Here is a 72,089-nt window from a genome sequence, read left to right as displayed (position 1 = left end):
ACTCTATATATATACAGTATTACAGTATTTTCACCACCATCGAGCTATAATCGATGGACAGACCCCTATTGGGCAACCTCTATCAGATAGTAAGTTATATACCGAGCCTACTGTGGCCGAGCACCTATGAGCGAGCCCATACTGGCCGAGATATAGAGCCTATTATGGCATAGCGCCTGCCTACAATTGCCGAGCAGTTACACATACCGAGCCTTATAAGGTCTGACAACAATTTTACTTACTATGTTGAGAGAGTTGAGTCAGTATCAGCATGTAAGAATATTATATTATCTTTGACTCCAGTTACTTTCAGTTATTATATTATCAGTTTAGTTTCAGCTTTTAGTTATTCTATTGCCTTACATACTCGGTACATTATTTTGTACTAACATCCCTTTTGTCGGGGATTCTGCATTTCATGCCTGCAGGTCCTGATTGATAGTTGGACAGACCTTTCCAGCAGACAAAGTCAAACATCAGCTTGGTTGGTAATTTACACTTCCTCGGAGTTACCAGGTCTAGATCTTAGAGTCCATTTTATGTATACAGGTTTGATGGATAGGTCGAGGCCTTGTCCAGACCATGGTATAATTCAGTTATATCTAGAGGCTTGTAGACGATCCTGTATATTTTGTATATCAGTAGATGTCCATGGCGGCTTCATCGGCCTGCACAGTTATATATATCAGCTTTTGGGTATGTTTACCCCATAGATGAGATAGACGTATTTTCAAACGATTCAGAATATGGCCTCATCGGCCTAAGCTAAGGGTTACCCCCTAGAGTTCACAATTAGAGAGTGGTATGTTGGGGCCAAGTATGGCACCGGGTGCCAGCCACGCCTCTTCAGGTTTGGGGCATGACAGAAGCATTTTCTTGGGAAGCTCAAGTCGAGATGGTCGGGTCCATTTGAAATAGTACAGGATACGAAGCATGGAGCTGTTGATCTAAGGGATCCCAAAAGGGATGGAACATTTTTAGTCAATGGGAAAAGAGTTAAACACTATTGGGGTGGTGGTGTTCGTCGTCACAAGACTTTGATAGACTTGGTGGATGCTTGAGGGAACATTCTACGTCATGTCGCGACGTTAAATCGGGAGCTTGATGGGAGGCAAACCATTTTGATGTTGTATGGTTCGTGTCGCGACGTTAACTAAGGCGCTTGTTGGGAGGCAACCCAATTCATTGTGTCGTTTAGCTTAATTATATTTTTAAATTTGATTTTAGGTACTAACAAAATCTTTAATGCAATTGTGGTTGTTGAATAGGTACGGGGGCATCCATGAAGTCAAATAAATTCCTGAAGAAATTCAAAACTCAAGGGACACTGCTCCAGAACTGACGGCGCTAGGCCAGTCGCGCACTACATCTTGCGCTAGAGCAGGTAACACGCGCCTTCCCACGCGGTTCATCTCGCGCTGCACCTAGCGTCGCTAGGCCTCCATCTCTCCTCATACCAGGCGTCACCTAGCCCATCGCCCGGTCCATCTCGCGTCACAGTGGGCATTGTTAGGTAAGTTTTCTGTTCGTTTCCTCTTTTAAAACCCTTCAACGCTCGTTTTTAACCCCCTCACAGAAAATAAAACACAACACATGCACAAACACTCTCTCAAAGAAACAAAACACACTTCCAACCTCCTCCTTCTCTCTTTCTCTCAACCAAATTCCTCCCACTCTCATCTCACCTAAACACTCTCTCAAAAATCACCACTCGTTAAAGACTCTCTCCTCCTCTACAACATTCAAGGTATGGATTTTTGTCTACTTCTCCTCTAGTTTGGGAACAATTGAGGTAAAAATTCCAAATTGCAAAAGCTATGAATGCTATGAATGAAAAATTGTGCATGCTTGTCCCAACCCCATGAAACCCATAGGATTGTTATTCTTTTCCCAAATTGCAAAATCTATGAATGATATGAACTAGTTTTCTTGTAGCGCAAATTATTGCTTAAATTCAAGGGGTGAAGTCTGAGTAACCTCGAATTACTTGACATCAATATGCTAAACTACTAAGTATGGGGTCGTACGAAAATGTTTCAAATTGATTAAATGCCATCTAAAGTTGACTGATGTTTGCTTGTGCAGGTACAAAATAAATATGGTACGACCAACTGACAAGGGAAAAGGCAACGTTGCTGCCCCCACAAAAGGGAAGACGTCCTATGTACCACCACCAAAGAAGCGAAAAAGGGGAGAAGCCACATCCAGTCAAACTGAGGAACTGAGGGCAGTTGCAACAATGGCAGCCTTACGTCCTAGGTCTCAGGGGCAGTGCGGGTATGGAATGAAAAGTATACTCCCCCCCCCCTCTTAAGGCATGGTACGAGCTTTGTCGCCCCAAGCATATGCATCCTGACATGGCCATTGAGGTGCACCGCTTATGAGCTAAGTATCCAATGATATGGAAATCTGTTCATGAATTTTGATTGGGCTTTGTTTTTGGGAACCCCGGTGAAATTAATGGAATCTTGTACGTGAGCTTTATACTGAATTTGACAAAGATGATCTAGAGTAGTACATTCCTATTCTGGGTAGATTGATTAACTTTTCAGCCACAGCTATATGCAACTACTTGGTAACCCTAGATGTCCCACATGAGCCTCTAGGAAATTTCATTATCCGCCCAACGTATCGAGAGTTGAGACACACTTTATGTGGTGTCAATTCTGTGGTCGCTTCTGTTTGTACGAGAAGACCGACCGCCATAAGAAGTTTCTAAAAAAATAAAATTAGAGGCACAGGTTTGATTGAAGTTAATTAACACTCGATTGCTTCCATGCAATCATGACACTATAATTAGGCAAGATAGGGTGTGCTTGTTGTACTTTCTAATGACCAGCCAAAAACTTAATGTGATCTGTTTGATAGGTCACCAAATAACGCTTGTGAGAAAGAGCAAGAGGGTTGATAGACTATTATTTGGCTTGTTGACTCAATATCCGAGGAAGGAAGAGGTAGAAGAGGAGAAAGAATTTGATATAATCATCCCAGCACCCCTCCATGGGACGGACATCACAAGCATCCGGCTGAAGAAGGAGACTGATGTGGCTACACTCATTGGTGCTGAGCGTAATGCTCGAGATTTTATGGCCCTTTTTTTATGAGATGATTGACCTGGAGCTGCAGATTGGAGGGCAGCCGGCTACTCAGGAGGAGAGAGACCATTTGCATGTGCAGTACCCGCTAAATGCCCATGCACAGAATCTGGTGGGGCTTGGTGAGGGTCAGAGATTGCCCGAGGATGAAGATGTTAACATGCCTGAGTGTTCCGAGGCTAAGCCCGAGCAGTCTGATGATGAAGATGATGAGGATGTTGAGCCATGGGATAATGATGTAGATTGGGAAGCTACGGACATGGCCTTCTATGATGAGGGAGATGACGATGAGTGACTAGGGAGTTTTTCTTTACACCTCACTTGTTTTTCATTATTTTATATGCATTGAGGACACTGCATACATTAAGTGTGGGTGGGGATTCTCTGAATTATGTATATAGTAGGTTAGTACTAGTTAGTATTTTTTTCTGTTTAATAATTATTAGCTTAGCTTCTTGTTTTTTTTTTTTGTTGTTGTTGTTGTAGTTAGCCAAATAAAAAAATTATAAAATACAGAAAATCAAAAAAAATTAGTAGAAAATTTAGACTTTTCCCGATGATGGATCTCTTAGGCTGTTTTCTTAAGGGATTAAAGTCTAACCAAAAATACGAAAAAAAATTGAAAATGGAAAAATCCAAAGACATGTCTTTTATTTTCCTTTAGGTAGTAATAATACCCCGTGATTTTTTTTTGTGCCTCGGTTCTTTTCCATGGGAAGTAGTTTGAACCGGGTCATAGTTTTTTTATTTTTAGAGTAGATTAGAAATTTAGGAAATAAAAGAAGGAAGATTGATGAACCTAGGCGCCCTTGACTTATTTGATAGTAGCATATTTAGGCTTTAAAATGTGTAGTATCTTCCCTATGTGTTTGAAATTCTTCATGATGCCTTGATGAAATTGGATAGCATGTGTTGTGACGCCTATGTCTCGTTTTCTTGACTTATATTCACTTTGTGCTTAATGCCTAATATCTCGTGGCTCCATGAATACTTGCATTGTCTGAGAGTCGGAATTAGACCGTCCTTAGTGAGTCATGTGCCATGTGTGGTGAGGCTTTTGTATAGTCCATGTTATTGTGATTGAGTTTAGAATTTGCCTGGTATGTGAGTTGAAGTGAAATTTTAGGTGATGCTAGGTTTGAAAACTGATGTTAGGCTTTATTTGATCTTTCATAGCGTAATTACTTGTCACAAAACAAAATTTATCCCTAGTAAACCCTTTTGAGCCTATAGACTTTTATTTGGCACCCACATTACAAACATATACCCTATTTGTTCTTAATTGACATTTTTTTATCCTTTTACCTCTTAAATCACTTTAATTGTAAAATAAGCACTAAAAGAAGTAAGGAGGGAATTTGGATGGCTTTCGAGTGGAACCAATGGAAGAAATAAAGGTACACTTATTTTGTAAAATAATACACCACTAGGAGAATTGAAAAAAGGGAAAATAATAGTTGAAAAGAAAAACAAAAAGGAGAAGAAACATATAGATGAATAAATTGGTGTCTTGTTATTGCTAGTGGGGTATAAATTAAAGTAGTGCTTAACGAAAGAGGGAAGAAATTGAAGTGGATTGAAGAATTTGCGCTTAAAGTTGAGTATGTGATGTGTTAAAGTGTTTAGGAGGGTGAACCACTATTCCTAAATATATTCTACCCATCCCTTAGCCCATGTTACAACCATAAAAAGTCCTAATTAATTTTAGATCGAGTGAGCCTACATCAGTGGAGGTTTACATTATGGGCAAGCTTATGATACCAATTGCATGCATGAGACTTCTTTTTGAGAGTGCGAGATTTTCGTTGATAGATATGATTCCTTAAATTATATTGATCATGAGATTCGAATGTGTGGATTAAACTTACTCTCTTATTCTTGTTGTGAGGGCACATGGCTTCACGGGGGATAGGTAACGTTATTAGACTTCTCTGTGATGTTGGTGTTCAAGCCACGAGTGCATTGTGATATTAAGTCAGTTTTTGAGGCTAGGAGTGTTATGATCATGTTGTCTTAGTTGTTAATAATTCCTCTAAAGAATGACATAAGTAAAGTTGAAGTGTATGTGATTTCATATGCTCTAGCTTAATGTTGCTATTAGTCGTGGTCATTGGTGTAGTGTGCTTCGACTGTGTCAATGTAAAGTGCTCAAGAATAGTGTAATCTGTTGGTTGACTCGAGGACAAGCAACGTTTAAGTGTGGGGTAATGATGTTTGTCTAAAAATGTATATTTTTAGTGCATTGCTTACCTTAAATATTAATATTTTAGTGATTAAATGTGTGACGTTTGGGCCTAATCGCGTCGTTTTATGTGTAGGACTGTTGAAGGATGATAATGCATGAAGGTTGCACACATAGAAGTCAAAGATACACAAAAAGAGCATAAAAGGCAGAAAAATTGGACCAAGCTCCAGAGTGGGCGACGCCTGGTCCTGGGCGAGGTCCACCATGCATTATAGTGGGCGACGCCTGCTCTGCAGCGTGCCTCACACCAGGCCTCGCGAGCTTTGAGGCCTGGTCTCTTCCCAGTCCGTGCTTTAAATGATTTCTACTTGGATTTGGGCTTGGGGACTCCGAACCTAACCTAGAAATTCCCCCTAAACGTGATTAGTGAGGGGTTGGTCAATTTTGGAGGCAAGAAAAGGCAAAGAAACACAAATGGAGCACGGAATTCATCGTTCTTCCATCTGTCATCTAGTATTCATAGCTTTTATGTTTAAAAATAATATTTTGAGTATTGTCATGAACATGAGTGGCAAAAAACCTCATTATTTTGGGGTAATGGGTTGTTATTTACTATTGTTGTTTGACGGTTGATGATATTTCTTGATTTTATCATATTAATTTGTGATTTAATATTGCACTTAATTATTCTATTACGTAGCTAACAATAGGATACTATCTATGAATTTATTGTTGAACTCGACAGTGGGAACTATAGATTGTATATAAGATTAAATAGAGAAAGTTCTTAAATCCAGGGCATAAGAGAATAGATTCGTAATTAGGACAGATATATTCTAGTTGCCTTACTTGGTTATTTTTGCAAGAAATACACATACGTTCTTGTTAATTCTGATTCTATAGACATATAGTCTTAAGTTGGCTTGAATAGGCGAGCTAAGTCGTGACGACCCGGTCGGTCATCTTGTGTATTGTAGCCCCGTTACCCCTATTTATTTCTCAATCTATGTTCACTTGTGGTTGCGCGACTTGCCGGGGAGGTTGGTTTGGTTCCGGGGATATTTTAGAGTAAATTGGGATACTTAGTCCATGGTTGGAAGCTTAAGTTAAAAGAGTTGACCGGATATTGACTTATGTGTAAACGACTGTGGAATGGAGTTTTGATGGTTCTGAGAGCTTCATATGGTGATTTTGGACTTAGGAGCATGCCCGGATATTGAATTTGAGATTCGTAGGTCGTTTTGGCTTGAATTGGCAAAAGTTGGAAAGTTGAAGGTTTGGACGGTTGAGAAGTTCTATCGAGAGTTGACTTTGTTGATACCGGGTAGGGATTTTTGTTCCGGGAGTTGGAATAGGTCTGTTGTATCATTTATGACTTGTGTGCAAAATTTAAGGTCAATCAGAGTTTGTTTGATAGGTTTCGGTATTGGTATTAGAAGTTGGAAATTCATTACTTTCAATATGCTTTAATTGGGGTGTGATTCATGATTTTGATGTTCTTTAATGAGATTTGAGGCTTTGATTAAGTTCGTATCGTGTTTTAGGACTTGTTGGTATGTTTGGTTGAGGTTCCGGAGGCCTCAGGTGGGTTTTAGATGGTTAACGGATTGATAATTGGACTTAGAGCAGCACTGAAGGGCTTTGGATTGCTGGTGTAATCGCACATGCGGTGGTCTTAGCCGCATGTGCGGCTGGAACGGCGCAGGAGTGGAATTTGGGTCTGGCTAGGGTCTTCACAGATGCGAGCAGTTTTTCCGCAGAATCAGAGGCGCTTTTGCAAGGAGAGTTCCGCTGAAGCGGATTATGTCCTAAGGTGCTGGGGACCACAGATGTAGATGGTTCCTGCAATTGTGGGTGCATAGAAGCACTGGGTAGACCGCAGAAGCGGACCCGTACAAGCGGGATTTCGGGTCGCAGAATCGACAAGTCGGTGTTTAAGTTGTCTTCACAATGCGAGATATTTTTCGAAAAAGCGAAATCGCATGTGCGGTAATTGGGCTCGCATAAGCGAAATTGCTGGGTGGTGATTTAAAAATCGAGGGTTTGAGTATCTCTTTAATTTTCGGAAATTTGGAGGGCGGACTAGGGCGATTTTTGGAGAGGTTTTCACCTAGATTGAAGAGGTAAGTGACTTTTATTCACTCTTGTCCATAAATATTTAATACCCAATGATTATTTCTCATGAATCTAAGTTAGAACTTGGGAATTTTTAGACTATGTTACAAGAGAGTGAAATTTGAGGATTTAAGGGGCGATTTGTGGTTAGAATTGGATGACTTATGTATGGGGGTTCGGAATTTGTGAATTTTGTCGAGTTCCGAGGGACAGGCTTGGGATCGACTTTTTGGGTTAACTTTTTGATTTTGGTTAAAGATCTTAGCTTTATTTTTGTAGAACCAATTCCTATAGTCTTTATTGATCGTATCACATTTGTTTGGCTAGATTCGAGCCTTCCGTAGGTTGATACGTGTAGGAAGGGCTTTTTAGCCGAGTGATTTGGTTTGCTTGAGGTAAGTATCTTATCCAAACTTGGTTGAGGCACTAGTTGCCGAATTATTTATGATAGCTACGTGCAATTGGTGCGCACATGTGTGGCGTTTTGAGCCCATGTGCTAACACTGGGAGTAATTATCCATGCTCGAGTTGTGCTTAGGATATGATATGCCTAGAATTGACTGTTAAGCTTTAAGCTATGATGTTTCTCACATTTGTAACATTTTTGTGAACTATTTGAGCAATATTTGAGGCTACATAGAGTTCTTGATAAATGCTATTCTGTGATGAAATTGCCAATTAGAGCTACTATAGTACACATTGCGCATGCCTACACTTTAGCATGTCATTTATACAAGTCCAGAAGCATGAGAATTGTTATTCATTCCTCACATACTTGTGTTCTTGTTTATTTTCTCCGGTATGATATCATTGGACTAGGTGCATGTGACCATGCGGGGCGGATTGTGTTGTTGTGCCTGTGACCACGCACGGGCGGATTGTGTTGTTGTGCCTGTGACCATGCCTGGCAGATTGTGTTGTTGTTCCTGTGACCATGTCGTGCGGATTGTGTTGTTATGCCTGTGACCACGCCGGGCGGATTATGATATTGAGCATGTGATCACACCGGGCTGATAGCATGTTGAATTGGTCGTGCTTGTGTGTGGGTATGGATCCATCCCCCTAGGGTCACCCTCTCATGTTTCTCTATTGATGGTGTACGTGCGATTATTGAGGAAAGCTGATCAGTTGTTTGGTATGGAATTGGAAAGGTTGTGGAAATATAGCTAGTGTTTGTTGGGATTTTGCATTTCATCTTTACTTGAAATTTCTCTAATTATGTACCTGCTTTAACTGCATTTCATCTCTATATGCCGAACATTGACTGAGCAGAGTAGGTGATAGACAGATGCCAGCAGATGCCAGAATTTTATAGACAGATGCCAGCAGATTCTTCGCATAGCGGGTATTTTGGAGACTAGTGGAGTTTCATTTACTACTTTTCAGCTGACAGTGCAGCCTACAGATAGTGGGAGGCCTATGTGCCGAGCTGGTCAGCCGGCTGATGGTAGGCTATAATTACGTATTTTAGTCACTTATTGCACTCTCATTCACCGTACTTTACTTGTGTTGAGATTTAATTGGTAGTATTTTGCACTTATTGTGTGTTTTATGCCTTATAGGAATTATTCCGATCTATGTAGATGTTGTGGAACTAATTTGAGCTATTTGGAGCTTTGAAGTCTAAGTAAAAGCCGAAGGGAGTAAGCCGGGATCATGTTCGGGGGTCGAGGACCAAGTCTGGACGTCAAAAAGTGAGATATAATCTGTACTCTGAGAATACCACACAATCGCAGTGCGTGGGGTGGTGCGTGGTGAGCCGCAGTTGTTCAAATCCTGCTTCCTGAGAATTGTTGAGCTCTCTGAAGATTTCCACTAATGCCTCGCATGGTGCGTCGCCACATGCGATGTGCCTGTGTATTTTTTATAGAGTTACTATCCTATTTCGGCTAGTAAAAGGTGATTTCGTCTGGGCCGACCCTACTTGGTATAAATACATGGGAAAAATGTTATTTTCTTGACTTTTGACATACTTTAGACCTAAGGACGCTAAGGAGGAGTTGGAAGAACACAAGCACAATGATTTCATCATTCCTTCCTCACTCAAGACCCGAGTTAGAATTGAATTTATGTTTTCTTATACTTTAATTATATTTGTGTTGAATTTCTCCATGTCTATGGACTAGTTCCCTTTAGGGTTTGATGGATTTGGGGTATTGATGATTGTTTGTGGATTATGTATTGAAGCGCTTTGGATGATTTAATTGTTGCATCTATATTCACTAGTTCATGTAATCGAGAGAGGCATAACTTGTGATATCCTTGCATTATATTGTTTGTTAAGTTCATAGATTCTTCGAAGTATCCTAAAGAGGCTAGTTGAATCATTGATTAAACCTAGTTAGGAGAATAATTGAAAGGGGTTTTCCTAAAGACCAATCTACTACGCATTCTTCCATATCTTCACGTGCTTAAAATTGGTTCATCTCGTGAGGCTAAGACTTAATCGAAAGAGGAATTTTTGCTGAACGTTTGAACTAATAATTGAGTGAATCCAAGAGACTCACTTGAACATTAGAAATGAATTATCTAGAGTTAGATCCCAAACAATTATCTTGCACCTATCCTATCAAAACCCTATCTTCTCCCACTGATAACCTTATTTGCTTACTCCTTGTCTCGATAGTCACTAGTCATTAGCTTTAGATTCTTAGTTAATTTTAGTTATTAATCATATAAATCTCAATTGTTGATCCTCCTAGATAGAAATCAAGCTAGAAACCACGAGAATACTGTTTAACTCCAATCCTTGTGGATACGATATTGTACTATACTATCTTTGATTAGCGAGCATAATTTAAGTGTGTGTTTTGCCCTCGTCACCAGTGATACACCACTTATGTGCCATGAGTTCTCAGTTCTTCTTAGAGAAGTTTGTTCCGAGACTCTTAGAGAGGAGTTGCGTAGGCAGTTTGGGCAGCTACGCCAGGATGGTATATCAAAGACTCAGTATAAGATGAGTTTTTAGAGTTGGCTCGTCACGCGGTATGGTTCGTTCTCATTGAGAGAGAGAGGATTAGGAGGTTCATTAATGGACTCAACTATGGATTACGTTTTATTATGACTCGGAAGATTGCACGGGTGCGAGGTTTGACAAGGTGGTTGATATTGCTAGACGCCTAGAGCCGGTTCACAGTCAGGACCGTAAGGAGAGGGATGCCAAGAGGCCTCGTAGTTAAGGTGGTTTCAGCAGTGCCTCATTTGGAGGGCAGTCTCACCACAATAGAGGTCGTCCTTATAGGCTCGCTCAGATGGCTCATCCGGTTCATCGTGGTGCATCAGCTAGCCATGGTTTATACAGTGCTCATTCGGGTCGGTCATCATTTCGTGCATTACAAGCATAGAGTTCTTACCATGCTTCATCTTCCCAAGTTTCCACAGACAATTCCTGGGTTATCAAGGTCAGCAGCCTGTCAGGAGGGGTTTCTATGACTATAGAGACTTGAGTTATCTCAAGAGAGATTTCCCCAAAATATTGAATAGGGTTCCACAAGAGAGATTGCAACCTATGATTCAAGCACCAGCAGCTACACTACTCGCGCAGCCAACTCGGGGTGGGGCCCTGTCAGCTCGAGGCCTCCCTGGAGGGGGAGGTCGATCAGGTGGTGGTCAGGCCCGTTGCTATGCATTTCTAGCCAAACCAGAGGCAGTTGCCTCCGACGCCATTGCCTTCAACGCCGCGATCACAGGTATTGTTTTAGTGTTCCATAGAGATGCTTCCATAGTATTTTACCTTGGTTCCACTTATTGATATGTATCATTGTACTTTGCTCGTTATTTGGATATGCCTCATGATTCCTTAGTTACGTATGTCAGTGTATTTACGCTGGTGGGTGATTTTATTATTGTGGACCATGTGTATCGGTCGTGTGTGGTGACTATTGGTGAATTGGAGATGAGAGTTGATCTTTTACTTCTTAGTATGGTTGATTTTGACGTGATTTTAGGCATGGATTGTTTGTCACCATGTCACACTATTCTGGATTGTCATGCTGAGCCTGTAACATTTGCGATGCCGGGATTGCCTAGGTTTGAGTGGAGAGGTTCTCTAGACTATGTTCCCAGTAGAGTGATTTCATATTTGAAGGCCCAACGGATGGTTAGGAAGGTATGTTTGGCATATTTGGCCTTTGTGAGGGATATTGGTGATGATAATCCTACTATTGAGTCCGTTTCGGTAGTGAGAGACTTTCCGGATGTGTTTGCTGCAAAACTTTCGGGCATGCCACCTGTTAGAGACATTGATTTTGGTATCGGCTTGGTGTCGGGCACTCAACCCATATCTATTCCCCCGTATCATATGGCACCAATAGAGTTGAAGGAACTAAAAGAACATCTTCAGGAGCTACTTGATAAAGGATTCATTAGGCCTAGTATGTCTCCTTGAGATGCACCAGTTCTGTTTGTGAAGAAAAAGTTTGGTGTTATGCGGATGTGTATTGATTACAAGCAGTTGAACAAAGTTACAATTAGGAACAAGTATCCTTTACCATGCATTGATGACTTATTTGACCAGCTTTAGTGTGCTTGAGTGTTCTCTAGGATTGATTTGAGGTTTGGGTATCATCGGCTGAAGATTCGGGATTCTGATATTCTGAAAATGGCATTCAGGACCCACTATGGTCACTACGAGTTCCTTGTGATGTCTTCTGGGCTAACCAATGCCCCAACAGCATTTATGCATCTGATGAACGGTGTATTCCAGACATATCTTGATTTTTTTGTCATAGTATTCATTTATGATATACTAGTGTACTCACGCAACCAGGAGGAGCATGCGCAGCATCTGAGGGTTGTACTACAGACTTTGAGGGAGAAGAAACTTTATGCTAAATTATCCAAGGTAAGTTTTGGCTCGATTCTATGGCGTTCTTGGTACACGTGGTGTCCAGTGAGGGGATCAAGGTAGAACCGAAGAAGATTGAGGTAGTTCAGAGTTGTCCTAAACCGTCTTCAGCTATTGAGATTCGGAGTTTTCTTGGCTTGCTTTGATATTATCTCCATTTTGTGGAGGGTTTCTTGTCCATTGCTATGCCTTTGACTAGATTGACCTAGAAGAGTGCCCCATCCAAGTGATTTGATGAGTGTGAAGAGAGCTTTCAAAAGCTCAAGACTGCCTTGACCACAGCTCTAGTTCTAGCGTTGCCTTAAGCTTCGGGTTCATATACGATTTATTGTGATGCTTCTCGGATTGGTATTGGGTGTGTCTTGATGTAGGAGAGTAGGGTGATTGCTTATTCTTCACGCCAGTTGAATCCCCATGAGAAGAACTACCTCGTTCATGATCTAGAGTTGGCAGCTATTGTTCATGTATTGAAGATTTGGAGGAATTATCTCTACGGCGTGTCTTGTGAGGTATTTACAGATCATCGAATTCTTCAGCACTTGTTTAAGCAAAAAGGATCTAAATTTGAGGTAGCGGAGATGGTTAGAGTTGTTAAACGACTATGATATCACCATTTTGTATCATCTCGGGGAAGCCAACGTGGTGGCCGATGCCTTAAGTAGAAAGTCGGTGAATATGGGTTGCCGTGCATATATTCTAGTTAGTGAGAGACTGATAGCATCAGTTGCTAGGGCCTTGGCCAAATATTTTGTAAGGTTAGATGTTTCGGAGCCTAGTTGGATTCTAGCTTGCATGGTTTCTCGGTCTTCCTTGTATGAGCGCCTCAGAGAGCGTCAGTATGGCGACCCCCATTTGCTTGTCCTTAAGGACACGGTACAACACGATGATTCCAAGGAGGTTTCTATTGGAGATGATGGAGTATTGCGTATGCAGGGTCGGATTTGTGTGCCCAATATGGATGGGTTATGTGAGTTTATTCTTGAGGAGGCCCACAGTTTGCGGTACTCCATTCACCGGGGTGCTGCGAAGATGTATGAGGACTTAAGGCAGCATTTTTAGTGGGGGAGGATGAAAAATGATATGGTAGAGTATGTGGCTTGGTGCTTGAACTATCAACCGGTGAAGTACGAGCATTAGAGGCCGGGCGGTTTGCTTCAGAGACTAGAGATTCCTGAGTGGAAATGGTAGCGTGTTACCATGGACTTCGTTGTTGGGCTCCAACAAAATTTTGGGGTGATTGTGGACAGGTTGACTAAGTCCACACATTTCATTTCGGTTGTAACTACCTATTTTTCATAGCGGCTGGCTGAGATCTATATTCGCGAGATTGTTTGCCTTCACGGTGTGCCAGTGTCCATTATTTCTGATTGGGGCATGCAATTCACATTGCAGTTTTAGAGAGCAGTACAGCGATAGTTGGAAACACGGGTTGAGTTGAGTACAACATTCCACCCCCAGACGGACGGACAGTTCGAGCTCACCATTCAAATTTTGGACGATATGCTACGCGCTTGTGTTAGAGATTTCGGGGGTTCTTGAGACCAGTTTCTACTACTTGCATAGTTTGCCTACAATAACAAACGCCAATCTAGTATTCAGATGGCTCCTTATGAGGCCCTGTAGGGGAGGCGATGTCGTTCTCCAGTTGATTGGTTTGAACTGGGAGAGGCTAGGTTGTTGGGTACCGATTCGGTTCAGGATTCCTTAGAGAAAGTCAAGTTGATTCTGGATCAGCTTCGTAAAATGCAATCTAGACAGAAGAGTTACATTGATCAAAAGGTTCGTGATGTTGCCTATATGGTGGAAGAGAAGGTATTGCTCAGAGTTTCACCCATGAAGGGTGTTATGAGGTTCGAGAAGAAGGGCAAGTTGATCCCTCGATATATTGGCCCTTTTGAGATGCTTGAGAAGATTGGAGAGGTGGCCTATAAGCTTGCATTGCCACCTAGTCTATCGAGTGTTCAGTCAATGTTTCATGTTTCCATGCTCCGGAAGTATTATGGTGATCTGTCTAATGTTTTGGATTTCAGTTAGATAGGGATTTAACTTATGATGTGGATCCGGTGGACATTTTGGATTGGCAGGTTCGAAAGTTGAGATCAAAGAATATAGCTTCAGTGAAAGTTTAGTGGAGAGGCCAGCCAGTTGAGAAGGCTATGTGGGAGACTGAGCGGGAGATGCGGAGCAAATATCCAAACCTATTTGAGACTCCATGTATGATTCTAAACTAGTTCGAGGGCAAACGTTTGTTTAAGAGGGGGAGAATGTGATGATCCAGCCGGTCGTCTTGTGTATTGTAGCCCCGTTCTCCCTATTTATTGCTCATTATATGTTCACTTGTGGTTGTGTGACTTGTCGGGGAGGTTGGTTTGGTTCCGGGGATATTTTGGAGTGAATTGGGACACATAGTCCCAAGGTTGGAAGCTTAAGTTGAAAGAGTTGACCGGATATTGACTTATGTCTAAACGACTCTAGAATGTAGTTGTGATCGCTTCAATATCTTTTTATGGTGATTTTGGACTTAGGAGTATGTCCAGATATTGATTTGAGGTCCATAGGTCATTTTGGCTTGAATTGGCAAAAGTTAGAAAGTTGAAGGTTTGGAAGGTTGAGAAATTTGACCGAGTTGACTTTGTTGTACCGGGATCGGATTTTTGTTCTGAGAGTTGGAATAGTTTTGTTGTGTCATTTATGACTTGTGTGCAAAATTTGAGGTCAATCGGAGTTGGTTTGATAGGTTTCGACATTGGTTTTAGAAGTTGGAAATTCATTAGTTTCAACAGGCTTGAATTGGGGTGTGATTCGTAATTTTGATGTTGTTTGATGTGATTTTAGGCTTTGATTAAGTTTCTATCGTGTATTAGAACTTGCTGGTATGTTTGGTTGAGGTCTTAGGGGCCTCTGGTGGGTTTCGAATGGTTAACGGATCGATATTTGGACTTAGAGCATGGCTGAAGGGCTTGGGATTCTTGGTGTAATCGCAGGAGCGGAATTTAGGTCTAGCTAGGGTACTTTGCAGATGCGAGTTGTTTTTCTGCATAAGCGAAGGCGCTTCTGCAAGGAGAGTTCCATATAAGTGGATTTGTGTCCTGGGGATCTAGGGACCGCATATGCGGATGGTTCTCGCAGGTGCGGGCGCGCAGAAGCGCTGGGTAGACCGCAGAAGCGGGATAATGAGCCGCAGAATTGGTAGGTCGGTGTTTAAGTTATCTTCAAGAAAGCGAGTCATTTTCTGCAAAAGCGGAACCATAGGTGCGGTAATTGGTCCCGCAGAAGCGAAATTGCTTCGAGGGTTTGAGCCTTTTTTTCATTTTGGGAATTTTTGAGTGTGGACTAGGGTGATTTTTGGAGAGGTTTTCACCTAGATTGAAGAGGTAAGTGACTTTTAATCACTTTTGTCCATAATATTGAATACTCATTGATTATTTTGCCTATTGCTCATGAATCTAAGTTAGAATTTGGGGATTTTGGACTATGTTATCGGAAAGTGAAATTTGAGGATTTGGGGGGAGGGGGGGGGAGGGGCGATTTGTGGTTGGAATTGGATGATTTTGGTATGGTTGAACTCGTAATTGAATGGATGTTTAGAATTTATGAATTTTGTGGGGTTCCGAGGTGGGGGTCTTGGGGTTGACTTTTTTATTTTAGTTAAAGATCTTAGCTTTATCATGTAAAATCAATTCTTGTAGCTTTTATTGATAGTATTACGTTATTTTGGCTAGATTCGAGCCTTCCGGAGGCTGATACACGTGGGAAGGACTTGTTAGCGGAGTGATTTGGTTTGCTTGAGGTAAGTATCTTATCTAAACTTGGTTGAGGCGCTAGTTGCTGAATTATTGGTGATAGCTACGTGCTATGGGTGCGCACATGCGTGGGGTTTTGAGTCCATGTGCTAACACCGGAGGTATTTATCCATGTTCAGGTTGTACTTAGGCTATGATATGCCTAGAATTGACTGTCAAGCTTTAATCTATGATGTTTCTCACATTTGTAACATTGTTGTGAACTATTTGAGCCATGTTTGAGACTACATAGAGGTTAATCCATGAATGAACTTGATAATTACTATTCTGTGATGAAATTGCAATTAGAGCTACGATAGCACACATTGCACATGATAATTATATGTGTTCTTGTTTATTTGCTCCTGTGTGATATGATTGGACTAGGTGCCTGTGACCATGCCGGGTGGATTGTGTTGGTGTGCATGTGACCATGCCGGACGAATAGTGTTGTTTTGCCTGTGACCATGCCGGGCAGATTGTATTGTTATGCTTGTGACCACGTTGGGAGGATTGTGCTATAATGCATGTGACCACACCGGAAGGATTATGATATTGAGTCTGTGCTATGACTGGCTGGTAACACGTTAAATCGATCGTGTTTGCGTGTGGATATGGATTTATCCCCCTAGGGTCACCCTCTGATGTTTCTCTCTTGATGGTGTACACGCGGTTATTGAGGAAAACTAATAAGTTGTTTGGTATGGAATTGGAAAGGTTGTGGAAATTTGGCCAGGGTTTGTTAGGATTTTGCATTTTATCTTTACTTACAATTTTTGTGATTATTTACATGATTTAATTGCATATCATCTCTATATGTCGAACATTGACTTAGCCGAGTATTTGAGAAACTATACACATACACATACATATGTTTCTTCATATGCTTTATGACTTGATTTCGTTATTATTCTGTACTTGTTAAAATGATGATACTGTACAGGTTATAGCTAGCATCATTTATACTTCGTGCTTCTTTTACCTCGTCAAGATTAGCTACGATTCTTATTGAGTACATTGAGCCAGTTGTACTCATACTACACTCTGCACTTCGTGGGCAGATCCAAGTACATCTGGGCATTTTTTGACCAAAAATAGATTTCTCGGTCAAAGTCAATATTTTCAAGAAAATGGGTTATTGATAATTAGGATTTACATCACCTTCCTAACAATTTTAAGAAGAATATATCTAAATATGGAAATGATTAACAAAGAAAAATTAGAGAGTGAATTGCCAATCACTACTCGAAACCAAGATTTTAAACTTGTAGAGTAAGCAAAGAATAATAGTACGTATTTCAGTAATAATTGTAACTTGTCCTTACAAATGAGATTTCTGTCCTTATATAGGATCTTATAATCACAACGGTTACTACACTTAATTTAGGTTCACTAATGGTATTAATTGTATTGATTGTCCCATTGCCATACGTATACATATAACTGACACATTTATGACTAAAGATTCCCTGTAACTGCTCCGATTTACCTTAGTATTTACTTTTGATTCGTGTATCTTTCCTTCTTTACAACCTTCATTCATTTCGTTCCTATTTCTCTTTTGACAACTGTCAGGCCCGGTTTTTTTCTCTGCGCTGTTCCGTGGGTGTTTCTCCCATACCTTCCTTGCTCTCTTAATTTAGTTAATTGAGAGTGCCACTTATCGCTATATCTGCACTCCACGCATCATGCCTCGTCAGCTTACTGATGTTCCACGTGTCATGTCTTTTTTTACCAATACAGACGCGGTGATTGCTAGATTGATGCTAGTACCTGCTCGGAGACTTTGAGGTAGCTGCTATGACGCTCACAGAACTTGATTCTCCTTTCTTTTATTTTCTTCAGTACTATTCTACTATTTAGACAATTGTATTAGAGTTGTTTTATGTTAAGATGTTGTAGTACTCATGTACTCGTTGACACCAGGTTTTGGGATGGTTGTAATAGAGTTTCAGTTACTTTTATCCGATATTTATGAGATCTTTCCACTGTTGAGTTTACTAGCATATTCCATTCAATTGTATAGTTGTTATGTGATTGTCAGCTTGCCTAGTAAGTGTATTAGGTGCCATCACGACAGGTTGGAGTTTTGGGTCGGGACAGAAGCGTCGGAAGAATTTCATGAGCAAAATAAACCCTGCTAATCGACAAATTAGATAAATCAAGTGATTAAATCAATCGGAAGAACGCAATAGGAGATATATATATCCCGTAACCCTGGAATATTCTCATCTCACTGAATTCTTGCTAATTGTTTGTTTGCTCTACTTGCCATCTCATTTTCTTGTTTGCTTATTAATTTCGTAGTACTTTAGTTAATAAAAATAACAATCATCTTCCTCACAACTACTTGAGCTATAAATTAATAAATAGTTTAAATTGGACAATAGTTGATCATAAATTCTTGTGGGAACGATACTTCTTCATCATTTTATTACTTGTCGATCATGTATATTTGCGTGTGCGTTTGGACCGAACACGGGTGACTAGGACACATTTTAATGTTCTGTGAGCCTCTAAAGAGGTATGTAAAATCAAAGGTAAATCTGATATCGAGAAAAGCACGCGTGTGACTAAACTTATCACTATTGTGTTGGACTGTTTCACCAATCATACTCTCCAAATTTCCCCTAGTTACCAACTTCATCTATTTCAATACAAGACTTCGATTTGGTAGGCAACGATATGATGTAAGATATAATGATGAGGATCTAGTACACCAAACGTAAAACAGGGTTAATATACTCAGCACATAATCTCCATATAAACCAATATCACAGCGGATAACATATTCCACCAAATAACACTGTAGTACAAAATACTTCTTTCTACAAAAGAAAAATATAAGATAAAAGTTAATAACTTTTTCAATTCTCAAACCTAGATGGTACAATTTAGATATTGGAAGTTACTATTCTAAGTTGTGAAGATCCACGAATTTCTAAGGAGGTTTGAAAACTTTAGAGGGAGATTTACAGGAGCTGCCCAAAAAATAAAAAGTTTATTGTTACTTAGCCAGTTTAAGAAGCAGAGAAGGAATTTAGGGCTAACTTTACTGGCATTTTATGAGTAGAGCTAATATTAATAGCCTTTTTGTTTTAAAATGCCCAACTGAATACTTTACTCGACTTTACAACTCCTATAAACATCACTGGGGGTGCTTGAAGAGGGAAATGTTGTTCGTGTTTGACTGGATTCCTATTGGTTTACATGAATCACGAGGGCTAGAATTTGGTACTACGTTCATGGCGGAATTGGCGGTGGTGGTGGTACGTGGAAAGTAACTACCAATAGAGTTAGAAATGAGTTTAGCATTCGTTATGAGTATTCTAATTTTATTTTCCGTCGTAAATTAGAGGAAAACAAACAATTACAAAAGAGCTTCACTACTTTACATTAATTTTATGAAAATGCTCCTACAAATATAAATTGAAAATGGTCTGATTTCACATTTAACCATAACTTTTATTTAAATTTACCAAAAAAGCAACTTTTATTCAAATTATTATCTACGTGTCTAAATAAGTAACAAGGTAGTCAGGTGGTAGATTTTTGAAGTCAAGGATTTAATAAGTTAATGAAATTCTTAAAATACGATCTTCTTTAATTTGAGAAACGAAGAACAATTTATTCTTCATTCATATTGCCAACTGTTTAACCTAAAAATTGTACTTAATAGGTTAAACAATCAAAATTTATATTTGTAGGCCACAAGCAATCGATTCAATTCAAAAGGCATAAATTTTTGTCAATATAATATAATAAAGAAATTGAAAATTAATTCAAGGCGAAATACATAAACGGCCCCTTCAAGTTGTCCTCAACGATCAGACAAACACCTCAACTGAGCCGATTTTCAATTAGACACCTCAAGCCTTCATAAAGTAAGTCAACTAAACACATCATGCTGACATGGCATATTGTGTGTTTCTCAATCCAATTTCAGCATGTGAATGACTTAAATTACTAACTAATATTTTACCCCAACCCCCATACTACCGGTCCATCAAACAGCCAACCCAAAATGTCACTCCGGCCACTGTACCACCCAGCAAACAACTTACCGTCCACCGGCGAAAAGGCAATCAGCCATCTTTCGAGAGACCAATGTGACATTGTAAAAGAGTAGCTAAATTTCTCATGTAGAGAAGAAGTTGGGCACGAGGGATGTTGTGGTCATTAGCGACGTCGGCGAGGAATATGGTGAAAGTAGCGGTGGTTAGGAGAAGAATAAAGAAGATGTAGTCAATAATGGAGAGAGGAGTGGCGGGGAAGGAAGATGGATGAAAGGTCTTGGGTTGTTGTAGAATTTGGTTTTTGAGCAAAACCCCAGGTTGGGGCTGATGGAGGAAGATGACAGGACTGTTGGGCGGCGGTTTCGACCATTTGAGAAAAACCCGATTTTGGTTAATGCTCAATGAAGGAAAGGGATCTGAAGGAGATGGAAAAAAAAAACAAAGAAAAAGGGTGTGAAAATGAAAATGGTGAAGGAGAAAAAGAGGAAATCGGAGAGGAGGAGGAGGACAGGCGGTGGTTCTAGGAATTCTTGTTTCTTTCTTCTTTTAGTTATCATTTTTCTTTTTGGGTTAAATATTAGGTGGCAAATTTTTTAATTAAAATTATACGTGGCATTTTCCCATTCGTTCATTTGATATAAATCCGAGAGTGTATTTCACGCGAGGTGCGCTGACAAGGTCGGGTGTTTAGTTGACTTACTTTATGAAGGCTTGAGGTGTCTAATTGAAAATAGGCTTAGTTGAGGTGTTTGACTGACCGTTGAGGACAACTTGAAGGGGCCGTTTATGTATTTCGCCTAGATTCAACGACAAATAATATAATCAAAATAAAACAGAGAAGAGATAATTCTTATTGAATGATCCTTGATAGGATGGGGAAGCTAATCAGAGCTTGATGAGTTTAATTACAATCAGCTATGGAGCAAGTTTGCTGTGAATTACAATGTGTAGAATTGTAGAGAGTGAAATTAGATGATTGCAATGATGGTAAAGTGTGTCTATTTATAGTAATATTCAGATGACTACTTCCCTTGAATTGTGGGTCCATTAAAAGCATTTAACCACTTCCTTGGATCATGGGTCCATTGCGAGCGTTTACTCAGTCTACATGTTGTTTTTGGAAGACTTATAACTGCTAAGTCAATACTGAATTTTCGTGACTACTGAGTTAATTCTGTGACCGCTAACCTGTTGGTTATTCGTTCGAGAATAGTAGCCTCCAGATATTCTTATATGAAGATACTTTATCTGGTCTGTCTTTCCGAATTTGATCACTAACCCGACACATGATGATTACTTATAGAATAACACCACTGGAACTCGATTCAGATGACTCGGGTTGTACTTCCTTCGCTGACCTTTTGACTTGATGGGGGGCTGATTTAGGTATACTTGCCACGTGTTGACCATTGAGTGGACCACATACTAAATCTGTTTTTCACTAATACAGATAGTCCTTACCCCCGCCCCTTTTCCACTTCTCGGATAGTTCTCGAGAAATTTTTGGGAAGTGGAACAATCTTGGACGAAAAAGAAATTGACCTTATTCCGAAACTGATGGAATGCATTCTAAGATTACAGTGACACGCGTTGTATCCGTATCAAAATAGAGAAGAAACTGGAACTGAAATACTCATGTGAATGTTTTTCTCTTCTATCATCTGGTTGGATTACTCCCTCTTGCCGGAAAAGAATGTCATTGGAGAGATTATGTTGATATTTAACTTTGTTAGGAAAATGAATGAATTACCAGTCACCGGTTTAATTTTTGTTCATGTATAAGTACCCGTTCGAATCGACAAATGATCTTGACATCATAGAGCTCTGTAAGCATTTCAACATCCACCTATCCTAGGTAAGTTCGAGCATTTAGAAGCTTGTAGCGTACCTCCATTTTTTGTCAACATTCATTGGGATTTAACTCATTATGGAGACCGCATGTTCCTTGACAAGGGGAATGATGAACTTAAGCGTGCTTCTTTGCTCTGGAATCATGTTCTTGTTATCCCATAATCTTTACTCTTTCGGCGTCATCACTTATGAAAATGATCAGAGGAATTCCTAGCATCAAAGAATTGATATAGCATATATTGTCTTCTCTTCTCGTGGATATGAATTTGTGAAAATATGTCTTCAATACTTCTGAATGGAAGGTTAAGCACCATGGTTAGTTCGAACTAATTATCTTCCTCCGTATAAAATTTCACGTCTTATCAGCACTTCGAGGAATAAGATAAGATCTCGTAGCAAGAAGAGAGGGGGATAACTAGAGAAGTATCCTAGACAATTCCCGGCGTGCTTAACTTCACCTTCTTCTTTAAAATAACAAAATACAACCTCGAATTTCTTCTATTGTTGTAGATCCTTTAATCGAGAAGAATAATCTTGAATCTTGATTGACACTTTTGTAGGCTTATTGAAGCTCAAACCGGATCTTTGATATGGCTCGCTTGGAAGCGTAAATGAAGAGTGTCTAGGGTAATGGTTCGGATAGTATCCTTACCCACACTCCGAAGAAAAAAAAGATCTGGCATTAAGAGAAAAGAGCTTCCTGAAGATGGTTGGTGAAATCCCTGAACCAATCCCCGGCACACTCAATTCCGGCTTTGTGACGTCCTATTATCATAGTAGACGGTAAAAATAAATCCTGAAAGAGGAAGATGCGAGTATTTCAATCTTCGCCCGTAGATTAGCGTAAATCACTAAGTTGATAGCAGAGGCGTATTCTGATGGCCCGGTAGATTAGAACCGGATTATGGGATATGATTATCTCAAGTTTCATCTCGAGTTTATTAAGAATTTGATATTTCTTGTTTGAAGATTTTGGAGGTTGCTTGTTCCTTGAATGATAGCTTATTTTCGTACTTAAATATTTTATATTCGGAAACACGTTTTACTAGATAGTCTTTGGCACTTTACGGAATTTGCATTCTTTTGGAAGCTCTTTGAACATGGGCGGATCTACGTACTAAATTTGGGTGCTTCAGCACCCATTAATCTTACCACATGATCTATATAGCCATATAGAAAATTTGAGGCATTTGATATATTAAACCAGGAAGCACCCAAAGAACAAAAAGGTTGATGGATGCTTTGGTCAAGCAAGGATAGTTGCTACTTAAGTAGTGTGAGAGGGAGGGAGTTCGAATCTCACTCATAGCAGGCTCAATTTTACTATCTTTCTTTACCACTTAGGTCACTTTTTAAAATTTTTATCCAATACCTATATTTTTTATCCAATATTACTACTTTATTTATTTCCTTTCCAGACGTAGTCCCTGAATTCTATTTTACCTTTTCTTTTTTTCTTTTTTTGAAATTTTTTTTTCCTTTTGTATTTTACTTATTAATTCTCTATAACAAAGAAAAAAGAAACTCCAAAGTTCAACCCCTTCTAAAAATAAATAGTTCCTCTAGAGTTGCAAAATCTATCAAAAAAATAAAATTCTCGCCAGTTGCATTTTTCGTTACACGCGTCTATAATATAAATACGAGTTTTTTATTAACTTTTTTGACTATCATGTTCAAATAGTTATGCACTTAGACTATGTGATTGGTAGTAGCTGCACGTCAAGAAAAGTTAAGCACCCACTAACCTAAAATCTTGGATCCCCCACTGTCTTTGAACCTCTTGCTCTACTAGTTTTCTTTGGCACTTCAAGAATTAACCCAAATGCTCATGTTTAGTCTCATAGACTTGAAATATATACATATACTTGGATGCATTGCTTCTGATGCGATGTTTTAAAGTTGCACCCTTGGGTGTCTGACTTTTAAATAAAAGAGGGTCCTTTTATTATTTTCTTTTTTAAACACTATGAAGAGGACGTCTCCTTTTCACTTGGCATAAAGTAGGATTGATTGATCTGAGCGGACTTTTAGTCTAAGATATATATATATACCCAAGAAGACTTTTAGTCTAAGGGAGTATTAGTTTCGGTGAGATCCAAGGAAATATTAATCTCGTGGGACATTAAGTCTTAGGGAATATTGATCCCAATAGGACATCGCATCTAATGGAATACTGATCTCAAATAAATGAATGTCATAATGGGTTTGGCCCGAAGAGACATTTAGTCTAATTTGATGTTGAATCTGAATCGGAGTATATGAACATACTTCCAAGTAGTGAGATACATATGTCTAGATAATAAAAGTGGTACTTGAGATTTTCATTGATATATATCGGACCGATCCGAATATAATACCAAATAGTAAGTCATTTTAATAGACTTGACTAAAAAAACAGGACGATATATCCGAGGCATAATACAGTTTGCCGTTAAAAAAGTCTTATATGTTTAACTTGAATGATCATCGCCAGACTGAATAGAAGTTACATGTTTAGTTTCCCCCATTGTTTGAGTTTAAAGTATTAAGACTTGAACATTGGAATCTTAATACGGCAGTGCTTTTGACTTGGGCTGGTTACGGTCGACTCTAGATAATTTCTAATTTAGAGTCCTATTATCAAAGTAATATATATACAACTCTCTTCACGAATTTTTGCATCACATATTTTATTTGTTTGGGTCCTATGCATTTAGCTAAGGAAGCTGATGTTGGGCATATTTCTATATGTTTTAATGTTACTTTACCCATATTTTAACTGTTTTTGGTGCTATTTGATGTTAAAAATGCCTAACATGTATTAATTATTGGTTTTACGATTAATTAAGTTGTGTTTGATGATTTTGGATGTTTGGAGTGCAAAAATATGAAGAAAATATGCTCCAGCTATAGAAGAAGAGGATGGATGCGTCACATCCAACCTTGGAAAAAGGCTATTTGGAGCACCCTTAGCAGTGAAGTCGGGAGAAGGCATCCACCTTAGCATCCACACCTGGGCACAGCAAGGCTGGAACAAAGGGTGGACTAGTATCCGATGCTGAGAGGTTCAAGTTGAGGCGGACGCGAAGCATCCATGCTGATTCGGAATAGAAAAAGGAAAACTTTGGCCCACGACTTTTCTACACAGTATATAAGCCAAATATGCCTCTTTTAGGGCATCGACACACTTTTTGAAGGGGATTTGACCTAGGGAGAGCAAGGAGCCGCCGTAGAGACTGGATTTCATCTTCTCTCGCCAAACTTAGTAATTTTTATGCTTCTTTGTATGATTTGTTGTTTGGCTACCATGTCTATGTGGAGCTAAATTTTACGTTATAGGGCTGTGGTTCTTTCATGACTATTGTTATTCGGATATTTATTTTGCTTTCTTGATTTATCATATTAGTTTATTTATTCAATCTTGCGCTTAATTATTTAATTACTTGATCACCAATTGAATACTATCTACAAATCTAGAATTAAACTCGAAAGTGGCAATTCTAGATTGCACATAGGATTGAGTAGAGCAAGTTCTCGAACTTGGACATCAGGAAACAGATTCGCAGTTAGGATAGACACATGTCTAATTGCCTTGCTTGGTTGATATACAGGAATTATAAATGCGTTCTTATTAGTTCTAATTCCATAGACATATAGGCGTTAAGTTAGCTTGAATAGATGAGTAAGAACTCGACATATTCTTATGAGCAATATTAGCCCTGTCAACCAATAAACTAGATGAATTAGTTAGTCAAATCAATTTAACAATACAATAGGAATGTTAGATAGCTCAACCATGGATCGTTTTTATTACATCGATAACATAAAAATCTACTCTTCCTTTGTTAAGAGTTCATTATTCATTTTCTTTTTAGTTTAATTATTTTTGCATCACTACTTTTGGGTTCAATCCATGTTTAGATAATTAGGATAGACTGATCTACTTAATAGTTGATAACAAGTCATCGTGGGTTCGACACTCTATCTTATCACTTTATTACTTGACGACCGCGTATACTTGCGTGTGCGCTTGGCTGCAACAAATTTTTGGCGCCGTTGCCCGGGACTTAGAATTAGCTATTTTTCTATATTAGACTTTTATTTTTATCTTTACAATTTTTTTCCTTTTGTAAATATTTTTATTTTTATAACTATTTGATTTTTCTCTTAGTGTGTTTCTAGTTCTCTCAGCATGACATATGGGGATGAAATATACGGAGGTAAGGTTATTGATGAAGATGCTTGGTTGACGAAAGACTTTTATAGTCTGTATTATTGGGCTTGTCATGACCTAACCTCTTGGAAGTCTGAATTTAAATATGGAAGTAAGGATTTTTATTGTGATGGATATTCTCGATTAAGCGAATATGATAAGCGACATTGTTTACTAACAATGTTGGTGAATGATTGGTCTAAGGAGAGAATTGATCTTGTACATGAAATTGACAGTTTTGGCTTAGTTGTGCATAACTTGGATGCAAATTTGAGTGCAAAGATTGATGCGTGTAATGCCAATGATGAGTTGTGTGAAGTTGAAAAAAATCTTCTAGACCAAATTGATGAGCTAAAATGAGAATACGAATCATTAGACCTTATTTTTCTTGATGATGCCAATGTGGAGAAGAGTGCTTTAGAGTCATATGGGAGAGTAGATAACATTACTTTTGGACTTGAGTGTGTGGACAGGTGATAATGTAATTAATGGTACAATTCATGAGTTATGGAGCATTAGACCTCATTCAAATTATTTTCACATTATGTTTAGATAGTAAGATAGTAATCGAGCCATCTGAGCCTACGGGGGAGTCAAAGAGTGAGTATGAGAGTGCCTATATTTTTGAATTTGTTGTGCTGAAAAGCAAATATTACATTCCTTATCTAAAGGTTGAGAAGTGTAGAGTGAAAATTTTATTGCTTGGCTTGTTTATCTTTGTAGCCTCACCAAATGAGCATAGCCGCAGACTGGATGCCCTGTTAAGGGTACAATTTATAAGTTTAATTTATGTGAACCTGTTTGACTAGGCACGGAGGTTAAGAAAAAATAAAGACTTTTAGAATTAGTGGTCTTAAACAAGTCAAAAAGGTATCCAAAGTAATTGTATGTTATAAAAGCTTCTCATTAACGGTAGAATTGGAAGTTTAAGCTAAATTATTTCCAAATTTAGAAAGGGGTCATTCTTTTTGAAACAGTCCAAAAAGGAAATAAGTTCACATAAACTGGAACAGAGAGAGTATTATTTTTGGGTAGTAATAATCCCCCATAGTTTTTCTTTGTGCCTTAGTTCTTTTCCATGGGATGTAGTTTGAATCGGGTAGTATTTTTTAAATTTTTAGAGTAGGATGTAGGGAATAAATGGAGGAAGAATGATGAACCTAAGCGCCTTTGACTTGTTTAATAGTAGCATATTTAGGCTTTGGCATGTGTAATATCTTCCCTATGTGTTTGAAATTGAGCATGATGCTTTTATACATTGGATGGCATGTCTTGTGACGCCTATGTCTCTTTTACTTAGCTTATATTCACATTGTGCTTAATGCTTAATATCTTGTGGCTCTGTGAATACTTGCATTGTTTGAGAGTCCGAATGTGACCGTCCTTAGTAAATCATATGTCATGAGTGGTGGATTTTTGTACAGTCAATGCTATTTTAATTGTGTCTAGAACTTGCCTAGCATGTGAGTTGAAGCGAAATTTTAGGTGTTGCTCGATTTAAAAAATGATGTTAACTTTCTTTGATCTTTTTAGCTTAATCTTGTCACAAATAAAATATATCCCTAGTTAAACCATTTTACGCCTACAGATTTTTATTTGGCACCCACATTACAAGTCTGTAGCCCGTTTGTTCTTAATTGATACTTTTTTATACTTTTACCTCTTAAAGCACTTTAATTGTAAAATGAGCGCTAAAAGAAGCAAGGAAGGAAATTGGGTGGCTTTCGAGTGGAATAAATGAAAAAAAAGAAAGGTGCATTTGTTTTGTAAAACAACACACTACTAGCGAATATTGAAAAAGGAAAAAGAATAGTTGAAAAAAGAATTGGAAAAAAAAGAGAAGAAGCAAAGATGCTCCAGCTATAGGGGAAGAGGGTGGATGCATCGCATCCAACCTTGGAAAAAAGGCTATTCGGAGCACCCTTAGCGGTGAATTCGGGAGAAGGCATCCACCTTAGCATACGCACCTGGGCACAACAAGGTTGAGGGAACAGAGGGTAGACGCGAAGCATCCACCCTAACATCTGATACTGAGAAATTCAAGCTGAGGCGGATGCAAAGCATCCACCCTAGCATCAATCCCTGAAGTTGATTTGGAATAGAAAAAGGAAAACTTTAGCCCACGGCTTCTGTACACAATATATAAGCCAAAAACGTCTAATTTAGGACATCAACACACTTTTTGAAGGGGATTCGACCTAGGGAGAGCAAGGAGCCACCGTGGAGGCCGGATTTCATCTTCTTCCGCCAAACTTAGTAATTTTTATGCTTGTTTGTATGATTTGTTGTTTGGTTACCATGTCTATGTGGAGCTAAACTTCACGTTTTAGGGTTCTAGTTCTTTCATGACTAATGTTATTCGGATATTTTGGTTTCTTGATTTATCATATTAGTTTATTTATTCAATCGTGCACTTAATTATTTATGATTGATCACCAATTGAATACTATCTAGGAATCCATAATTAAACTCGAAAGTGGAAATTCTAGATTGCTCATAGGATTGAATAGAGCAAGTTCTTGAACCTGTGCAGTGGGGAATAGATTCGCGGTTAGGATAGGCATATACCTAATTGCCTTTCCTAGTTGATGTATAGGAATTATAAACGCGTTCTTATTAGTTCTAATTTCATAGACATATAGGCGTTAGGTTAGCTTGAATACGCGATTAAGAACTCGACAGATTCTTATGAGCCAACCAATAAACTAGATGGATTAGTTAGTCAAATCAATGTAAGAATAGAATAGGAATGTTAGATAGCCCATAACCCTAGATCGTTTTCATTACATTGATAACATAAAAATCTACTCTTCCTTTGTTCAAAGTTCATTATTTATTTTCTTTTTAGTTTAATTACTTTCGCATCACTACTTTTGGGTTCTATCCTTGTTTAGATAATTAGGATAGTCTGATCTAGCTAATAGTTGATAACAATTCCTCGTGGGTTCGACACTCTATCTTATCACTTTATTACTTGAAGGCCGTGTATACTTGCGTGTGCGTTTGGCCGCAACAGGACCCTTGCAATATACTTCTTCTTCAGCAAGGCAGTATCAAGTGGCAGGTACTTAGAGTTGTCGATAGGCATACTTGCTTTGGATAAAGCCCCATTCTGCAAGTGTCTAAATGGTTTTGTTAAACCAATTTCAAATTAAATTAGTCAAGCTTACCTCCTCTTTATTCTTGATCGATAATAAATCGAAATAGGTGTTTCACGGATTTACTTCCTAATCTAATGATATATTTGTAGCTACCACTAGGGTGGCCAAGACGTCTATTCCGATATTTTCTTCTTGGGGTATCCAGGTGGCCGTCCATTCCCAAAAATATTCGAGGAGAGAAGCGACTTTGTCCGAGAGATACATCATCTGGGAGTCTCAGTCTCAAGCTTGGCAATTTGATTATGGATCTTCGGGCCTCGTAGGTCAGTTGAACCTGATTTATCACCAACAACTAATTACTTTTCAATTAATGTTCTCCGCTCCTAGCTCCTTGGTTAGTCAACTATATTAATTCACATGATATCTTGAATGATTGAGAAGAAGAAAAAGTTATCACACAATCGCTTGAAAAAATCTTTTTTTTTGGTCCAACTAGTAGTAATTTCTATTAGGTTCCACATTTATTCTCTCGGGCAAGCAACAGACTGTAACGACCCGGCTGGTCGTTTTTAGAATTTACGCCCCGATCCCCTATTTGCTGCTTTCCCCGTGTTTATTTCTGCTATTTTGAATTGCCGGGATAGTCGGCTTTGAATTTCGCTGAGTTTTGGGATACTTAGTCCCTAAATGAGAGCTTAAGTGTTGAAAAGTTGACCGTAGTCGGACCCTTTGGACTGATCTATGCATTAAAAAGGCAAGGAATAATGTTTTCCAAAAAAGTGCGATTATGCGGTCAAGAATGCGGTCGCATAACAGCTATGCGGACCGCATAGTAGCCGCAGAGTGAAAAAGTGTGTTGGTCAAATTTGAGGTCAACTATGTGGTCAATTATGCGATCGCATAATCGATATGCGGGCCGCATTGTCATCGCATAATCCCCCTTGGGATTTTGTAAGGGGCAGTTCTGCGGTGCATTATGCGACCGCAGAATGGGTATGCGGACCGCATTTCTGTCGCATACCCAAACCGTGTCTTCAGGTTTTGGGGAGTTTTTTGCGGTCCATTCTACGGGCCGCATGTCAGCTTTGCGATCGCAGATTTCAGTCGGGCTCCTATTTTCTAATTTTTAAAACACGACCCCATCCCATTAAAAACACCCCATCCGACCTTCTCTATGTTATTTTTTACAGAAAATAGAGTGAGGAGAGGAGTTCTAGAAAGAGAAGGAGTGACCTTCATCTAATCCCCACCCAACTCTTACCCCAAAATCTTGAAGATTGTCAGGAGAGTTGCTAGTTCTTCACTCTAAAAAAGGTAAGAACTGTTCCATAATCTGTAATTTCGAAATTCCTATTTAAGATAAGTGGTTAACAATTGAGTTCTGGGGTAAAAAGGGCTAATAACTTTGCATGCATAAGAGATAATGGGGTATGGGGAGGATGAGAACTAAAGAGACAACAATTGGGGTATATCATTGAAGAAATGTCTTTCAAAAAGGACCTAAGATCACAATGCACCTTTAGTGTTTGATAATATGCTCAAACGAGCTAGAATCTTAACCTCGTCTCTAATTCTCGTTTCAATTTGTAATTCTTATACAATAGATCGAAGTGCTAAGAGTTCCGGAATTTTGTAAGGATTAAGGAAAGCTATATTGAGGTATGTATGGCTAAAACCCCATCTTTTAGAAATTGAGCTTCATTGGTGACTGTATGAACATGGTAAGATTAAAGTTGAATTGTTGCATTGCTTGTTATTTTACATGAGTTGGTGTTGTAACCTCACATGTGTGAAAAATGTGTCTCAACATGATCAACGTGCTATCTTGATAACTTGAAAGGGGCAAAGGTATGAATTATGTATTGAAATGCTTAGACCTTAAATCGAGATTGAAGCTGCATATATTGTGCCATCTATGTGAAGTCTTATCCATGCTTACAATTTAAATTGCTCTTGTGTGCACCTACTGTCCTAAATGGCAAAGCTAATATTGAAATTGGGAATAATGTAAAATGCAGCCTAGAGCCAAGAATGATGTGATAAGTTGTGGCCTCAAGTGCCTATGAAATGATATATGTGAAACAAAATGATTAATGAGAAGGGAACAACGTCTTGGCAAGACGGCCTAGCCGATCGGGCCGAGATCGGACTCCGCTCAAGATAGCGGTGGTATTATGAATGAATTCCGGAAAAAGGGAAAATGAGATTGTGATTGAAGTGTATGTCTCAAATTAGGCAACCTAGCCGATCGGGTCGAGATCGGACTCCGCCCAAGATAGCAGTGGTATTGGAAATAAATGATGAATAGCATGGAATGCCCCAAACTAAAAGCTACGGAAAAACAATGTGACAGCCGTACGATTCTTTTGATTGATAATGTGGTGATCGTTTGAAGTTTTGAGTTATACTTGTGAATTCGCATTCTTGTATAGTTCTTTCTAACTAGATGGTGTTTAGTTATACATACTAGTACTATTCCATGGTACTAACGTGCCTTTTGCCGGGGGTGCTACATTTTTAAATGAATGTAGGTGGTTCTATAGCGGACAGTGCCGATCGCGCATAGCGGAGTGCCCTCCTCCCGAAGACTTGGTGAGTCCCTTTTCCATTCAAAGGGGTTATGTTGTTCATCTTTTGTTGTAGACTTTCACTTTTGAGGTATAGCCGAGGCCTTGTTGCCGGTGTTGTCATATTACGTCTTTTGTATCCATAGAGGCTCTGTAGACAATGTGTGGGTTATGTATGGGTACTGGATGGGTTAATGATCTGTGTAGAACTCTATTCTCTAGTTCGTCTAAGCAATGACTGTATAACATCTTGGAAACTTAACCACGATTTAAGAATTGTGATATAAAAATGAACTAACATTGAATGTTCATGTTTTCTGTTGTCTAAATAATCGAAAGCCGGATTTCCTTAATCATATTGAGTTGGGTAGAAAGTGTCAATAAGGCTTGCTTAGTTGGGTTCACTCGATTAAGCGCCGGTCGCGCCTCCCGAGGTTGGGGCGTGATAGTCAGTATGGATACTCCTTCTGTTGATTCAGTCCCAGTAGTACGGGATTTCCCTGATGTGTTTCCAGCTGATCTTCCGGGCATGCCGCCCGATAGAGATATTGATTTTGGCATTGATCTATTGCCGGGCACTCAGCCTATTTTTATCCCTCCGTACCGTATGGCTCCTCTTGAGTTGAAGGAGCAGTTGCAGGAATTACTTGATAAGGGTTTCATTCGGCCCAGTGTATCACCTTGGGGTGCTCCTGTCTTATTTGTGAAGAAGAAGGATGGTTCTATGCGTATGTGTATTGATTATTGCCAGTTGAACAAGGTGACAGTGAAGAATCGTTATCCTTTGCCTCGTATTGATGACCTGTTTGATCAGCTACAGGGTGCTTGTGTGTTTTCTAAGATCGACTTGCGTTCAGGCTATCATCAGTTGAAGATTCGGGAGCCCGATATCCCGAAGACTGGCTTCAGGACTCGGTATGGTCATTACGAGTTCCTTGTTATGTCATTTGGGCTGACTAATGCCCCAGCAGCCTTCATGCACCTGATGCACAGTGTTTTCCGACCATATCTTGATTCATTCGTGATTATTTTTATTGATGTCATTCTGGTATACTCCCGGAGTCGGGAGGATCATGAGCAGCACCTGAGGACAGTGCTCCAGACCTTGAGAGAACAAAAGCTGTATGCTAAGTTCTCGAAATGTGAGTTTTGGTTGGATTTCGTTGCGTTCTTGGGTCACGTGGTCTCGAGAGAGGGTATTCAGGTGGATCCGAAGAAAGTAGAGGCCGTGCAGAGTTGGCCCAGACCATCCTCAGCTATAGAGATCCGCAGTTTTCTTGGCTTGGCGGGTTATTACCGTCGATTTGTTCAGGGGTTTTCATCTATTGCAACACCTATGACCAGACTGACCCAGAAGGGTGCTCCGCTCCAGTGGACGGAAGAGTGCGAGGAGAGCTTTCAGAAGCTCAAGACAGCTTTGACTATAGCCCTAGTTTTGATATTGCCTACCTGTTCGGGGTCTTATACTGTCTATTGTGATGCCTCGAGAGTTGGCCTTGGAGCGGTATTGATGCAGGACGGTAGGGTGATTGCCTATGCGTCCAGACAGTTGAAGATACATGAGAAGAATTACCCTATCCATGATCTTGAGTTAGCTGCCATTGTTCACGCCTTGAAGATCTGGCGCCATTATTTGTACGGCGTGCCTTGTGAGATATATACTGATCACCGGAGTTTGCAGCATATGTTCAAGCAGAAGGACCTTAATTTGCGTCAGAGGAGATGGCTAGAGCTGCTGAAGGATTATGACATCACTATCTTGTATCACCCGCGCAAGGCCAATGTGGTGGCCGATGCTTTGAGCCGCCGGGCAGAGAGTTTGGGGAGTTTGGCTTATCTACCAGCAGCAGAGAGGCCTATGGCGATGGATGTTCAGGCCTTAGATAGCCAGTTTGTGAGATTGGATCTTTCGGAGCCCAGTCGGGTTCTAGCTTGCATGGTCTCTCGGTTTTCCTTGTTTGACCGTATCCGGGAGCGTCAGTTTGATGATCCTCATTTGCTTCTCCTCAAGGACAAAGTGTTGGATGGCAATGCTCGAGATGTGACTATTGGTGATGACGGAGTATTGAGGATGCAGGATCGAGTTTGTGTACCCAATGTTGATGGGCTTCGGGAGTTGATTCTAGAGGAGGCCCATAGTTCGCGGTATTCCATTCATCCGGGTGCCACGAAGATGTATGAGGATTTAAGGCAACACTACTGGTGGAGGCGGATGAAGAAAGATATAGTTGGGTTTGTAGCTCGGTGCCTTAATTGTCAGCAGGTGAAGTATGAGCACTAGAGACCGGGTGGATTACTTCAGTAGATAGAGATTCCGGAGTGGAAGTGGGAGCGGATCACCATGGACTTCGTATCTGGGCTCCCACAGACTTTGAGGAAGTTTGGTGCCATTTGGGTTATTGTGGATCGACTAACCAAGTCCGCGCATTTCATCCCTGTGTGTACTACATATTCTTCTTAGCGGTTTGCGGAGATTTATATCCGGGAGATCGTCCGTCTGCATGGTATTCCAGTTTCCATCATTTCAGACAGAGGTACTCAGTTCACATCGCGACCTGGGAGACCGAGCAGGATATGCGCAGCCGTTATCCTCATCTTTTCACTATTTCAGGTATGTCTCTATGCTAGTTCGAGGACGAACGAATATTTAAGTGTGGGACGATGTAACGACCCGGCCGGTCGTTTTTAGAATTTACGTCCCGATCCCCTATTTACTGCTTTCCCCGTGTTTATTTCTGCTATTTTGAATTGTCGGGATGGTCGATTTTGAATTTCGAAGAGTTTTGGGACACTTAGTCCCTAAATGAGAGCTTAAATGTTGGAAAGTTGACCGTAGTCGGAACTGTGTGAAGACGGCCTCGAAATGGAAATCTGCTGGTTCCGTTAGCTCCGTTGGGTGATTTCGGGTTTAGGGGCGTGGTCGGATTGTGTTTTGGAGGTCCGTAGCTAATTTAGGCTTGAAATGCCGAAGTTAGATTTTTGAAGTTTCCGGTTCGATAGTGAGATTTTGATCCGAGGGTCGGAATGGAATTCCGAAAGTTGGAGTAGCTTCGTAGTGTTGAATGTGACGCGTGTGCAAAATTTCAGGTCATTCGGATGAGATTTGATAGACTTTTTGATCAAAAACGTATTTTGGGAAAATTTGGAGTTCTTAGGCTTGAATCCATGGTTAATTTGAGGTTTCGATGGTGTTTTAGGTGATTTAAGGATTGGTACAGGTTTGGACAGTGGTATTAGACTTGTTGGTGCCTTTGATTGAGGTCCCGGGGGCCTCGGGATGATTTCAGATGGTTACGGGGAGTTTGAGGTGTGTGTACAGCTGCTGAACTTTGCTGCTTCTGGTATTTCTGCACCAGTGGTTTGGGAACCGCAGGTGCGATGCTTCACATGCGGAAGGGAGACGCAGAAGCGGATTATTGAGGAATTGTCAGGGGACCGCAGATGCGGTTATGGGACTGCACCTGCGAAGCCGCAGGTGCGGAATGTTGAGCACAGGTGCGATTTGGTCCGTTAAGTGAAGAACCGCAGAAGCGGTTATGAGGCCGCATATGCGGAACCGCAGAAGCGGTCCACAGGCCCCAGATGCGGAAACTGCTGGACAGATTGATTTAAAAGGGGTTTCGCAACCTTGGGGTTATTTCCACCATTTTTATCTCGGCTTTGGAGCTTTTTGGGCGATTTGAAAGAGGGATTTTAGGGGAACTTCATTGAGGTAAGGAATTTGGACTTAAATCTCGTTCCTATGTCATTATTTCACGGATTAGAGCTAGAAATTATGGAAATTAAGGGTGAAAAATTTGGGAAACTAGGGCTTAATATTGGAGACCTTTGATTGAGGATTTGATGGACCATTTGAGGTCCGATTTTGGTAATTTTGGTATGCATGAACTCCTGAGAGTGTGAGGATTCTGGAAATATAAATTTCACCCGGTTCCGAGAGGTGGGCCCGAGGGGTGTTTTGGTCATTTTACCTAATTTCGCGTATTAGCTTAGAATTTAATTGTATTACTTAAAGTGTTATTTACATTATGAAATTTAATTGAATAGATTTGGGCCATTTGGAGATGAATACTCGTGGCAAGAACGTGGTTTCAGGTTGATAATTGAGCCGGTTCGAGGTAAGTGGCTTGTCTAACCTTGTGTGGGGGACTTTTCCCCTTAGGATTGATATTGTGATAATTGAAATGCCTTGTACGTGAGTTGACGAGTGCGTACTTGTGCAAATTGTTGGAAATCCGATTTTTCATTAAAAATAGCCTTAAATTGTGTTCTTCCTTTTCTTGCTTACGCTATTTGGAAATTAAGCCTGTTGTTTCTAGAGAAGCATGTATAATTGACTAAATTTGCTCTAATTGCTTTAACTGCCTTATTTGTATTACGTGAAGCATGCTAGGTTAGAATTATCGGCTTTACCTTGGTATGAAATTGATTGTGTTGAGTTCTGGTTGCTGCTGTGTATTTACTTTGGGACTACGGGACGGTATCCCGGGAGTTCCCCTGTATGTTTACTTTGGGACTACGGAATTGCATTCCTGGAGATCCCCTTGCACTTTTACATTGGAACTACGGGATTGCACCCGGTAGATTCCCTCAGTACTGAGTATTTATATTTGGGACTACGGATGTGGAATTCCGGTAGATCCCCGTGCCTTTATGAGTTGGACTACGGTACTGCACCCGGGAGATCCACTGAATATTTACACTTGGGGACTACAGGACGGTATCCTGGTAGATCCCCCGACTGTTACTTCTGCATTGAGCTGTACTGGTTTTGCTGTGATTCTTGTTTATGTTTTAGTTGTCATTATTCTCGATGTCCTGTGATACCTTCAATGCTGCACTTATTTATACTGTTCTTATTTATGCTGTTGCACTTTTTGTATTCTATTTAACCTCACTAGAGCCCTGAACTTCCTCGTCAATACCCAACCGAGGTTAGGCTTGACACATACTGAGTAGCGTTGTGGTGTACTCATGCCCTTCCTACGCATGTTTTTCATGTGCAGATCCAGGTACTTCGACTCAGTCCTATTACCCCTGAGGCGAGGCGACTACTATAGCGACTTCGAGGTGTATCTGCCGCGTCCGTAGACCGAGGAGTCTCTTTCTATTCTTGTTGTTTAGTATTAGCCCCTTCTGTATTTCAATTCTTGTTAGACATTCTGGAGTTAGAGCTATGTAGTATTTCTTAGCTTGTGATTCATGGGTTTCCGGGTCTTGGATTTATGTTTTGGTTTTTGAGAGTTAAAAATTGTGTATGCCGAGCGGCACATTTAAACGCTATTTATTTCTTTATTCCTGTTTTAAATGGTTTTACTTCCGCAAATTTTATTTCCTTCCGCAAATTAGGCTTACCTAGTCGTAGAGACTAGGTGCCGTCACGATGGTTCATAGAGGGCGAACCAGGGTCGTGACACAGACCTTTTTTAACAACCTCTTATGATTGATTCACTTCCTCCAGCATTAGTTTCCTTCTTACTTATGATATCCCCAAGAGCTAATTCGATAGCAGTTTGGGGTGCAGAGGATCTGTATACGTTGTTCAGGTCGATTTGAAGGTGCACAAATAGCTAGAACTGAATGCGAAAAGTATGGAAAAACATCTCGTAATGTATTTAACCAGAAAATAGATTATGCTCCTGCGGAAGTATCTACTCGTTACGAAATCTCGGGATGTTGAAACACGCACCCTTTCTTTATCTTATGCTATGGGTAAGGAATCAAAGGCAAGGATCCAACCCCGATTCTTTTTAGGAAGCAACCTCTCCCCTGCCCTGTGGGTTCACCCCTGAGAATGCCTTAACGTCCTTAAGCTCCTCTCACAATGGACTCGACACCAATGGGGCGAGATTGGTCATCTTCTAGCTTACTATGCCAGAACTATTGTGACTTCCATGCTAAGCCTCATACTCTGCTGCATTGTTAGTTATAAAATGATATTTAATGCTTTGGCAAAATACTTCTCCAGTGGGAATGATAAGCATGATGCCTAGTTTGGACCCTTCGGTGCCGGAAGATTCGATGGTATATAAGGTTCAGAGTCTCTAGGTTGTCCTGGGAACTATAGTCACTTTGTTTTCTGACATTTAATTTATGTGGAATCTTGTATTACTTTCCGCTCTCTTCTCGGGGTATTCGATTTATTTCCACTTCCATAACTCCACGAAAAGATCGGTGACTTTTTGTAGGTGAAGTTGTATTCGAATTTCTGGAGTTGCATTGTTCATTGGATTTGATTACTCAACATTTTTGTTTCGAGTCCACGGACTAACTCGAGCCCTTTGTCTTCTCAAATTACGGCTCCACTTACCGAGATCTCCGAGACAACTTGGTATTTCAGTATCCATCCTCCACCTTGGAGTTTCAAAAGCCATGGTAGGTTGATATTAACTTGTCGGTTCTGATGATTTGACTTCCTGAACTAAACCGATATTCAGGGGATTAGTAACTTCATCTTCTATTATTTGACTTAGGAATGGAACGAACTCTCCCCCATTTTTTTTAGCTTGACTGTCGTATAACGCGGGTTAATATTGAGTTTGTGGATCATTATCGTTGGTTGTAGACCTATCATGTCAACATAGAAGCAAGCAAAATAATTTGCATTAGCTCGTAAAAATTTCGTTGACTTACCTTTGAGTTTGGGGCCGAGTCTCAAATCCATGTATGCCTTCCTATTCAATAAGAATATGATTATTTTAGGTTCTTCAGCATTTAACCCCGTGGCTTCTAATTCTTTCGGTTCAATGATTGTGCCCGAAAATAAGAGTAACTAAAGACAAAGATATCCCCATATAACAAATTCAGTACTAATATTATTCATAATATAACAACTCATACATTATTAATTACCGTATAAATAATCCGGATCGGGACATAACAAGTCATTGAACTATCAGTGGCGGAAATAGAATTTTGAATTTGTTGGTGCTTAAATTGTTTTAACGTAAACACAACTAGTTGAACACGTGGGTGAAAAAAGTTAAGAAGAAAACCCATATTTTAATATTATGGACACCGTAAATCTGTGATGAAAATGCAATTGGCCAAAAAAAATAATTGGTGGATTTTACCTTTCTGGAGAACTGTTAATCTTTAAAATGGATCGAACTTTGGGATCTTTTTTTAAGATGATTTTTTTCCCTTTGCTATAGAGAATTAGGTAAATTAAAAGAAAAACATACAGCTAAAAACAAAGGTTAGCAAAAAAGAAATTAAAAAAAGTAGTATTGGGTTAAGAAAGTGTGCTTGAAAAATAAAAAAGAAGACCTAATTGAGAAAATGTCTAAAAATAAATATAAAGAAGAAAGATAGTAGCTTTGGGTATAAGGAAAAGAAATAGTTTGCTTGGTTGAAAAAAGTGTTACGCTTGGATGGAGTTTCGAACCTCCACCCCTAACCAGTATTTAAACTTTCAGCACCCTTTACTAAACACCCATCACTATTTCTATTTCCTGGGTGCTTTTTAACGCTTTATATATCTTTTCTTAAGTTTTCTGTGGAATTATACCTACATTAAGTTAAGGTTAATGGGTGCTTAAGCACACAACTTCTTCATGTAAATCTGCCCCTGAGCCAAACGAACACTTACAGTACTAGCTAATAAATATAGGTTTTGCTATAATTATGAATTACTAGTCTTACGTTACGCGCTTTGCGCGTGTACCCCATATCATTAAATATATAATTTTAAAAATTATATAAATAAAATTTACACAATGTCTGTGGGTTATAAAATAAAAAATAAATTTCTTGAAAATAATGAATAATGATCCCATTTAGCTAACTCATTAACAAAAATCCTTCTCTATAAAAATCCGTAAATACATTATTCTTATTTCTAAAAACCTATGTGGGAATATCTTATAAAATAGTGTTGTTATTTCTGTGACCTAATATTAAAAACAAGCAAGCAATGCATAAATATTGGTATCAAGATTATGTAAAGATTTGTCAAATAAAACCTATTGAAAATTAAAAGATTTATTTCTTTAGAGATTTAGGAATGAAGAGGTTGTCCCTGTAGCTCAAAAAAATTGATAACTATAGGGTAAAGTCTAAAAATAACAGTATTAAGTTACTATTTTACAATAGATAACTTAGAAATATAAAAAAAAACATCGGGAGTTCTCATTTGATAGAATAAGAAAAGTCAAGAAAAATAATTGATAAGTTCATTTAGAATACACAATATTATCTTGTACTATCGTATCCTTATTGTTTCAAATACGCATTTATACCTATTTAACTCTAAATATTATACTACAATTAATTTTTTTCTATGATATAGTTGTTTTTAGAGCGAATATTACTTCAAAGTTACACCATTATTGTCGGGAGCTATAATTTTCATCGAAGACAATATGCTGTGTGATTGGATTGTTTATTTTGTTGGAGAATCTCTTACATATTTTCCTTTTCTTATGGTATTCTTATTAAATCCTAAATATTAGGATTTCATGCATAATTCAAATAAGGAATGACTTAATAAATAATATTGTAGTAATTTTTAAAGTTTTAAATATTAAAAAAATAACTTAAATTAAAATTTTATTTAATGTGAAATTTATTTTTAAAGGATAAAAAAATGAACGATATTTCGTTATTTAATATAGTGTATGCACATGTATAGATAATAGAATTAACATGGTAACAAGTATAAGTGATATGGTATAAAAATATTGAAAAAGTTAAAGAAAGAGAGCGAAAGTCGGAGTGCATTTAATATTTTCAATTAAACTTTATTTTATTGGTATTGTCCATTGGGTACTCCACTTCTTTCTCTTGCCTACATCTTCTCCGTTCCGGCCCGGCCCGGCCCGGCTCGCGAATGCTAACATTTCTCAATTTTCACTTTTTATAACAACCATTTTCTCTTTTTCTTTTTCCCTCTCTTCTGCTTTTACTTTTTTGTTTTTGCTTATGTTTTTTTTTTTAATGGGGAGGCAGGGTTTGGGGAGGTTTAAAGAATTTTGAAGAAAGGGTGCCGATATACTTTCTCCTTTCGCTTCCCTGCCTTGCCCTCATATTTTACTATATAAAGCCGCCATTGCTTCTTCACACCCCTCCCATTCTCTCATCCATTCTCTTCTCCCCTCATTCATATTTTCCCTCTCTCCCTCTGTCTCTGTAGTGTTATTCGCTTCATGCTTTTTGCACCTCCTTGTTTCTCTGTTACATGAAAAACAACGCCTTTTAGTGGATAAGGTTGGTTGGATTAATTCATACTAGTGTTTGTTAATTTGGGGAAAGAGATTCCTGGGCTAAGTGTTTTCTCTTCTTAGTAGGTAAAGTTTGTTCCCCTCCCACATCTTGCCTTGTTTATTTGGCCACCCCACACACAATGTTTATATCACCATTTAGAGCAAACATTGCTTTTTGTGCAAAGATTTCTAATGAGTCCTTTTTTCCTTGTATACCTGAAGAGGTGAAGCAGAGATCATGAAGTACGTGTTGGTGACAGGTGGAGTTGTTAGCGGGCTCGGAAAAGGAGTCACTGCTAGCAGTATTGGCCTTATTCTTAAGGCCTGCGGTCTTCGTGTTACTTCCATTAAGATTGGTCTCTGCAAACTCATTTTCTCTTTATTTTTGCCTGTTTCTTCTCCTCTCTGGTTATGGAAATCAAGAATGCACCAAAGAAAGGATATTTAACGTTTTCTTGCTATTCTTTCCATGGGCGGGCATAGTGTATTCTCCGTGGATTTGGCCAAACTCACTGCTTTTTGCTCGAACTCATGTGCATATTTAAAACAATTTTTTTTAAAAGTTGAAAGTCGTCCTGCACGAAGGTTGTGCCTAATGGGAGAAAAACCATGAGTTCTCTGGTTGGTGGGCAGATTTATCCAGTGTCCCATTTGTCCCGCTTTTTTTTGAAATTGAAAGGTCTCAGGTTTGCGTAAAAAATTGAGAGCTGGACACAATGACTCTAAATCTTAGATTGTCTTTGATAGTTTCTCTGGTCAATCTCTTATCTAGTATCTGGACTTTATGAAAGTTGTATTATAGAAGAATATGCTGTGTTCTCTACACAGATTTGCAAAGGGATAGTATAACCTTTTCTCTTTTCCTTTTGCTTTTTGCTGTTCCAATAAATCTCTAGTCAATTAAACTGTTGTCTCTGCCGATAAGACACCGGGAAACTTTAAACATGGAGTGAATATTTTGGTCAAGACTTGCGAAAAAAAGAACTTCAAGTTGGTATTTGTTAAAAACAATTGGAAAAAAGAAAATTGCCAAAATTGTTTTTTAAGTCAACCTACAGATAACTTTATCTTTTTCAAAAAAGAAAAAATTAGAGCAATTTCAAGAAGCATTCTTTGTTTTAAGCAGGTAAAGTTTTCTGTTTTTTCTTTTTCTTTTGTATAGTTGTAGTTCCTGTGTTCCTCTCTCGAGTTTGGTGAAACTTTGGTTCTCACGAAAATGGATCCTCCATTTTTTAGTCTTTTGTTTGTAGTCCATTGAGGTGGAGGAATTGTATATATACTGTCTTACTTACTGTTCATTTCTCTTCCTTTTTCATGCTCAGATCCTTATTTGAACACTGATGCTGGCACAATGTCTCCTTTCGAGCATGGAGAAGTATATGTCTTGGATGATGGTGGAGAGGTTAGCTATGAATCTCTTATGTATAGTACTCCCTCCGGCCTCCGTCCCATTTTATGTGGCAGCTTGAGTGGACACAGTTTAAGGAAAGAAAGAAGATTTTTGGAACTTGAAAACTCTAAAACAGTCCATAAATATTCTCACTAAAATTAAATTGAAAAGTTTAAAATTAAATTGATTCTAATAGCCCGTTTGGCCAAGCTTCTAAAATCAGCTTATTTTAAAAAGTACTATTTTTCTCAAATAGTCCGTTTGAGGATAAGTTTCTTTTTTCTACTCCTAAAAAACCGCTTCTACTTCTATTCAAAAGCACTTTTTTTTCCTTCTAAAAGCTTGGCCAAATACTTTAAATTTAGAAAAAAGCATTTTTGGCTCAAAAGAAGCTTGGCCAAACAAGCTGTAAATAAAGAAAATTGATATTTTTTGTGCTAAACTAAAAAGGAAAATAAGCTGCATAAAATGAGACAGAGGGAGTATAATTTTTGGTTTCTCCTTTATGTTTAAGTATGGAGGTGGTTAGCTGATTCCTTGTATTGTTTTGGACTCTCAAGATTTAAGCTAAAACTTGTTACTTTGTTAGCTGAATGTTGATCAATACTTTGGTTTCTGTTAGTTTACTATTGCTTGTTCAAAGCAAAACTTTAAAATTAAAAAGTTAAAAATCTGGTCTATATTTCTGCTTGTCATTATTTCCTGTTTTTCCTGTAAAAGTTAAAGTTTTTAGATTGTTCCTTTTATTTTCAGCAAAGATAAAGTGCAAACTGTTTGTGTGTATATCACTAATATCAATATTTCTTCATCTCTTGTAGGTGGACCTGGACCTAGGAAACTATGAGCGTTTTTTAGATATTAAGTTAACCCGCGACAACAATATAACTACTGGAAAAATTTACCAGGCACGTCCTCTGAAAATTCCCTATCAGATTATTGTTATATGCTTGGTGAAATTCAAAGGTTATAGTGGAAAATTTTAACTGAGAAAGTGCTTTGTTATTTTTGGTTTTGCAGTCTGTTATTGATAAGGAGAGAAGAGGAGATTATTTGGGAAAAACTGTTCAGGTTTACCACCTTTCCATAGAATTACGTAAGAGTCATTTCTTCCAATATTTATGCTCTTACAGTCTGTCACTTGTTTAGGTTGTCCCTCACATTACAGATGCCATTCAAGAGTGGATTGAACGTGTTGCGGTCATACCAGTTGATGGCAAGGAGGGTCCACCAGATGTTTGTGTCATAGAACTGGGTGGCACAATAGGTATACTTAACTGAATTTTCACATGAGCAGGATAAGTTGGCAAATGATGTGTGTTTTCCTAAAAGTAATTTATCCCATAATGCAGGAGATATTGAATCAATGCCATTTATCGAAGCGTTAGGACAATTTTCGTATCGTGTGGGTAAGGTTTACATGTCTAAACTTGAATTCGTGACAACCAAATGATATAACTGTCATTTGTGCTCTATGATGTGCAAATCTTGAGCTAACTACTACCTTTTGAATTTAAGTGCAACTAACATCTTTTCAAAAACTTTTGCTTGTTAGGTGCTGGTAATTTTTGCTTGATACATGTCAGCCTTGTGCCTGTCTTGAGTGTAGTTGGTGAACAGGTAATATATAGTAAATTTGTTTTTTGGTCATGTGGATGGATATCTTATATCAAAGTATTCACTCAGATTGATTACTTTATCATTTTTAAAATTCAGAAAACAAAACCTACTCAGCACAGTGTTAGAGGTTTGAGAAGCCTGGGATTGACTCCCAACATTTTAGCATGCCGGAGCACAACGGTCTCTCTCTCTTCCCCCCCCCCCCCCCCCCCGCCCCCCCCCGGTCCACATATCTCTATGTTTATCAAGTTCAGATTGTGAAGTTATTTTCTTTATTCAGGAACTTGATGAGAATGTCATGGAGAAAATTTCCCGCTTTTGCCATGTTCCGGTATTATGACTAAATGATCTTACTTTATTTTTGTACAGTTAATCTTGTTTAGGCCATCAACTCTCAAAATTCCTAGTGCTCAGGTTCTATATTCCTTGCATTGCAGGTAGATAACATTATTACTCTTTACGACGTCTCAAATATTTGGCGCATTCCTTTGCTTTTAAGAGTAAGTTTTTTGCGCACACTTCTATTTCTTTTTTGTCTGTGTAACATCTTCACTGTAAGCTTTAAAGGAACTATTTTGTGTATTTAGGATCAAAAGGCACACGAAGCAATTCTAAGAGTCCTGAACCTTAAAGGGTATGTCTGATAAGCTTTAACTTATTTCTGTTGATGACAACGAGTATTTGATTCCCATTTTCATGCGTCATGATTTTGTGCCATTTCTTGTGTGGTATTGAATTTATTATGTCACTTTCAGCGTTGCACGAGAGCCTGCCTTGGGAGAATGGACATCTCGGGCCGAACTCTGTGACAAATTACATGAGCCTGTAGGTTCTATGAAATATATAATATTTTTTCGTTTTCTGAATTAGTCTCTCAACTTGCATCACATCTTCCATAACTGTTTCATCTGAATTTACAGGTGAGGGTGGCCATGGTAGGAAAGTACACAGGGCTTTCAGATGCTTACCTCTCTGTACTGAAGGTGATTATACTCTAGCCTGTTATCCAGCCAAATATACAGAGGAGCTTCTTTTGTTTGTATTTGAACTTCCACCTTCTCATGTAATTGTTAGTTGTTTGATATAGTTAACATTTGAAAAACCGATTAGCATGCATAACAGTTTTTATCGAGTACGTATAATTAAGCAATAGATTCCTCTACTAGATTTGGAGAATATGTGGATGCTCCATGTCATTTTGAGCCCCCCCTCCCCCTCTTTTCTCTTTTTTTGTTTCATGGGGATATTGTGCCGTTTAACCTAATTTATTTTCATCTCTATTTTTTACCCTAATATAGTTGGGAACTATCTATTGATATATTTTTTTCCCTCTCTATTTTCAGTATCTAAAACTTTGTGAGTTATTTTTAGGCTCTTGTGCATGCCTCCGTACCTTGCCACAGGAAACTTTGTATAGATTGGATTGCAGCCAGTGACCTTGAGTGTGAAACTGCCAAAGAGGTATTTTGCCACCACTATGTTCACTTGCTTACCTATCTTGCTTTTCTTAATCTGACTGATATTTTTACTAGCAGAATCTTGAGAATTACAAAAATGCTTGGAAGTTGTTGAAGGTTTGTATGGTTTTACTCTGCAACATCATGTTGGCCAAATTAGGCTCTTTTATATCCCTGCTTTATCTTGTATTCTATTGTTTCTGACTTGTTGGATCTACACCTTGCAGGGGGCAGATGCTATCCTAGTTCCTGGAGGATTTGGTGACAGAGGTGTGGAGGGTAAAATCCTCGCTGCTAGATATGCCCGTGAAAACAGGATTCCTTTCCTTGGGATATGTCTAGGAATGCAAATTGCTGTTATTGAGTTTGCTCGATCCATTCTTGGATTGCTAGATGCAAACAGTACAGAATTTGATCCCAACACTCAGAATCCTTGTGTTATTTTTATGCCGGAGGTTAAGATTACTTTCCCTTTATCGCCTTTGCCCCTCATGATTGTCCTGTGTTTGTAGTTTTGTTTTAGTAGTACACAGTTCTAATTCGTTTGCCATGATCACAGGGTTCAAAAACTCATATGGGTGGTACCATGCGTCTTGGATCTAGGAGAACATATTTTCAAGTTGCTGACTGTAAATCTGCAAAATTGTAAGTGCTTCCTTCTCTCCATCCTCATTACGTAGGATGAGCGGAACTTTTAAAGTGAAATAATGACGAAATTCTGGTTACACAACTATTTAATATGATTTAGTCGTATAAATGCAAGATAGTTAGTACCACAAAGAATCCCTTAACATACTGATGATTGTGTCTGTTCCATTGCTGGTATCAAATTTATGTTCTCTTCTAGATGGGACACAGTTCTGCTTACCCATACATTTCTTAGGAATCTGTCTCCTAGGAAGTAGTTTCTTTTCTTCCCTTACTTAAGTTGTGGGTGGAGGTGGAGGTGCGGAAGATCAGCATCATTTGTCCACAATATTAGATTTACTATATTTCATCTAAACCTCATATGGTGGAATTTTACCTATTGCTATCTCCAACTGAATAAGCTTATCTGTTGTGTCAGATATGGCAACCAGAGCTTTGTAGATGAAAGGCATCGACACAGATATGAGGTACACACTTTTTTGTAAGGACTTCAAGAATTACATGTGGACCACACTGTTATGTGGACTTTACGACTAAAGAGCTTGTCTCATGCTAGGTGAATCCTGATATGGTGCAACAACTTGAAAATGCTGGTCTTTCTTTCACTGGCAAAGATGAAAGTGGTCGCCGTATGGAGGTTAACATCTTAAACCATTAAGTTAAGCAATCGTGCTTGTTAGTTATATGTTGCTGTGGTTGGTTGATCTTATGTGACGCTTTCCTCTGCAGATTGTGGAGCTGCCGAATCATCCTTACTTTGTTGGAGTACAATTTCATCCAGAATTTAAATCAAGGCCAGGAAAACCTTCTGCCCTCTTCTTAGGTATTTCTCCCGTTTCAGATAACTGGGGACAAGGAGCCAAATAAATAAATTCTTTTTACGAATTTGGATCCTGGGCTTATAGATATGTCTGGCATTTCACGTTATTTTGATAAAGTTGTGTTAGTCCCTTTATAATCTTGTTTTTGTTTTCCTAAACAGGGCTTATAGCCGCAGCAACTGGGCAGCTCGAAACTTTTTTGAAGAAGGATGTTCCCAAGACATGGGGGTTGAGCAATGGTACGTCAGGACTAAAATCGCATCGATATGTCAATGGGTCAAAGCTGGCTAATGGATCGTTAGATGGCATTTATAGCAAGGGGAATGGTATACATGTTTAAAGGGAACACTAAAATACATTGTAGGCGCTTGGGCCCTGGGTTGCTGATTAATCAAATATATTGCTACTGCATTTCTTCTATTTGGTATATATAGCCATACGAGAGCAGTAGGGTTTTTACAGCTTCTCTAATTAACGTTATATAGGGTAGAGCTGGATTCCGGTCTTTTATTCGGAACAGCCTGTTGTAGCTGCACCACACTGTGGCGGAAACGGGACGGCCAATGCTATTACGTTCAAATGTGTCTTTGATGTTTCATCTGGGATGTAAATTAGAGTGCTAGAGAAGATTGGAGACTGGTTGGTCCAGCTTATATTTAGCTATGTAGCTTGTGTAGTATCAAGTGATTAAGCTGCACACGGATTTTAGAAGGAAAAGCTGAATGAAACTTGCGACTGTAAACCAGCAAATAGCTTTGACTATTGAAGCCGGCTAAATAGAATGTGCTTCGTTTATTTGGTTTCTCTTAATCTTTCGAGGGAGGATTTGTATTTGGACTCCTTAGTTTTTTGTCCTCTAGGCTCTAGCCTTCAAATTTGTAATGCATTAATGCCCTCCAATTTGCTGCAAACATCGTGTACTTTCACTTCGGATTATCGAGTTTCTCATAATTTTAGCTAAAATTTTGCATCAATACCAGTTAGCCTCGTTTGTGATCGAGACATACTTCCTCCATTCACTTTTACTTGTTCATTACAGTAAATATATATTCCCTTTTACTTGTCAATTTTAGTTAATCAAGAGAAGACTATATTTTTTTTTTTCATGTTTTGCTCTTACAATTAATTACTCATTTAACAAATTATTTTCAGGACTTCTTAAAATATTATCATTATTATGGGTACTATGGTAAATTATGCACTTCATTTGTTATTTCTTAAGGGTGTGCAATATTCATAGTGGACAAGTAAAAGTGGACGAAAGGAGCAGTTGTTAGGGTTTAACTTCTACACATAGATAGTAAAAAAAAAAATTATGCTATTATGTCACTTAAAAGTCATTTATGTTAGTGACTTGATAGGATAAAATTCTGTTAAATGATAGTGACGTATAGATATTGCATACTTGCTGTGAGGGGGACGCCTCACTAAATTTGTGTCCAACTAATTTCATTTTAGTTTTGGTTTGGCTCATATGTCCATTTAAAAAGGGAATTTTTACCTCCTATAGCAAAGGTTAACACCTTATTTATTTTAAATAAATACCATTTAAAAAAATAATATTCTATAGATACCTTTTAAGGTTTATAGCAAAATATTTAATTTTGGTTACCTCCTAGCTCTAAGCCACTAAATAAGCTAATCAGTTACACTATTTTCTTTCTCTCTCTACTTTGATACATCCCAGAGGAAGGAACAGATGACGTAGCAGAGCTTGTCTCCACAATTGAATCCAGAGTATGACGTTCTGATCGTATGATAGCAGCATCTCTTCTCAAAGAATTATCTTCATCAACTGCAACGTGACTAATTGGTAAAACTTGCGAATTGTTTCTTTCGCGAATGCGGTCTGTGAGTGATGCTGCAAGATCCTCAAACATCTGCTGTGCATTTTCTAATTTCGATAAAAGAGAGGCAGCACCCTCTGATAATACCCTCGGAAGACGATATAGTAGACCGGATACTAGGTGGATTATTTCGTTGCTCGACGACGTAATCGCCAGAAATTAGGATTTGTTCTTGAACAAAGACGACGGAGTTTGGGGCTGAGCAACTTGATTTTCTGTTAATATATTTTAATGTATTTTCAATGTATCACGCTGTATTTTCATTGTATTCATTGTCGTTTTTTTCATTGTAATTCAATGTATTTCGTTGTATTCCATGAATTTCATTGTATTCACTGTCTTTTTTTTCATTTTATTTCAATGTATCCCGCTATATTATATGTATTTCACTATATTCACTGTCTCGCTATATGCCATGGATGTATTCATCTATTTTTTTTTAATTAATATAATTTATGTATTAAGATTTATTATATAATTTCTTTGAAGATTGCTATGTATTTGGGGTATTTTTCGGTTGAGAATCTTTTTTATAACTGAAAATACAAAATTTGTGTGTTATAATTGAGTTTGTTGAGTTATATTAGGAGTCTATTATGTTAATTGATTCACTTTCCGTTTTAAAAATAGTGCAATCCCCTTTTTCACGCCGTGAATACAGTCGAATACAATAATCTATCCAGCTGTAATCCCATGTTTTACTCCATGAATACAGTCGAATACACTCGAATACAACAACTGATTAGCTGGACTTCCCTGATTCACGCCTATTTTTGCTACTGTATTCATGAATACAATAGCTTAAATACATCAAATACATCTTATAACCACACAAAAGATATCTATATTCCGTAATATAGCAAATGGTATCTATAGATGGCTAATTACTATCAAAAGATAGTGCCTTATGAAAATTTCTCTTTAAAAAAGACCTATTTTGGGCGGCCCTAGTAATTCGTACCTGCCTTTTAAGGGGGAAGTGCACGGTTAGCCACCAATAACACATGTATTTACTTTTAAGCCACTGTTTAAAATATCTTTAATCTTTAGCCACTGCTTTAATAAACTTTAACTACCCGGACGAAAATACCTTTCCGCTCATGTCCTTAACTTTTGAACTTAACTTCAGGACTTCAGGACTACATGTCCTTAACTTTTGAACTTGGAACTCTAAGTTCAGGACTTCAGGATTACATGTCCTTAACTTTTGAACTTAACTTCAGGACTACATGTCCTTAACTTTTGAACTTGTAACTCTAAGTTCAGGACTTCAGAACTACGAGCCCGTTTGGATCGGCTTACTTTAAGTGCTTTTAAGCCAAAATAGCTTTTAATCAATTTTGTAGTGTTTGGATAAAGTAAAAAAGTGCTTTTAAGCACTTGTTTTTAAGCTAAAATGACAAAAATAAGCCAAAAGCTAGAATTCCTAATTTATGGCTTTTGGCTTAAAAGTCACTTACAACAAGCCCATCCAAACGGGCTCTACATGTCCTTAACTTTTGAACTTGGAACTCTAAGTTCAGGACTTCAGGACTACATGTCCTTAACTTTTGAACTTGTAACTCTAAGTTCAGGACTTCAGACCCTATTGTCCTTAACTTTTGAGCTTATTAGTCTAAGTTCAGGACCTATTGTCCTTAACTTTTGGGCTTCTTGTCCTAAGTTCAGGACCTATTATCCTTAACTTTTGAGCTTGTTAGTCTAAGTTCGGGTCCTATTGTCCTTAACTTTTGGGCTTCTTAGCCTAAGTTCAGGACCTATTACCTTTAACTTTTGAACTTGTAACTGTAAGTTCAGAACCTATTGTCCTTAACTTTTGAGCTTGTTAGTCTAAGTTCTGGACCAAATGTCCTTAACTTTTAAAATCTTAGTTTCCATGCCAATAATTCCAAGATCTTTGGTTAACACGTACAGACTTAGATATCTGTAATTAGAGTCAAAAAAGTAAAAACTCAAATTGGTGAATTCTCGTTCAAATGGTCTAACACATTCTGTTGTGACCTTGCACATTTGCCTTTTTCTTTAAATGTCAATAAAAATGACATTCTAATAGAAAGCAAAGCATAATGAATAAAAAGGGTAAAAATGTCTCGTGGAAAGAAAATGAAATTGAAACTAGGATATCTCCTGGAAAGAAAACGAAAAAACGAGTGGGTATTGAACTTGAGAGAGAAGCGAGGGTTTGGGAAGAAAAGCAATGGAAGAAAGGGTAAACATGTCTTTTCATATTAATTTTAATAGAGCAGTGGCTATTTTTGCTCAACATTAGAATTGCTGGATAAAAAATAAATACCACCTTAAATAGTGGCTACCCCCGCCATTACTACGTCTTTTTAAGACATGAACTCCTAGGCAAGAAGGGACTTAAGTACGGCAAGTGACCTAATGCAATGTGTAAAACTATAATGATGGTGCAAAAACATCTCTTACCTTCTCGGTATGCATCACTAATGAGACCACGGTTAATGGAGCAAGAGACTACTCTTTTTGTTTGGCTGGATAACTAAAGGAAGTTCTCCTCTTTCGTTACTCCAATTCGACAAGTTCAACCTTGAGGGACAATGTTACGCCATATATACCCAAGGCCACATTTACCATATTGAATTTTTCTTCATTTGAGGGGTTAATGTAAGGCATCGGTTAAGAGGTCCAGTGGGAGAAAATATTGGTTTAGGATAAACTTTTGTCCCATTATGAGATAACATAAGTTCGTCTTTCTAGGCCTGTGCATCACGTGTGTCTTTGCAAATACTATACCAAGGGTATTCTACATCTGCTACTTCAGGCATCAAGATAATCTTAACGTAGACCTCATCAGTACCTTGCTCAGCCTACAATAATTTTTTCGCGAAAATACTCTTATCGAATCGTTTATATTATAGAAACAACACTTAATATGTGTCTACTGTTTGGATGAATTAAGTAACATAAGTAAATATACTACCCAGTAAAGAAATATAGTAAAACTAATTACAACTAAATAGAAATATTTTTTTAAGAAAAGTAATAGCTTGAATTTTTTTTTACCAGTAGCAGAGTTCGAGACATCGAATTATTGAATTTGTTTTGAATGAGTGTTGTTGGAACATATTGGGTATAACTTAAAGAGTTTAAATTTTAATGTTGGGTTGGTTTGATGGAGATTTGAGGTATTTTGAATTGAATTTGAGCCAAATTCAAATTAGAAGATGAACATGAAAGAAGATGAGATATGTACGTTCACGTGTATAACCCATGTATCATTTATGTATTCTGTATTTATCAAATATGTATTCCATATATATCCAAGTATCCCTCTGTGTGAGATATGTGTGTCATAGAGAAATTTCAACTACGAAATATGATTCCGAACGAGTTCAAATCACCTCCAGTTCCTTTTTTGCCTAGGTTTTGAATGTTCTATATCATTGGTAATGAATTTTGACTCCAAACCAATCCAAATCACCTTCAATCTTCCTCAAATTTGTGTATTACCTCATCTATATGTTTTCAATGAATTTTAATCATACCCATTGAAAAATAATTCTTTTTTCGCCTAGGTCTTTTGAATATTGTGTATCATTGGTACCTTTTAAGGCTATTTTTGATAGCATTGACTTAATGACAAATTATTGGTTAATAATGTTTATTTGTGGCTACTTCTATAGTTTTTCTTAATCAATATCAACACATACAATTAGCATGCATGGATAAAATAAGATATGGTAGATTGTAGATGGGTTAAAATTACTAGAAAAACAACGATTCCTTTTATTTAACGGCCCGTTGAGCCATAAAACTTTTTTCACTTTTTCCGGAACGTGTTCACTTTTTTTTCGAAATCAGTATTTGTCATGAAAATTTTAAATTTCACTTGTTGAATTTTGAAAATTTTAAAATCTCCAAAAGTTATTTTCGAAATTTTCACTTTAAATCACTCACAAATATTAAAAAACGGCTCCAAACTATATTCATATCTAACACAACTCTAACTCTCGAATACAATTTTAACTTGAATTTTTTATATTTTCTTTGTCGAAATTTCACAATTCATATGTCCAACCGCCCACTGAAACAAACCAAACGGATGAAGCCACGAGGCATAGGAGAATCCTTGTATTTCACGGTTCCTCATTCGATTCTCTAACACCCAAATGCATGATATCGTCATCCCTCGCCTACGCCATCATCTAATCAAAACCTTATTTTTCCTCGTCCCTGTTTATTGAAAATCATCTCCCAGCTAGAAAGTATCACGATTCTATGCCATAAAATACAAAAGGATGGTGCCAAATAGTACACAAAAGCCAATAAAATGCAAATTTCTACACATATTATAATATTATCTAAAGTTAGAGGTGAAGAGTAATGACAATTGACAGATATGCTTTTTGAGTACAGGTGTCTAGGTGTACAGTAACAAGGACTAGAATTCTTATTGTAACACCCCAATGTGAGGTAGGTCGGAGCAGTTGGAAATGTCATGCTTTTGTTTTGTACCAACGGCATCTTTTTCTATTCATATGTTAAGTCCCCCGTTATTTGTTGCATCTCTCTTTTGTAAACTACCAACGATCATTTTGGGATCCATTATTTTCCTCAATAGTCAAAACTAAAAAGAAAAGTATTGACTAAGATGAGTGGGAAAAATGTTGTAATTAAGGGCGTGTTTGGTACGAAGGAAAATATTTTTCGGAAAATGCTTGTTAATTTTTTAATATTTGGTTTTAATATTTGGTTGGCTTAAATGTTTTCCTTATCTAGAGAAGGGAAAATATTTTTCAAACCTCCTTCTCAACCTTCCCTACCCTCACCAACCCACCCCACCCCCTCTCTCCAAAAAAGGCTTTTTTATTTTTATTTTTTTAAATTTCAGTTTTTCTGTTACCATCCACCCTACTAACCTTCCACCCCCCACCCCCTCCCGCAAAAAATATAATTTTTTTACCTTATTTTTTTTATTGCAATTTCAATTTTTGTTTTTTCGTTTTTCTGCCCCCTCCCCTCCCGAAAAAAATATTTTTTAGTTTTAGTTTTTTTTATTATCGGTTTAAAGGTTCAAAGTTTTACAAGTTCCAAAGTTATGAGTTAGGAGGTTAGTGTGTTTGGAAGTTTATGAGTTAGAAATTCCGCGATTTCGAAAGTTTAGTGGTTCTAAAGTTTATGAAAAATGTGGGTTCGGAAGGTTGTTGGTTTGAAAGTTTATGGCTTCATGTTTATTATATCTAAATTATTTATAATACTCTTGAGAAGTCATTTTCCTTAATTTGCGTACCAAACACGGGAAAATAAATAAGATTACTACTTGTTTTTCAAGAAAATATTTTGGGTGTGTTTGGTATAACGGAAAATATTTTCTTGGAATACAAGTAGTAATGTTATTCATTTTCCGGTGTTTGGTACGCAAATTAAGGAAAATGACTTCTCAAGAGTATTCATAAATAATTTAGATATGATAAACGTGAAGCCATAAACTTTCAAACCAAAACCTTCCGAACCCACATTTTTCATAAACTTTCGAACCGATAAACTTTCGAAAACGCGAAATTTCTAACCCGTAAACTTTATAATTTCTAAACCCATAAATTTCCAAACACATAAACTTCTAAACTCATAACTTTGGAACTTGTAAAATTTTGAACTAAATAAATAAAAAAACTAAAACTGAAAAGTATATTAAAAAATTTTTGTTTGGGGGAGGGGTGGGGGGCAGTTTAGGGGTTGGGTGGTGCAGAAAAATGAAAAAACAGAAATTTGAAATTGCAATAAAAAAAATAAGGTAAAAAAAATAATATTTTTTTGCGAGGTGGGTGGGGTGGGGTGGAGGTGGTAGTAGGGTGGATGGTAACAGAAAAACTGAAATTTGAGAAAAAAAAAAAAACCTTTTTTGGAGAGAGGGGGTGGGGTGGGTTGGTGAGGGGAGGGAAGGTTGAGAAGGAGTTTTGGAAAATGTTTTCCCTTCTCTTGATAAAGAATACATTTTCCTCCAATTGGAGAAAATGAGTTCATAAGGAAAATATTTTCCAAAATATTTAATCCAACCAAACATCGAAAAATTAGAAAATATTTTCCTTTGTACCAAACACACGCTTTCTTGGAATTTTCCGTTATACCAAACACACCCTAAAATTTGTGTGTACGTATATTTGGTTCAACCTTAGATTCTCGTGAATTTTTTATACCTTAATTTTGTAGGGTCAGTGATTCCAAAATGTCAAATCATTCGGTGGCTGGAAACGCAAAACCTAGAGTAGAAAAGAAAAGTTCAATGAGTGATGGGTGGGATTGTAAAAAAATATATCCACAAACATGTACAGTAGCAATAAAAGGTTCGATACGAGCTCCCGTTCTGAGGCGTGGTGGCAGGTATTGTTGTTCTCCTATCGTATTTGTAGTACCATTTTGTGTTGTATTATAGTTATTGTATCTTTTTATTAATATAATTTTTTCGGATAGACCATATACTGGTTATGAGGGTTTAATATTTTTTTTCTTGCTTTATATATATATATATATATATATATATATATATATATATATATATATATATATGTATATATATATATATATGTATGTATGTATGTATGTTTGACTCAAAAGTTATTGAAACCTTTTGAACAAATCAGTCAAAGATGAAGGGGTAAATCCTAGTTAAAGATAATAACTCTAGATCCGAGATGAGTAATATGAATAGAAAACACAGCCGAGTATAATGTTGGGCGTGATTATAGCCAGATTTAATAGTATAAAGATAGATGCATTAAGTAACATTAAGTGACAATAAAATGTAAATAAAGGAAAAGATTCACCCGATCTTGAGTGAGTCGGATCTTCTTTCATTTGATAAAGATGAATGATAGATAAAATACAAGAACCATTAGACCCTTTTTGGATCTGATGAAAGTAAGGGATCACAGATCCTCTCATCTCTTTGGAGAGATATGTTTACATATTTTTCTAGAGAGAGGGAGAGGGAGAGGGAGCGAGCCCCCCTTTTGGGAAGTCCTCCCCTCCTATTTATAAGGGGGGTATCCATAAAAGATCTAAAAAAGGTACAATTTAGAGGGAATATTTGGTAGAATATTCCTTTTGAGTACTCCAAAGCAAACTAGCTGTTTCATGACTCTCCGACCTTGGCTTTATTGATGACGGTCCGACCTTGGCTTTACTGATGACGGTCCGACCTTGGCATTATGTCTTCGCGTGCCGAATTTCTCTGGTATAATTTTGACCCATACAGTTAGTCCCTCCGCTTACTGAGGTCGTCTCGCGGTCGAGCTCGGTGAACGGACTTCATTAATCGTAGTTTGAGAAATTCGGATGGGGAGGTCGACTAGTGTGGATCGCGGCTGAGGGTGCCGATCTTTAGGTCAAAGTGGTATCCCCGTGGACTGAACCTTAGCAGAGTTCGATCAGGGCCAATGACTCGAGCGATGAGTCGATCGAGAAGACGGTAGAGTTGGAGAACGCCGTCGAGGCCGGGATGGCGGTTTTGGCAAGGATGGCGGCATCGAATGAGGTCATTCGCATCCTCGGATCTGGACGGTTGAGTAGGCTGGATGTGAATTCGGACGAGAGGTCGAAGGTCGATTGGGATGAGGCCGAATGTTGATTCGGACGAGGTCGAAGGTCGATTCGGACGAGGCCGAATGTTGATTCGGACGAGGTCGAAGGTCGATTCGGATGAGGCCGAATGTCGATTCGGAGTCGATTCGGACGAGGCCGAAGGTCGATTCGGACGAGGCCGAATGTTGTTTCGGACGAGGCCGAATGTTGATTCGGACGAGGCCGAAGGCTGATTTGGCCGAGGCCAAAGTTAATTTGGACGAGGCCGAATGTTGTTTCGGATGAGGCCGAATGTTGATTCGGACGAGGTCGAAGGCTGATTCGGACGAGGCCGAATTCTTCTTTTGGCGATGGCCCTTGGCCGTAGGGTCGACCTATTCTTTTTTAGCGATGGCCCTTGGCCGTAGGGTCGACCCCCTCTTTTTTGGCGATAGCTCTTGGCTGTAAGGTCGATCTATTCTTTTGTGGCGACGGCCCTTGGCCGTAAGGGTCGATTCGAACGAGGCCGACGGTTGATTCGGACGAGGCCGAATGTTGATTCGGACGAGGCCGAATGCTGATTCGGACGAGGCCGAAGGTTGTTTCGGACGAGGCCGAATGTTGATTCGGACGAGGCCGAAGGCTGATTCGGATGAGGCAGAATTCTTATTTTTTAACGATGGCCCTTGGCCATAGGGTCGACCCCCTCTTTTTTGGCGATGGCTCTTGGCCGTAAGGTCGATCTATTCTTTGTGGCGACGGCCCATGGCCGTAAGGGTTGATTCAAACGAGGCCCAAGATTGATTCGGATGAGGCCGAATGTTATTTCGGTCGAGGTTGAAGGTCGATTCGGACGAGGCCGAATGTTGATCCGGACGAGGCCGAATGTTGTTCCGGACGAGGCCAAATGTTGATTTGGACGAGGCCGAATGTTGATTCGGACGAGGCCGAAGGCTGATTCGGACGAGGCCGAAGGCTGACTCGGACGAGGCCGAAGGCTGATTCGCTGATTCGGACGAGGCCGAATGTTGATTCGGACGAGGCCGAAGGCTGATTCGGACGAGGCCGAAGGCTATTTCGGACGAGGCCGAATGTTGTTTCGGACGAGGCCGAATGTTGATTCGGACGAGGCCTAATGTTGTTTCGGACGAGGCCGAATGTTGATTAGGACGAGGCCGAATTCTTCTTTTTGGCGATGGCCCTTGGCCGTAGGGTTGACCTATTCTTTTTTAGTGATGGCCCTTGGCCGTAGGGTCGTCCCCCTCTTTTTTGGCGAAAGCCCTTGGTAAAGGGTGTTATTTCGACTTATCGAAATGTTAACCCGTCGTTGTTCGATCAAGGTCGAGCTCTTCTTCTTTGGCGAAGGCCTTTGGCCTTAAAGGGTGTTATTTCGACTTATCGAAATGTTAACCCGTCGTCATTCGATCAAGGTCGAACTCTTCTTCTTTTGCGAAGGCCCTTGGCCTTAAATGGTGTTATTTCGAACTTATCGAAATGTTAATTAACCCGTCGTCGTTCGATCAAGGTCGAACTCTTCTTCTTTGGCGAAGGACCATGGACTTAAAGGGTGTTATTTCGAACTTATCGAAATGTTAACCCGTCGTCGTTCGATCAAGGTCGAACTCTTCTTCTTTGGCGAAGGCCCTTGGCCATAAAGTCGATTCGGACGAGGCCGAATGTTGATTCGGACGAGGCTGAAGGTTGATTCGGACGAGGCCGAATTCTTCTATTTGGCGATGGCCCTTAGCCTTAACGGGTGTTATTTCGACTTATCGAAATGTTAACCCGTCGTTGTTCGATCAAGGTCGAACTCTTCTTCTTTGGCGAAGACCCTTGGCCTTAAAGGGTGTTATTTTGACTTATCGAAATGTTAACCAGTCATCATTCGATCGAGGTCGAACTATTCTTTTTGGCGAAGGCACTTAGCCTGAGTCCCAGTTCGAGCGAGGTCGAACTGTTAATCTTTGATGGCGAAGGCACACAGCCCGAGTCCCAGTTCGAANGTCGTTCGATCAAGGTCGAACTCTTCTTTTTGGCGAAGGCCCTTGGCCTTAAAGGGTGTTATTTCGAACTTGTCGAAATATTAACCCGTCGTCGTCCGATCGAGGTCGAACTTTTCTTTTTGGCGAAGGCCCTTGGCCTTAAAGGGTGTTATTTTGACTTATCGAAATGTTAACCCGTCGTCATTCGATCAAGGTCGAACTCTTCTTCTTTGGCGAAGGCCCTTGGCCTTAAAGGGTGTTATTTCAACTTATCGAAATGTTAACCCGTCGTCGTTCGATCAAGGTCGAACTCTTCTTCTTTGGCGAAGGCCCTTGGCCTTAAAGGGAGTTATTTCGACTTATCGAAATGTTAACCCGTCGTCGTTCGGTCGAGGTTGAACTCTTCTTCTTTGGCGAAGGCCCTTGTCCTTAAAGGGTGTTATTTCGACTTATCGAAATGTTAACCCGTCGTCGTTCGGTCGAGGTCGAACTTTTCTTCTTTGGCGAAGGCCCTTGGCCTTAAAGGGTGTTCCCTGGGGGAGTCCCAATTTGCTTAATTTTGCTTGCGCTGGAGAGTATGATGCATTTCCTGGGGGAGTTCCAGTTTGCTTAATTTCGCTTGCATTGGAGAGTATGATGCATTTCCTGGGGGAGTCCCAGTTTGTTTAATATTGCTTGCATTGGAGAGTATGATGCATTTCCTGGGGGAGTCCCAGTTTGCTTAATTTTGCTTGCATTGGAGAATATGATGCGTTTCTCGGGTGACTGCCCCTACTTTTATTCCACTTGGAGAAATAGTCAGTTAAAACAAAATAAAAACATTCGTTACCTCAGTTTGATCACGTTCTCTCCTCCGGTTATTCTTTTAGTGGCCGCTACCAATTTGGCAAGGCCGTCTGTTTCAGTTTTTTGTGCTTGGAGTATCTGGTCGAGTTGACACTCGTCAAACTCGGGCAGTAGCTTGTGAATTCCTGCCTAATATTTTCGTAGCCTTTGTTATTTTATTTGGAAAGTCCCTGTGACTTGGTTGACGACGAGTGGTGAGTCATATCGGAGGATGATTCGCCGTGCTCCATACTTGAAAGCTAGTTTCAATCAAACTAAAGCTATAGATAGAGAATGTCGCCAAAGCTCTCTCTGTTAGCATTCCTCAAAAATACTTGTAAATGTCAAAGCAAAAAGTCAAGTTGGCATGGCAAAGCACACGAAGGCCTGAAAGGACGCCACTGTGCAGAACCACACCTCTCAACCGTGGTATTTTAGCTGCCAAGTGTAATATTGGGCCACTATAAAGAAGGAATAAACTAAAATTTGCAAGGAAGACATCAGTTGTTGTATTCCTTCTTACTTCAGCAAACACATATAGAAATGCTTTTGTAAATGAAATAAATTGAACTACAATTTTACAACAGCAAGTTTTAGATTCTATGCATTTGACCAAGTTATAATCAACTTGCCTAATTCATTTTCAGGAACTCCCATGGCTTTCCAAATAGCTTTGGAGAGCAAACGTATTTATTGGACCTAGAGGCCGACAACACACATTCCTTTTGAGTGCACTTTAATAGAAAAAGGTGGGAAGTGGAGAGCATTAATTAAATGATAGAAATGTGTAGGAGTATCAGCATTTCATGATACTTGTGTGCTAACTGCCCAACAAATTAAGGCAACAAATCCTTGGCCAACGTAATATTTAATATATAATACTCTTTAGTATCTCATATGCACAAGCATCAAATACAAAAACTATTTGGTGTACCAAATTCGTTTGGCTTCCCTGAAGACGCTCCATAGTTGGAATTGAATTTTAGATCTAAAGGAAACTAAAATTTTAACTAGAAAATCCCCACAGACGGCGCCAAATTGTTTGACTCAAAAGTTATCGAAACCTTTTGAACAAATCAATCAAAGATGAAGCGGTAAATCCTAGTTAAAGATAATTAACTCTAGATCCGACATGAGTAATATGAATAGAAAAACATAGCCGAGTATAATGTTGGGCGTGATTATAGCCAGATTTAATAGCATAAAGATAGATGCATTAAGTAACATTAAGTGGCAATAAAATGTAAATAAAGGAAAAGATTTACCCGATCTTGAGTGACTCGGATCTTCTTTCATTTGATAAAGCTGAATGATAGATAAAATACAAGAACCATTGGACCCTTTTTGGATCTGATGAAAGTATGGGATCACGATCTACTCATCTCTTTGGAGAGATGTGTTTACATATTTTTCAAGAGAGAGGGAGAGGGAGAGGGAGCGAGCCCCCCTTTTGGGAAGTCCTCCCCTCCTATTTATAAGGGGGGTATCCATAAAAGATCTAAAAAAGTTACAATTTAGAGGGAATATTCGAAAGAATATTCCTTTTTGAGTACTCCAAAGCAAACTAGCTATTTCATGACTGTCCGACCTTGGCTTTATTGATGACGGTCCGACCTTGGCTTTACTGATGACGGTCCGACCTTGGCTTTATGTCTTCGCATGCCGAATTTCTCTGGTCTAATTTTGACCCATACGATATATAGTAGTAATCTTATGGAATTTATGCTCCAACGATATAAGTGTGTATTATTGTTGGGTGCTGGTGACAGAATTCTTTCAAAATTTTAGAAATCCAATAGAAATTAAAGACAAAAAATCTTAAATTTCTTCATGAATATATACCCTTGAAAATGAGTAACAATTAAATTTTTACGCGGTTTAAAGGATACGTGATTTAATTCAATGTGAATGATCTAGGAACAACAAGTAACTAAATTAAAGAGAAACGAACGATCAAAATCGTAGTGTAATGATCAAGTCTGGTCTTAAGTTGAATACTGAAACCCGGCCTCGATCAGATCCTCGAAATGGGCTCGGTTGCTATTAAAGAAGATAATAGCTGAAGAACACTTCGAATAATAGCTAGAAGACAAAAATAAACTTTTATTGCTTTAATATGCGTGTCAACAGTGTGTTAAAATGGAAAAATTCTCCCCTTTATATAGCAGTGGAATTTCAATCCTAGAACAAGTCAAATAAAGTAAAAATCTTCTTTTTTCGTTAAATGTCGATCCGTAGTTGATATCGGATGGGATTTGCACCGTAATATCCAGTTGAGGGATAATATTACGGTTCCCCACTTGTCATGCCAAACCGTTTCTCTTTTTCCCGTGGTCTCAAAAATTTACTTGGTCCAGGTCCGTTGTTTTGCCCTGCCCGATCCCAGATGCATCATTCACCCCTCCCGAGTTTCGACACGAGGGACCCTTCAGCCTTCTTGTAGTTGTGTTGGACCGTGCTTCCCTCTCATTTCCTTATTGGGGAATCAGGGGTAATATTGCCCCCCATTTTACCCGTACACAGATAGTCCCCTCGCTTTTCGGAGAGCAAATTTATAGAAGCGATTAATTGACCCTCGTTCCTTCTTCCGTACGCTATAACCGGGAAGGCATGTCAGTGAAACGTCCCATCAGTTGCATCGTTCTGACTTCGGACACGTGTTAGTTGCCGGTTGACTGTCCTCGAATGCGATACGTCATGCATTAATTGCCTTTTCAATATAAAAGCTTCGGTCCCTTTTTCACTTTTTAACTTTCTAATTCCAGAACTCCTTAATTTACCCCCGAACTTTTTACTTGCTCTTAACCCCTTATAATCTTCATACATTGGTCTTCATATCTTCAAATCTTCATACTACATCCCTGAACCCTTAAGTTTGACCTTCAAACCTTTATCCTCATCTTCAAATCTTCATACTCGCCTTCATACATTCATATTTCCCAGAACTCGATGGCGAAGACTTTGAAATCCGTGCCCTAATAGACTATGCCTTCAACTTCTAACCTGGCAACAGATGTTGAGGTGGCCCCAAAGCCTCCTCTAAAGAACTTCATCCCCTGAGACTACTCTATAGAAAACGACTTCAAGGTCGAAAATGCGTCCAGTCAAGGGGACCGAGGCGAGAAGGTATGGAGGTACATATGCTCTATCGCCGAGGACACACTCGGTACGGTTCAGGAAGACTTTAAATGGAAGGGCAAAGAAGTGGTCGTCCCCGATCTTGATTAGAACATCACCACACATGTGGAGGGGTATCTAAGTGTTTACATATACCCCGTCACACTTTCCCCGATGGATCCCATAGTCCTCAATTTTTTCATAAGGTACGAGGTCTGCCCCAGGCAGATTTATCCCGTGCTTTAGGAGGATCGTGATCCTCCTCCGCCACTTTGTTAATAAAACCAGGCACCCAGTTTACCCTCGACGATCTACTCTACAGTCCCCGAATCTTCTGAGGGGGATTAATCAAGCTCGTTCGTCGGGCAAATAAATTTCGATTCTCGAGCATTGACGAAGATAGGGATCAAGGCTGGCAGGGGAGATTCTTTCGAGTTAAAACTGTTGACCTCATTCCCTCCGAGTTCCTGCCGTTCCCTATAAAGTGGAACCTAGGTCGTAAGTCCTTCTCCTTTTTGAGTATTTAGAATTATTTTTTGGATTTTTTTTCTTCTTCTTCATTGCCTAATTCTACCATCGTGTAGAGGTTTCCCGATTCCCCAACGCAGTTCCCACTTCAAAGAGTGGGTCGAGGGGATCTACACATATGTCATATTTTAAGCGCGAATGGCGCAAACTGTTGAGGGCAAGTGGGAGGCCCGTTCCCATGGTGAGCTCTCTACCTTAACAAATTTACTTACATATTCAACTGTCATTCTCACTATGTCCCTCTCTTTTTTTCATTGGTTTTCCAAAGACCACTGAGCTTCGGGCATTGGACGAGAATGAGGCTTCGTTTACCTGATAAACCCTCCGCTTCGGGATAGCCCGAGGCTGCTGTGAAGAAGAAGGATAAAAAGAGAAGAAAGAGGAAAACTTAGGGTTCCCTAGACACCGAAGCCAAGAAGAACAGGATAGCGGTCCGGGCCCAAAAGAGCAACAAGAAGAGTACTCGGACCAGGGTACCGGATCCCGATTCCCTTTATCGGCTCAGGGACTGCTTCACTAGTGATATCCCTGGTAAGAGGGAGCGGTAGCTCAGGGCTTCCCATTAAAGAAGCTGCAAGAGAGCACCTTCAACCGACAAAGCACTTATTTCCTGCTTGGCCGGGACCCTAAAGATGACTATCTGGAATTTGTCGCCCATGGGCCGGCCATGATGAAGAAGAGCGGGCGGCGACCAGGGGAAGAGACGGAAAGGCCGACCCCTCTTTGGATCGGGAGCCAGAAGGAAAACCATGGCTAGAACCTCCCGAGAAGCTACCCCTGCTCCGGGGGAAGCTACCACTGTCATTGACATCATGGAATCGCCGTCTCACATAGAGTCCTTATTTGATGAGGCTCAGGCCGCCAAGGAGAAACCAAACGAGGCCCTCAACATTGGCATGGTTGAGGATTACTCCAGGTTCGGTCACCTGGAGATCCCAAAAAAAGACGTGTCGTCGGAACTAGGCGGGCCAAGCTCGAGCACGAAGCTGGCGAAGTAGTTCCCTGCTGCGAGCGTGGATCCTGACCGTAAAAGAATAGTCGTGTTTACGGCGCCGATGGATACCCGAGCCTTATCCGAACTGGTTGGTGTGGCTAGTTATCTTCGCTGCTTGGTGACCGAAGAGGACCAGGCGAAGATGAATGAGGTGAGCGCTTCGAGCCTCTTCAACGAGGTACAACAGGCACTGAATCGAGTATGTTTCCCTTTCTTTGTGTCCTTTGTATAGCTCATTTAACTTCAACATATCTATATGATCTCATTAATTTGTTTTTCAAGCTTCGGTGCTCCATCATGAAAGTTTCATCAGTCTGGGTGGAGGTCAGCCAACTCTAGTTCGAGCTCAAGGAGCAAGTCCAGTAGAAGGACATATACAAGGCTCTTAGTGAGCAAAAAGACGAGGCCCTCAAGGATCTCCCCATTATCCAAGCTGAGCTGGAAAACGCTCAAAGGGAGGCTTCGTTCGTGAAACGGGAACATGCCGAACTGGTCGAGAAGTTAAGGATATTTGAGATTAAAAATGAGAGGTCAAGCGTAGTAGCTAACTATACAACCTCGCAGATCCAAGAGAAGATAGACTTGATTGACCAGCTCCGTGCCGAGATGAACGGGCTCAAAGCTTCGGCCGAGACGTTGAGGAGCAGGATGGACTTTCTTGCCTTGGAAAAGGAGGCTACCAAAGAGGAGTTGGAATCGGTCAAGGACAAGTCCAGGTGACGAAGGACAAGGCCGACAAGTGGTCTCGGCTAAATGACGAGCTCCGACCACAACTGGGTTCGGCCATTTCAGAATGGGTTGACCTCGGCCGGGAGTATACCACGTTGAAGTCCAAGTTGGAGGCAACTTCGACCGATTCCTCTGAGGTCGAGGAGATGCTGGCACATTACAAAAATGATGTGGAAGTAGCTGAGGCTCGCTTAATAACAAAGGCCATTTACATAAAGTGGCTAGCTCGAAGGGAGACCCTCGAGGAGATTCACGCCCGGAGGTTCGATCTGTCGGCCGAGATTGAAGAGGCCAAGAGGCTCGAGGCTGAGGATAAAGAGCTATATGAGCCCGAGGGTTTTGGTACTGAATCGGGCTCTGGTGAAGACTAGGCGGAGATGCCCTAGCTTTGTTTTTGTTTTCTTTTCTACATTTCTTTTTGTTTATCTTGAGGCTATTTTATCATGCCTTTGTAAATATTTTTGGGATATATAAAACTTCCCCTTCGGAATACCGTGTATGTTTTTTTAGTATCTCTTTGCGACCTTTTATTTGAAGAGTGTCATTAATACCTTAGCATAATATAGAGTACTTGTTCCCCTGAAGCCCGGATGAGGCCCAGTTTCGATAACAACTCTGAGTTGCTTAGGCTTCAAAATACTCGATAAAAAATGAAGACTTTAAGATACTTGAATATTTTAATCGTACACAACGGTGTTTTGCCGAGGGCAACCTTTTAATAGGTTTTAATCATATGTAAGGACCTTACTTTATGAGTACGGACTTGGACGTCTCTGAGCCGTTTTGAGTTGGCCGTAGCCTTTCATGTTCGGGCCCTGCCTAACAGGCTCGGTTCCTCTGGAATTTGATAGCCTGAGCTGTCCGATCTTTTTATTAGATAACAGTCCCCGACTCGGGAAGGCCCGTAGGCTCTAGGATTTACCATCCGTTATTTGTTTTAAGTAACTCAACCAATATATCGATGGTGCAAATGTGACGTGATAAAATATAAAGGGAAAATTTCTTTCATTACTTTGCATGTATAGTACATAATCGGAGGCGCATAGGCTTTCTGTCAGGGAAAGAATGAGCTACACGGGTACGACTCATTTAACTGTTTGACCCTTACAATGAATTCTAATAATTGAGCCTTATCTTTTAGTATCAAATAATAATACCTTCTAAGGATCCTAATTTAGGGGGTTATAGCCCCCCTCAGCAGTATTTGAGACTGAACTTGTGAGGGCTCGAATACTGTTGGTCCAGTACGGGTGGTCAGAAATTTTGGCCTCATGCCGGTCTTTGAAACTAAGGTAGCCTTTTTACTGTTGCCTCATTAGAAATCTTTCCGTAAAACCCACTTCGGCAAAAACTAGTCTATGAGAAAAAGAGTACAACACGTGCTTTCAAACCTAATCGTCAAATTTACCCTCGGCCGAGTACCTGCATAAATTAGTGCAATCATAACAAATTTCATAGGGAATGTTGTTCTTAGCAATAGTATCGCTTTAAGTACGCCACATTCCAGTTGTTCGGTAGTTGCACACCATTCCCTGACTCGAGCTTATATGAACCTTTTCCGATTATTCCAACAACTCTATATGGACCTTCCCAGTCCAAGCCTAGTTTCCCGTCATTTGGGTTCTTGGTGTGTAGCGTAACTTTCCTTAATACCAAGTCCCTAACTTGGAATGTCGAAGGTTAGCTCTTCGATTTTAGTACCTCCCCCCTCGCTACTTTTGGGCAGCCAACTGGACCAGGGCGGATTCTCACCTTTCTTCCAAAAAGTCCAAACTCATGGTCATGGCCTCGCCGTTTGGCATCTCAATAGCATATTGGAACCTTAGGCTTGGTTCCCCCACTTTGATCGGGTTTAGGGCTTCTGCTCGGTAGACTAAAGAGAACGGGGTCGCACCGGTACTTGACTTCGAAGTCGTTGGATATGCCCACAGGATTTAGGGTAAAATTTCTTTCCACTTTCCTTTCTAATCGGTCAGTCTCTTCTTCAAGTTTTAGAGTATCTTTTTGTTCGTTGACTCCACTTCTCCGTTCCTACTAGGGTGGTAAGGAGTTGATAAGATCCTTTTGATTTTGTGGTCATCGAGAAACTTACTTACATTGCTACTGAAGAACTGCTTTCCTTTGTCACAAACGGTCTTGGCCGATATCCCGAATCGGCATATTATGTGATCCCAGATGAGGTCGATGATCTCTTTCTCCCAAATCATCTCGAACGCTTGAGCTTTGACCGACTTGGAGAAAAAATTGGTCATGAGTAGTATGTATTGGGTTTTACCGGGCGTCCATGGCAGGGGACAAATGATGTCCATCCCCTATTTTATAAACGATCACAGCGGTAGGACCGAGTGAAACATTTCTCCTGGTTGATAAATCATGAAGGCGTGTCTTTGGCACTCGTTGCATTTTCCTACGAAGTCTTTAATATCCTTCTCCATCTCATTCCTATAGTAGCTGACTCTGATCAATTTTCAAACCAAGGATTCTGCTCCCCAGTGGTTTCCACAGGTGCCCTCATGCACTCTCTCATGGTGTAGTCAGTCTGCCCTAGACCCAAGCACCTAGCTAGTGGCCCGAAAAAGGATGTTCTGAACAATTTCCCCTCAACCAAGCTGAACTTGGAAGCTTTGGCACGTAGGGCTCTTGACTCCTTGTGATCCGTTGGCAATTTTCCTTTCTTTAGGTAGTCTATGTATTTGTTTCTCCGGTCCCAAGTCAAGTTTGTCGAGTTCACCTCGGCTACCATCGATTTCATCAATTGTACTATTGCCCCGTAGTCGAATTCATCGAATTCAACTGACGACCCTAAATTGGCCAATGCATCAGCCTTGTCGATTTGATCCCGAGATACGTGCTGTAGAGTCCATTCCTTGAAATGGTATAAGGTCACCTGCAACTTATCCATGTATCTCCGCATCCATTCCTCTTTCACTTCAAATGTCTCATTGAATTGTTTTACTACAAGGAGGGAGTTACATTTGGCCTCGATCATTTCAGCCCCCAGGATCTTAGCCAGTTCTAGGCGTGCAATCTTAGCCTCATACTCGGCTTTGTTGTTAGTCAATTTTACAATTCTAATAGACTGTCCAATTATGTTACCTGTAGGTGGTTTTTATATGATGCCTAGCCCGTACCCCTTTGCGTTTGAAGCACCGTCCGTGTGTAGGGTTCAGATCCCTGAGCTAATCCCCAAAGTGAGCAATAATTCCTTCTCGGCCTCGGGGACCAAGGCAGGCATAAAGTCGGCCACAAAGTGCGTCAAAATCTGAGATTTTATGGTAGTTCGGGGTTTGTACTCGATATTGTACCCGCTAATTTACATGGCCCATTTGGCCAAACGGTCCGAGAGCTCGGGTTTATGCATGACATTCCTTAGTGGGTACAAGGTCACGACACATATGGGGTGGCATTGAAAGTACAGTTTTAATTTCTTTGATGCGCTTAATAAGGCGAGCGCTACTTTTTCTATGTAGGGATACCTTGTTTCGGCATGGACTAGGGTTCTACTAACATAATAAATAGGAAATTTCGTACCTTCTTCTTCCCGAACTAGGACACCACTTACCGCTACCTCGTAAACCGCCAAGTAGAGGTATAGCTGTTCGTCCGCCTTCGGAGTATGCAACAAGGGAGGGCTTAGTAATGCTTGAGTTCTTCTAAAGCTTGCTGGAATTTTGGGGTCCAAGATAAGTCGTTCTTCTTTTTCAATAATGAGAAAAATCGATGGCTCTTATCCGACGGTCTCAAAATGAAACCGGGCCAACGCGGAAATCCGCCTGGTCAGTCTTTGTACTGCCTTAACGTTGTCAACTACGATGATATCTTTTATAGTTTTTATTTTTTCGGGGTTGATCTCTTTTCCCCGATTAGATACCATGAACCCGAGGAACTTGCCCGAGCTAACTCTGAAGGCACACTTCTCCGGGTTTAGCTTCATGTTGTACTTCCTCAGTATGTCGAGGTTTCCTGCAAATATTTCAAATGGTCCTTTGCTCATAGGGACATAACCAATATATCGTCAATATAAACCTCCATTGATTTCCCTATTTGTTTTCAGAACATCCGGTTAACTATGCGTTGGTACGTGACACCGACATTCTTTAGCCCAAACGACATTGCATCATAACAGTAGATGCCGAATTTGGTTATGAAAGAAGTTTTTTCTTGATAGTCGGGGTCCATCCAGATTTGGGTGTACCCAAAATAAACATAGAGAAAACTCAATATCTCGTGCCCGGCCATCGTGTCGATCATTTGATCGATGTTAGGCAAAGGGAAAGTATCCTTCGGACATGCCTTTTTTAGATCCTTATAGTCTACACACACCCTAAGTTTATTTCCATTTTAGGTACGACTAACACATTAGCTAACCAATTCGGGTATTTAACTTCCCTGATGGAACCTATTTTCAAAAATTTAGATACCTTGTCTTTGATGAATGCGTGCTTGATCTCGGACTGTGGCCTTCTCTTCTATTTGACCGGATGGGACTTTGGTTCCAGGCTCAATTTGTGAGTTGTTATCTCCGGTGGGATCCCTGTCATATCTAGATGGGACCGTGTGAAACAATCGGCATTAGATTTAATAAAATCAATAAGATTTTTTTACTGAGATCAAGAGTTAGTCCCGTGCCCAGGTATATATTTCGATCCGGTAGGTGCTCGATCAATATAACCTACTCCAATTCCTCGATTGTCAACTTAGTGGCATCAATGTCATCGGGTGCTATAAAAGATCTCGGGACGCCGTAATCATCCTCTTCGTCCGCTATATGCTCCTCCTTTTTCCGGCTCGGTTGAGGTCAAGATCATTGATTGCTATTTGGTTCCCTTTTCTTTGTCTAGTTCCCTGATTTTTTATGTCGAAACCATGGGCACCGAGATTACTTCATCGATAATGAACATTTCCTTTGCGGCCGGCTGTTCCCCGTAGACTGTTTTGAATCCTCATGGAGTGGGAAATTTCAGCGCTTGATGTGAGGTTGAAGGCACTATTCTCATGTCGTGAGCCCATGGCCTTCCGAACAAGCTCATATCCCCCTCGATTACGTAGAACTTTGTTTCTTGGGTGGTCCCGACAGTGCTTACCGGTAAAGTGATCTCACCCTTTGTGGTTTCGTATGCCATATTTAATATGTTCAATACCCGGACTACTGGTACGATTTGGTCCAACAATTCCAATTATTCTACGAGCCTCCATTGGATGATGTTGACTGAGCTACTTCGATCGATCAACACACGTTTAACTGAGATTTATTGATAAATATGGAACTACCAGTGCATCTTTGTGAGGTTGGATGATGCACTCGGCGTCTTCGTTGCTGAACGAGATGGCCCCTTCGGGGACATAATCCTGGGTGTGTTTTTCCCTCATGATAGAAACTTCGGTGCATTTTATTATTGGCCATTGGGGGACATCCACTCCCCCAATGATCATGTTGATCACGTGCTGTGGATCCTCTTGTTCAATCTGTTTATTGGCGTCCTTGTTTCTGAAATGGTTTTTGGCCCGTTCGCTTAGGAAATACCGAAGGTGCCAATTTTTTAACAGTCGAGCTACTACTTCTCTTATCTGTCAACAATCTTCGGTCCTATGACCGTAAGTACCGTGGTATTTACACATCAAGCTATGATCCCTCTAGGCAGGATCAGACTGTAGTTGTCTAGGACACAAGGTCTCTTTGATGCATCCTATGGCCGACTCTATTCTGGCAGCGTCTATGTTGAAATTATACTCCGATAATCTCGGAGCTTCCTTACCCCCGAGAGACATGTTAAAATTGCTTTTGGTCATTAGGCCCTGACTGCTCGATCCATGGTTATTTCTCTTGTCGTTCCTTGTCGGGTGGCGCCCGGATCCATTTCCACTCCAATTCGTATCGTATGACTGGTATCGTTCTTGGACCGGCCTTGGCTCCTGATCAATGATTCTTTTAGATTTGTCATTTGTTCTGTTGAGGTAAATAGACCCAAATGGGGCTAGAGTTGGTCATCCTCGACTCCGATCTTTGTTTGATACTTGTTACGAACGTTAGCTAGGTGACCCTCGGGTACTTTACCAAGTTTTGCTTTAATTCATGAGAAGCCACGGAACTTTGGGGGTTGAGACCTTGATTAAATGCCTGAATGGCCCAATTATCCCCGACCGGGGGCAGGTCCATTGGTTCCATATAGAACCTCAATACAAATTCCCTTAGCATCTTGTTATCCCTTTGCTTGGCATTGAAAAGGTCCGACTTCCTCGTATCGAGCTTGATGCGCCGACATTGGCCTTTACAAAAGCATCCGCAAGCATAGCAAACGAGTCAATAGAATTTGGAGGCAAATTGTGATACCATATCATTGCACCCTTGGACAAGGTTTTCCTAATTTTTTTTAGCAATACCAACTCAATCTTGTTTTCTCCAGTTCATTCCCCTTGATTACGCATGTATAGGAGGTTACATGCTCGTTTGGATCTGTGGTCCCGCTATACTTGGGAATGTCGGGCATCCAAAACCTCTTCCAAATCGGCTTCGATGCCGCGCTCGGTGGGAATGACTTCTTAATGAACCTTTTGGAGTTCGGCCCCTTGAATATTGGGGGTTCTCTGGAGATCTGATCGACCATGGAGTTATAAGTTTCCATCTTCTTGTTGTTGGCCTCTATCTTTTTCTCGCCAGACTCCACCCACTTTGTCAATGCTTCGATCATCTTCATCGCCTCGAAAGTTTTCCCGGGTCCGAATTCATCCGATTTCACGGCAGCTTTTTGATCCCTTCGAGTGTTTTCCATGGTCTGCTCGGCCTCGATCCTGTTAGAGGCGCGACTCTAGGTCTACAACTGCGCTATTGCCGCTTATTGAGCTTGCAATATTTCAAAAATTAACCGGTATCTCACCCCATCACCTTCACCTTTGGGTCGGCGGATGGGACACCATTGGAATTAATAGGGGTAACATCATTGCTAGGTATCACGTTATTATTCTCTCCATGGTGGCCTGACTCTGCATCAACGTTCAAGTGAGCAAACTGAGAATTTGACATCCTTAGGTTAACCTGAAATCAAAACTTCACAGAAAAAGTGTAAAGCATGGTGTTTTATGGAGATTCGTACCAAATCACCACTATTATCCTTTGCCCCACAGTGGGCGCCAAACTGCTTAACCTTGAAACGAGTAGCAATTAAATTTGTATGCGATTTAAAGAATACGCGATTTCATTCAATACGAATGATTTAGGAATATGAAATAATTCAATTAAAGAGAAAATGAACGACCGAACCAATCGTAATGTGACGATCAAGCCTGGTCTTAAGTTGAACACTGAAACCCGGCCTTGATCAGATCTTCAAAATGGGCTCGATTGCAATTAAAGAAGAGGATAGCTGAAGAATACTTTAAATAATGGTTAGAAGACAAAAATAAACTTTTATTGCTTTGATATACGTGTCAATAGTGTGTTAAAATGAAAAAATTCTCTCCTTTATATAGTAGGGGAATTTCAATCCTAATACAAGTCTAATAAGGTAAAAAAACTTTTTTTTTTTGATAAATGTCGATCTGTAGTTGATATCAGACGAGATTTGCGCCGTAATATCCAGTTGAGGGCGAATATTATGGCTCCCGTCATGCCCAACCGTTTCTCTTTTTTCCGTGGTCTAAAAAATTTACTTGGTCCAGG

The 72,089-nt window shown here is 39.7% G+C and overlaps 1 protein-coding gene across 2 annotated transcripts; it reads left to right on the top strand.

The window, feature by feature from the left end:
• Positions 1-40,774: 40,774 nt before the first annotated feature.
• LOC109237423 (CTP synthase-like) lies at positions 40,775-47,886 on the top strand. 2 transcript variants are annotated; one of them, XM_019403730.1, is made up of 22 exons: positions 40,775-41,037; positions 41,176-41,309; positions 42,276-42,355; positions 43,162-43,248; positions 43,361-43,411; positions 43,490-43,607; positions 43,693-43,749; positions 43,896-43,960; positions 44,057-44,140; positions 44,241-44,291; positions 44,398-44,460; positions 44,548-44,594; positions 44,716-44,785; positions 44,881-44,943; positions 45,332-45,421; positions 45,496-45,534; positions 45,645-45,872; positions 45,977-46,062; positions 46,484-46,532; positions 46,622-46,702; positions 46,795-46,888; positions 47,048-47,886. In XM_019403730.1, the coding sequence occupies exons 2-22, from the start codon at positions 41,192-41,194 to the stop codon at positions 47,224-47,226; spliced, it is 1,800 nt and encodes a 599-aa protein (XP_019259275.1). In that variant the 5' UTR covers positions 40,775-41,037; positions 41,176-41,191; the 3' UTR covers positions 47,227-47,886. The 2 variants fall into 2 exon arrangements, with proteins under 2 accessions (XP_019259275.1, XP_019259276.1); XM_019403731.1 differs by lacking the exons at positions 40,775-41,037; positions 41,176-41,309 and adding an exon at positions 41,317-41,632.
• The last annotated feature ends 24,203 nt before the right edge of the window (positions 47,887-72,089 follow it).

Source organism: Nicotiana attenuata, unplaced genomic scaffold (assembly GCF_001879085.1).
Source record: "Nicotiana attenuata strain UT unplaced genomic scaffold, NIATTr2, whole genome shotgun sequence".
Lineage (NCBI taxonomy): Eukaryota > Viridiplantae > Streptophyta > Magnoliopsida > Solanales > Solanaceae > Nicotiana > Nicotiana attenuata.
Note: the sequence above shows the minus strand (reverse complement) of the source record. Positions and strands in the feature narration are given on the sequence as shown.

Bases quoted from the DNA above. Each gene is read 5' to 3' on its own strand.
- LOC109237423 (XM_019403730.1), top strand. From the start codon at position 41,192: ATGAAGTACGTGTTGGTGACAGGTGGAGTTGTTAGCGGGCTCGGAAAA. The intron at 43,249-43,360 runs GCACGTCCTCTG...TTGGTTTTGCAG, and splicing joins CTACTGGAAAAATTTACCAG to TCTGTTATTGATAAGGAGAG. The intron at 46,063-46,483 runs GTAAGTGCTTCC...CTGTTGTGTCAG, and splicing joins GACTGTAAATCTGCAAAATT to ATATGGCAACCAGAGCTTTG.